Source organism: Helianthus annuus, chromosome 16, assembly GCF_002127325.2.
Source record: "Helianthus annuus cultivar XRQ/B chromosome 16, HanXRQr2.0-SUNRISE, whole genome shotgun sequence".
NCBI classification, from domain to species: Eukaryota; Viridiplantae; Streptophyta; class Magnoliopsida; order Asterales; family Asteraceae; genus Helianthus; species Helianthus annuus.
The window spans coordinates 9,609,777-9,672,878 of record NC_035448.2 but is presented as its reverse complement, the minus strand read 5'-3'; the positions used below and the strand labels follow the sequence as shown (position 1 = coordinate 9,672,878).

General features: G+C 39.9%; 3 protein-coding genes across 4 annotated transcripts; 2 read left to right on the top strand and 1 right to left on the bottom strand.

Annotated features, from left to right (window-relative positions):
• Positions 1 to 26,079: 26,079 nt before the first annotated feature.
• On the top strand, positions 26,080 to 32,604 carry LOC110917508 (coatomer subunit alpha-1). Of its 2 annotated transcripts, none has more exons than XM_022162049.2 (5): positions 26,080 to 26,233; positions 26,332 to 26,559; positions 27,403 to 27,897; positions 28,620 to 31,587; positions 32,138 to 32,604. In XM_022162049.2, exons 2-4 carry the CDS (start codon positions 26,352 to 26,354, stop codon positions 31,565 to 31,567), a joined length of 3,651 nt encoding a protein of 1,216 aa, XP_022017741.1. In that variant the 5' UTR covers positions 26,080 to 26,233; positions 26,332 to 26,351; the 3' UTR covers positions 31,568 to 31,587; positions 32,138 to 32,604. The 2 variants fall into 2 exon arrangements, with proteins under 2 accessions (XP_022017741.1, XP_022017739.1); XM_022162047.2 differs by having other exon boundaries at positions 32,135 to 32,604.
• Positions 32,605 to 37,645: 5,041 nt separating this feature from the next.
• Positions 37,646 to 40,192, top strand: LOC118488442. The gene is made up of 2 exons (XM_035986023.1): positions 37,646 to 39,454; positions 39,513 to 40,192. The coding sequence occupies exons 1-2, from the start codon at positions 38,060 to 38,062 to the stop codon at positions 39,981 to 39,983; spliced, it is 1,866 nt and encodes a 621-aa protein (XP_035841916.1). The 5' UTR covers positions 37,646 to 38,059; the 3' UTR covers positions 39,984 to 40,192.
• Positions 40,193 to 40,389: 197 nt separating this feature from the next.
• On the bottom strand, positions 40,390 to 44,174 carry LOC110916173 (cysteine proteinase 15A). Its single transcript, XM_022160924.2, has 4 exons — positions 43,519 to 44,174; positions 41,634 to 41,753; positions 41,308 to 41,551; positions 40,390 to 40,910 (listed from the first exon to the last, which is right to left on the bottom strand). Exons 1-4 carry the CDS (start codon positions 43,963 to 43,965, stop codon positions 40,639 to 40,641), a joined length of 1,083 nt encoding a protein of 360 aa, XP_022016616.1. The 5' UTR covers positions 43,966 to 44,174; the 3' UTR covers positions 40,390 to 40,638.
• Positions 44,175 to 63,102: the final 18,928 nt, after the last annotated feature.

The window sequence follows — 63,102 nt, the reverse complement described above, 5'->3', positions numbered from 1 at the left end:
AGTCAACACTAATTGAATTACTCCTAAGACCATGTCTAGTGGTTAAACACTATAATGCCCCCACCATGGGGCGTTTTGCACCATGTGGCGTCCTAGTCAGCAAGGGGGCATTATAGCAAAAGTGGTGTAGTGGGTATAATGCCCCATAATGCCCAATTCAATCATTTGAAAAAAAAAATAAAAAAAATAATAAAGCAAAGAGGCTCCCATTGGCCACATCCCTCTTCAAGTCAAACATGGTAGGAAACATGGCAGGTTCTTGGAAGCCTCCCATTGGCTTATAGCATTTGACCCTTTGACCCATCCATATTATTCAAATAAAACGCCCAGAATGAATTTCGATTTAGCGTGATTTTTAAAACGCTCGGCTTCAAAATTTTTTAATTATAACGCCCAAAACGCCCGGTGTAGTGGGGGGAGGGGCGTTTTGGGGCGTTTTTTTTCAATTTTTTTTAAAAATCACGCCCCACTACACATGGTCTAATGGATTTCCCGTTGACGTAACTATTCAAGTGTTGATAGTTATAACTAACAACCACCTATTGTCATTTGAAACGTTCTGATGGTCTCTTGTACAAGGCTATGGAGTGTGGAGGTCATGGATTGAAACACTATTTTCACATAGGACCTTTGATTAAATGATATATCATCCCCCTCTTTGATTGATGGTGGTTCTCATGGATTAAACCAAGATTACCACGACCCTCCCATTTGATAATTTTAAGACAAAAATAAATTAAAGAGTAAATTACGTTTTTGGTCCCTGTGTTTATATCACTTTTACAATATTAGCCCAAAATAAGAAATTAAACATATCTGCCCCCATGGTTTTTATAACTAACCATTTTGGCCCCTAAGTCTAACCATTTTAGCCCCGATGGTCTCTATAACTAACCATTTTGACCCCCATGATCTCTAGACTTAGGGGCCAAAATGGTTAGTTATAGAAACCATGGAGACAGATTTGTTAAAAATTCTTATTTTGGTCTAATATAGTAAAAGTGATATAACCACAGGGGCCAAAAACATAATTTACTCTAAATTAAAAAAATATAAAGGGGATAGTGGTTTGGGTCATGACCACACCCTTAGGGCAGTGGTTTTGAATGATGGATTAAAGATAAATGACATGGTGCCTATGTGGAGGATCACGGTGGTCATGAAGGTTATGACCACATCCTATGGCCTAAGTTGGTCTTTGGTCGTACTTCGATAATAGAAGTTGCATATTCGTTTTTGTATTTCACTTTGAATTATACAATTGGAATTTCAAAAGCCTCAACAAAATGTTTCAATTTCAAAAGCATCAACAAAATGTTTCAAAAAGCGAGTTCAACATGATTTAGAGAGACATCTAGGCCTATACGAAATATTTCAATCAGAAAATTACAGGGAAGATTCACGTAATAAGAAAAGAGAGAGGAGAAACTTAATGTATTTTTATATTTCGTAAAAATATAGATAACAGTTTATACAATGACAAATAGTAAGATATTATTAGTAATGAATAGAAAATTAATTAAAGTTTTGTATACAATTATTTTGTAAGACTTCTATGTAAATATATATAGTTCATATTGTTGGATAAAAATGTTATTTCCAGTAAAAAAAATATTTCTTTTTTTTTAAATTGAAGGTAGTCGTATTAACTACTCAAGTTTTGAAAACCACATATTGTTGCACATAAGACATTACCATGTAGCCGTCAATTAATTTCGATTAAATGGGTGTTTGGATGATGTGAAAAATATTTCAAATTAAAACCATAAAGTAGTTTTTTAAACGGTAATTGTTATTTCTATTCTTTTTTAAATTACTTTTTTTATCAAGTTTAAACTTAAACCTTTCTATCTAAAAGGCATAAGGCTACTCTTTTTTAAATTACTTTTTTTTATCAAGTTTAAACTTGAACCTTTCTATCTAAAAGACATAAGGCATATGTCTATATCAAGTGATACAATCTCACATTCCACATTGGCACCATACAACATTCCTTAGTATCTAGTAAAAGTCATAAAGATTTTACATACAACTTCGTTTAAAGCTTTATATCAGTATGTTGGGAAACCATAAAAACTAATTTGGTATTGGTATCGTTTTTGTTTTAACGGTATAGGTTCGGCTAGTAAAGAGAAAGCCAAAAAATTCAATTATTTATGACCCGTTTAAATAAAACTTTATTGAATTGTAGATAAAAGTAAACATATCGCAACGTTATATTCGAAATTTTAGAGAGCATGATATTATATTGTTAAAGTAATGAAAGGGTAACCGCCGTCACTTTATATATAACCATTCAAATGCAAATGTATAATGCTTAAGCGTTCAAAGCCAAATGTCTTACAAATTCAGATAAGATGACTTAACCATTCAGGCTCAATATAATACTTAACCGTTCAAAGGCAAATGTCTGAATCATTCAGACATCTGTTTGCGAAACAAACAATCTGAATCATTAAGTGTTGAACCCATAAGAGATATGAACCATTAAGAGTCTCGTTAAGAACTAAACAAACAGGTCCTAACTAGATTCGTTTTATTTTTATTTAATACTGGTTTTTCTGTAACATTCGAATCGTTGACACGTTACATCCCCATGAAATAATAAACGTTCTTTTGCCTGCTTCATTTTCTTTTCTTATATTACATTATGGTACCAATTGTTTTTTTTTTTTTTTCTATCTTTTCTGTATCTAACCGGTTAAACTCGTTAATCCGTCTATTTACATTCAAAATAGAACCATTTTTTACTCTATTAATCAACACACCCTCTACATAACCTTAAACGTTTTTTGTCTGAAAAAGGTTCCTAAAGATCCGATCTATGGTTACAACAGGTTTGGGACAAAAACTTTGAGTTTTTCGGCTAAAAAGTTGAGTTTTCCGGCCAAAAAGAAGTTTTTCGGCGAAAAAAGAGTTTTTCCGGTGACCTTAATAATTGGGGCTTTTTACTAGAAAAGGTTCCTAAAGGTGCGTAATAAGGTTGCTAAGAGATTTGAGACGAAAAGTGGTTCAAATATATAGAGGTTTTTCCGGCGACCTTAATAATTGGGGCTTTTTGTAGCTATTGAGTAGAATCAAACATATAAATAAATAGGATTTCGAATATTTTCAATACCAACCAGTTTGATACGTGAATGTTAGAGAGAGAAAGAGAGTTAGAGAGAGAGAGAACAAGAGAAATCACACAACCAACTAATTATTTTGTTATTACACAATAGTTTAAGTAGAACCACCATTAACTGCCCTAAGAGTCTATTAACGACTAACTAATATACTCACATATAAAACCCCTCAACTATTACAACTATTACGATATTACAATAAAACCATGTATTATATTTCCCATATCACTACTCCCATCTTTAAGCAATTTTGACTCCAAAATTACTGATTCTTAACAGTCATCAACAACCAAAATCAAAATCAGGGAATCGCACTTTAATCTTTTCAAGATTCTCCCATGACGCATCAGTCAACGGTAAGTCCTTCCATCTAATCAACACATCCACATGTAACACCTCAAATTTTTGTGTCCAATGATGTGTTAACACGTGTCATTTGTTTACACGTGGCATCTATAATAAATAAAGGACTAATTTTGACAAACCTTGAAAGTATATAGATTCGAGGGTTATAAATGTCAACAAGGGTAAATATACTGTATAGTATCCCTAAATAATGCTTAAACCTTCAAACGAATAAATTATAGATCGTACAAAAACAAAACGCGGAAGAAAGTGAGAGATTACAAACTACAGGGGTTAACTGTGTCAACATGTTTAATAATACCTCTGAGTGACCCTTTAACGTTCCAAAGACTTTGTAACGGTATTATACCCTCACTAAAATAATATATATGAATTTCGCGAAGTTTCGATATGAAACGAGAAAGTTACGATCGAATTCGTAGAAGAAGGGTTAAAAGCGTCAACAGTGAAAGTTAAGGCTTTCCAATATAATTAATAAATAAACCGGGGACTTAATAATGCGGGTAATTAACACGAGGCCCCTATCGGTAAATAACCGAGGGCCAAACCGCAAAGTTACCCCTTCAAAACCGAAAGGTCAGGTGAATCATTACGAAAGATTTCGTTATTAATGGCCAGATTCTGTAATCATTACAAAAAGATTTAAAAATCCTGAAATCTTAACCTTAGGTGACCCGCGTGAAGGTTAAGGATTAGTTGAGGCGGGCCGCGAGCCTCTTAAATAACACGTCTGTTATATGAACTTTAGGCGACCCGCATTAAAATACATGGGAACTCCCATGCGGGCCGCGTAAAGTGCCCAGATGCAGAAAGTTGTAGTTTTCTTGACTTTTGGAGCCTTTGAATGATCAAACACCAATGTATGAGGCATGGGCACCCTACACTTGACCCATAACTTCAGGGGACACCTACCCATCACCCTTGACCTGTTGTAGTGCTTGTAATGATCATGCTTGCTTGACATTGGCTATAAATAGCCAAGTTTGGCACATAACATTCACACAACTCAAACATACACCTCTGATCATTCTAAGGAGCTCCCAAGCATTCTCTTCTGCTCTATAATCAAGAAGCAACTTCTGTAAGTCGTTCATAACCATTTTGGTTTCACATTTCCATAGTTATAGCTCATAAACGCAACCGTCGTAACTAACGGTTGTCATTACAATAACTCGCAAATGATTCAGTCTTATGACGAATCAAAAATGGTTATGAGTTGGTATTTACGTGGGTAATAAACCTCTAAAATGGTTCCCCCTGATCACCACTCTAACTATGTCAAATATCGAGTCAAACGCGCGGTTAAAAAGTCAACAGAAAGCTATTTTAGCGATTTAAGCATAATCTGTAATGTATATGTTATGGAACCTGTTTTGACAATCATAAAACATGATAATAAGTATATAAACCTGTTTGCGCTCGTTTGAATCGATCATTTACCATATAGAACCGGTTCGGAGCCGAAAGTCGCAAAAGTTTGACTTTTGCTTTGACTTCAGTTCTGACCCGTTTTAGTGAGGTATAAATATACCTTAGGGCTCTCTTAGGACCAGGTCACATGTTGGTATAAGCCTCTGTGGTCGGTTCATGAGTTATCCGAGTCTTTTACGCAATTCCGTCATTCGCCTAAAAGTTGACCGTAACGGCCTTTTAAAATTAAAACGAGTATTTCGGACACGTGAACGGACCAAAACCTTGCTTGTTAAATTATAAGCATGTCCTTAAAGTTTCACGTCAATCCGAGGCCTAGAATGAGAGTTATGCTAAAAGGCGCACTTTTAAGAAAGTTTTGTAATTAACGGCGCAATTAGCATAACACCCATCTAACCCAAGTTTTCGTCACCAAAACTTTTACCCACTGTGGTAAAATAATATTTTGGGAATTTTAAAGATTTTTAATAATTTTTACCTTGCTCATAACCTGCGGTTATGGCTACGGTTCGGTTAATACCGAATATGCCCTTTTTGGCCAAAACGGGAGTTCTACAAGGTCTTTTGACCCGATTCTAGTTGCTACTGGTTTTAAATAATAAATAAAGTATTTTAAGCTTTATAAGCTGTTCGGGAAACTCAGATTTCCTGTAGAACTCGAAAAGTCCTTTTAAAGTCTTTAAAATGACCGAAAAGCCCCTTCGGGGCATAATAAAAACTTAAACTCGTTACGGGCATTACGGAAGGTATCCTACTGATACCAAAATACTTTTAAGGCATATTGACTTAGGAAATAAGCGTAGGACTCTTATGATTAACCGTTTCGCCTATTTGCGCACACGGTACGGCTCATGAAACTAGTTTTCGTGCAATAGCCGATATGGGTCAAATTATATTATTTGAACCCCAAAATCCAGAGTATGGACTATAAACCCATATAAAACAAGTCACTGAACTTGTTGGGTCCAAATCATACTCCATTCTCGGTTTTCGCCTTTTCGTGCGAATTAACCATATCTATATATCGGAACCAACCGGTTTAAGCTACGGCTAATACAAGGACCGTTAGGATTCTAAGAGGTTAATTAAAACCTTCGTTCCAGATTAGGAGCCCCAGTAAAAGCTATCGGTGACTTGATCTAAATTAAGGATTAATACTTGCAAAGGTAAATACTTTAACTTATTTCCCCTATATGGGCTTGGGTTACGGTATATTAATACCGCTTGATTGAGCATTATATAATTCCATCGCTTAGGTGGTTAATTGATTTAAATATGATCGGCTCATTTAAACAGTTTTGTTGCTTATAAGCCTTTGGGGGGTTTAATGACCGTTGTCCCGGATATCCTTGGCATCATTTTACGAAATGGCCACGACCATCGACATCCCGGTGTAGGCGTACACCCGGTATAAAGTGTCGACATTAAAATTAAAAGACGTAGCCGTTGGTTTTTATACTACGGTTTTACGCAAACGTGGTGTGTCTATAAATCTTTAACCCGGCACGACCCGGGCTACTGAACGCATAAAAGAACATGTAAAACGTTCACAAGATCATTATGAATTTTCCCAAGTTATAAAAGAGTTTGTGCCTTGTGCATTCAAATCAATTTTAATAAACATTTTCAAATGTGTCAGTTGAATGTATTTACCAGTGTAAACTGACGTATTTTCCCCAAAAAGATTAAGTGCAGGTACCTAAACGTAATTGGCTGGTATTAGCTCCCTAGCGTCGGGATAAGCCTCGCAAGCTTGATTGCAGTATCTGATGGAACAATACTTTATAATTATTTACGATCCACTGTGGATATATTCAACCCTTGTAATACATTTTGATATTACGATCAAAGGTTGAAGTTTATATATTTATCTTATGCTTCCGCTGTGCATTATATAATTGTGTGGTTTGACTATATTGTTGCCAACATCGTCACGGTAATCCCCCACCGGGCCCACCGGTGAGACACGTGGAAATCGGGGTGAGACACGTGGAAATCGGGGTGTGACAGGTTGGTATCAGAGCCAACATTGAGTGAATTAAACACTATCCTATTGTGTTTAATCTCAATGACACAATTGCACATACTTGAGTCTAGACAAGAACTTAGGACAAATTCGGATTAATACTCCTTTTTGTCTTTATTTTCGATTTGATTTTTAATAAGTTTTGGAGCAGGAAAATGCCACCTGTTATATTCCGAGGAAGAGGAAGGGGACGTAGAGGCCGAGGAGAAATCGTGACACATCACGATCAAGAAGCTGGACCATCTGGTACAAGACATCCTTCGATGACACGAAGCGAAGAGCCACAACGACGAAGAAATCTTTACGAACCAGCGAGGCATTCCACTTCGCACAGCTCGACGCCATCCTACCGGCACTCCTTTGGGCCAGATTCAGAAAATAATCCCAACAACCCACAACCTTCCTTCATACCTCTACAACGTTCGGTTTCGCACCGGAATTATGACGACCCTACTCCATACTACATAGCTCAGTTTAATCCGGTTGACTACATACAGGAACCTTCAGGTTTTGTTCCACTAGGGCCACAAGATCATTTTTCTGAAGATCCCATGGAGGAAGATGAGGATCCAACTGAACCAGCTCGTGGTACGCCCACGCATCCGATAGAAGTATCTGATGGATCTTCATATCATGGTCCGCAGTATCAAGGCCCAGACAGCTTTATGGCCTTGTTTGACCGACATGAGTGGTACAACACACCATCTCATCAGACATCGCAACCGAGACATCCACAGGATCCCTCTGAGGATTCACGCTTTGAGGCAGTTACGCCACCACCTCCGCCACCGGCACAACCAGTAATACCTGATCCGCCGAGGCGTAGGAGGACAAATGCTCGTATGTCTACACGAGGAGGAGGGGGTATCCACTTTAGCACTCCTCGACATTCTAGTAGTAGCCACTATCCGCCGCTACAAGAAGAAGGACCTTCAAGTCCTATACAAGAAGCGAACTCCGCACCTACTGCACGAAATTCGCCACCATTTGGGTATGACCAACCCATACCAGCTTACACAGGTCCAACGGCTTACAACCCGTTTGAACCATCACAAGCTCAATATAACTACGGCTATGAGCGCGACCCATATGTGGTGTCGGCTAGATATAATGCGCGCTACCCTGACGGAGCACATGGAAACATGGGACCACCGGATTACTCAGCTCATGGGTATCCAATACCTCCCAGACCTCCAGTTCCGCATCAAGCGCAACAACCACGATTTTCTCCTCCTGAACAGGAAGAAATACTCCATCGACTAGATCGTGTGGAGAGAGAGTTCGAGGAAGAAAAGAAAAGCCACCGAGGATTTCTCAAAGGCTTGGCGAATCTACTAAAGGGCAAAAAGAAGAAACGTGACCACTAGCCCTTAATAGTTGTACTACTGTAATTTCTACTTTAAAATAAGTCCCTGTGTGGACAACTTATCGTATTTCAGTCCCTACGTGGACTTATCTTTCGTCCTTGCACGGACACCTATCTTGTACTAGTCCCTGCGTGGACTTGTCACTTATTTTAAATCTCTATGAAGGTATGTATTATTTGAAAGACCCGTTTAGGGCAATATGTAATTGTATTTGAGATTTTGGAATGTATGTTATGAGTTTTGTTTTAATATATATATAAAAATAAATCAAAACCATTCCTTTTATATTGATCTGCCTAAATAAAGAATCTTAAAAGGTGAAACCTAGCTTGGGGTCTTTTAAGATCTAGTCAAGATGGTACGACCTAACTAAAAAGATTCTGATTCCCTGTTAACCTCTGTACGCATGTTAACATTCATGGCAGATGTGATTCGTTATAATCACGCACGTCATTCCTATACAATAAATCCTTTAAGGATTTCAAAACCCAACTAAATGATTTTATAAATCGTGGGTTAAATCACCAATGAAGGTGATCAATATTAAAGACATCCATTAGTGATGCAATGCCTACGGGCCAGTATTATAAAAACATCCATTAGTGATGCAGTGCCTACGGGCCAGAACTATTAAAACATCCATTAGTGATGCAGTGCCTACGGGCCAGAACTATTAAAACATCCATTAGTGATGCAGTGCCTACGGGCCAGAACTATTAAAACATCCATTAGTGATGCAGTGCCTACGGGCCAGAATTATTAAAACATCCATTAGTGATGTATTGCCTACGGGCCAATATTATTAAAACATCCATTAGTGATGTAGTGCCTACAGGCCAACCATATTAAGACATCCATTAGAGGTGTAGTGCCTATGGGCCATAATAATTGTCTTATAAAGACAAAAGGCAGTGGTAGTCTATGACTCTCTGTCAGAAAGAGATAAAGAACTACGGTTCAATTCTCTATGCCTTTGATTCTATGAAATCTCGGCTAATATTATAAAACATCATCGTGATTAGGCTTTATGCCGCCAATACTATTTATATAGTTGAAGTAGGATATATTCAGATCCTAATATGTAATGAACTAATAAGTTAACCGAATATGGTCTCTATACCATGGTTGACAAATTGTCATAAAAGACACTCATATAATAATCTCCTAAATTAAAATTTTGTTATCTTCTGTAACAGATTCAAGTTACAATGGCGGATCCCAATGGAGAGAACAGCCACACAAATGAAGATGACTATGACAATGCGACAGTACATTTGACAGGCGCACAGCTAAAGGCTCTGATCAACAATGCTGTCCAGGCAGCTATTGATCGTCAACATACTGAGTCTCAAGGCAGAACTGTGTCAAAACCACCCTCTAAACCAAAGACACACTCCAAACCACCCTCTGAACCCAAGAAAGATGACGACAAGAACTCGTCTACTGAGCACAGCGTTCATCGCGATAGAGAATATACTGATGCGTCAAGTGCTAAGGGTTGCACCTATAAATACTTTGTATCATGCAAGCCCCGTGAATTTACAGGGGAGAAAGGTGCGGTTGATTGTATCACCTGGCTGGACGAAATGGACACAATTGTGGACATCAGCGGGTGCGCTGAGAGGGACGTGGTTAAGTTTGTGTCCCAGTCATTCAAGGGCGAGGCCCTGGCGTGGTGGATAGCTCTGGTGCAGGCTTCAGGTAAGTCTGCCTTGTACAAAATGTCATGGGGGGAGTTTATTACCCTTATAAAAGAAAACTACTGCCCTCAGCACGAGGTTGAGAAGATTGAGGCTGATTTTGTCTCACTGGTGATGACAAACCTGGATTGTCAAGCATATCTGACAAGTTTTAACACTATGTCACGCCTGGTGCCATATCTTGTGACACCAGAACCACGAAGGATTGCCCGATTCATTGGGGGCTTAGAGCCGGCGATCAAGGCCAGCGTAAAGGCCTCTAGGCCAACGACCTTCAGGTCAGTTACTGACCTCTCCTTGTCTCTTACACTTGATGCTGTCCGTCTGAGGGCACAAAGGAGCAAGGAGGCTGAAAAGCGAAAACGTGAGGATGATACCTCACGAAAGTCTGGGAAAAAGCACCGTGGAAACGGTGAAGGAAGGAGAGGGTCGGAGGCAAAGAAAGAGGGGCAAGCTGATGGAAGACCCCACTGCAAGGTCTGCAAGAAACCTCACTCCGGGAAGTGTAGGTTTGCGTCTGGTTCACAGTCGCAACAAAGGACTCCACCCTGTGGGCTATGCAAGTCCAAGGATCACAAGACAGTGGAGTGCAAAAAGATAAAGGATGCAACCTGCTTTAATTGTAATGAAAAGGGGCACATAAAGAGTAATTGCCCGAAGTATGCCAAGAAGGCAGAAGAGACTAAGAAGACAAATGCGAGAGTTTTTCGCTTGGATGCAAAGGAAGAGGTCAAGGACGACAATGTGCTTACAGGTACTTTTCTCGTAAATAATATATTTGCAAGAGTACTGTTCGATTCTGGCGCTGATAAGTCCTTTGTAGACCAGAAATTTTGCCAACTACTAAATATGCCTATCAAAACCCTCGACATAAAATACGAAGTAGAGTTGGCAGACGGCACGATAGAAACCGTCTCTACCGTTCTAGAAGGATGTGAAATATCCATTAGGAACCATTCTTTTCCTTTATCTCTACTTCCTTTCAAACTTGCGGGTTTTGACATCGTGCTAGGCATGGACTGGTTATCCCATAACCAGGCCCAAATCATTTGTGGCAAGAGGCAAATAGTTTTAAAGACTCCGAGTGGTGAATCTCTTACCATTCGAGGGGATACGCATTACGGATTACCCGAAGACGTATCTATGCTGAAAGCTTCAAGGTGTTTGAACAGAGGCTGTGTAATTTACATGGCTCAGGTGATAATTGAAGAACCAAAGCCGAAGATCGAGGATCTTCCTGTCATTTCTGAATACCCCGAGGTTTTTCCTGAAGAACTACCTGGTTTGCCACCAGATAGACAAGTGGAGTTCAGAATAGACATCATTCCTGGAGCAGCTCCGATAGCCAGAGCACCTTACAGATTAGCTCCAACGGAAATGAAAGAACTGAGGACCCAGTTGGATGAACTGCTGGCGAAAGGTTTTATCAAACCTAGTTCATCTCCCTGGGGAGCTCCTGTCATATTTGTAAAGAAGAAGGACGGATCGATGCGGTTGTGCATCGACTATAGAGAACTGAATAAAGTTACCATAAAGAATAGATATCCTTTACCAAGGATCGATGATCTATTCGATCAGCTGCAAGGAGCAAGCTACTTCTCAAAGATCGACTTAAGGTCGGGTTATCATCAACTAAGGGTCAGAGATGAAGATGTACACAAGACTGCATTTAGGACTCGCTATGGTCATTACGAGTTCCTAGTGATGCCTTTTGGGCTCACAAATGCACCGGCTGCGTTCATGGATCTCATGAACCGCGTCTGCAAGCCGTACTTGGACAAATTCGTCATAGTCTTTATCGACGATATCCTTATCTATTCCAAGAATCAAGCTGACCACGAGAAGCATCTCCGTTGCATTCTCGAATTACTACAGCGTGAGAAACTCTACGCCAAATTCTCGAAATGTGAATTCTGGCTACGAGAGGTCCAGTTTTTAGGACACGTTGTGAGTGAGCGTGGTATCCAAGTGGATCCCGCTAAGGTAGAGGCAGTCATGAACTGGCAAGAGCCAAAGACGCCTACCGAGATTCGTAGCTTCCTGGGTTTAGCAGGATACTACCGAAGATTTATTGAAAATTTTTCAAGGATTGCTGCACCCTTGACTTCCTTGACCAAGAAGAAAGAAAAGTACATTTGGGGCCCGAAGCAGCAAGAGTCCTTTGAAATACTGAAGCAGAAGCTAAGCAACGCACCTGTGTTGACCTTACCTGAGGGTACAGATGAATTCGTAGTTTACTGCGATGCATCACACACGGGCATGGGGTGTGTGCTTATGCAAAAGGGCAAGGTGATTGCCTATGCTTCAAGGCAATTAAAGGTGCATGAAAAGAATTACACCACCCATGATTTGGAGTTGGGTGCCGTTGTATTTGCACTGAAGTTATGGAGGCACTACCTTTATGGTATTAAATTTGTGATTTATTCTGATCACAAAAGCCTCCAGCACCTGTTCAACCAGAAGGAGTTGAACATGAGACAGCGCCGTTGGATGGAAACCCTGAATGATTATGACTGTGAAATCAGGTACCATCCCGGTAAGGCGAATGTAGTCGCCGATGCATTGAGCAGGAAAGAAAGGGTAAAACCCATTCGAATCAATGCCAAGAGCATTGAGGTTAAGAATAATTTGATGGAAAGAATATTAGCTGCGCAGCATGAGGCTGTGTTGGAAGCTAATTATCCTAATGAAAAGCTGGGAGTAACTGAAGAGCAGTTGACTCTTAGCAAGGATGGAATTCTTAGACTGAACGGACGTATATGGGTTCCGATATATGGAGGACTACGAGATGTTGTTCTCCAGGAAGCCCATAGTTCCAAATACTCAGTCCATCCGGGTGCTGACAAGATGTACCAAGACTTAAAGGCAAATTATTGGTGGATAGGCTTGAAAAAGTCTGTAGCCGCCCACGTAGCAAAGTGCTTGACTTGTGCTCAGGTCAAAGCCGAGCACCAAAAGCCGTCTGGCTTGCTACAACAGCCTGAACTTCCCGAGTGGAAGTGGGAATGCGTAACTATGGACTTCATAACCAAGTTACCCAAAACCAGGAAAGGAAACGATACAATATGGGTCATAGTTGATAGGCTGACTAAATCAGCTCATTTTCTACCCATCAAGGAGACATATAGCTCCGATATGTTAGCCCAACTTTATGTTGATAAGATTGTAGCCTTACACGGCATACCTGTGTCTATTATCTCCGACAGGGATACTAGATACACATCTCACTTCTGGAAAAGTTTCCAGCAATCTTTGGGCACGCGTTTGAACTTTAGTACGGCTTACCATCCACAGACGGACGGTCAAAGTGAGCGTACTATCCAAATGCTAGAAGACATGCTTCGTGCATGTGCGATCGATTTAGGTGGTAACTGGGATAAAAACCTACCCCTGATCGAATTCTCCTACAATAATAGCTACCACACCAGCATAAAGGCTGCGCCTTTTGAGGCATTATATGGTAGGAAATGTAGATCGCCTGTTTGTTGGGCGGAAGTAGGAGAGGTCCAATTGTCGGGACCAGAGATTGTTTTCCAGACAACGGACAAGATTGTCCAGATCCGGGAACGTCTCAAGGCTGCCCGCGATAGGCAGAAGAGCTACGCTGATCCAAAGCGTAAGAATTTTCACTTCGAAGTGGGTGAAAAGGTATTACTTAAGGTGTCACCCTGGAAGGGGGTGATGCGTTTCGGCAAGAAGGGCAAGCTGAGTCCGAGATACATAGGGCCTTTTGAGGTCATGGAACGAGTCGGATCAGTTGCCTATAAACTGAACTTGCCTGAAGAGCTCAATGGAATTCACAATGTGTTCCACATCTGCAATCTCAAAAAGTGCTTCGCCGACGAATCGTTGGTGATTCCACACACAGATGTGCATATAGATGAGAGCTTAAAATTTATAGAAAAACCTTTGTCGATTGAAGATCGACAGGTGAAGAAGCTTCGCAGAAAGCACGTACCGATTGTAAAAGTCAAATGGGATGCTCGTAGAGGTCCTGAATATACGTGGGAAGTCGAAGCTACAATGAAAGAAAAATACCCCTATTTATTTGAGTAAATCTCGGGTCGAGATTTATTTTAAGGGGGTGAGGATGTAACACCTCAAATTTTTGTGTCCAATGATGTGTTAACACGTGTCATTTGTTTACACGTGGCATCTATAATAAATAAAGGACTAATTTTGACAAACCTTGAAAGTATATAGATTCGAGGGTTATAAATGTCAACAAGGGTAAATATACTGTATAGTATCCCTAAATAATGCTTAAACCTTCAAACGAATAAATCATAGATCGTACAAAAACAAAACGCGGAAGAAAGTGAGAGATTACAAACTATAGGGGTTAACTGTGTCAACATGTTTAATAATACCTCTGAGTGACCCTTTAACGTTCCAAAGACTTTGTAACGGTATTATACCCTCACTAAAATAATATATATGAATTTCGCGAAGTTTCGATATGAAACGAGAAAGTTACGATCGAATTCGTAGAAGAAGGGTTAAAAGCGTCAACAGTGAAAGTTAAGGCTTTCCAATATAATTAATAAATAAACCGGGGACTTAATAATGCGGGTAATTAACACGAGGCCCCTATCGGTAAATAACCGAGGGCCAAACCGCAAAGTTACCCCTTCAAAACCGAAAGGTCAGGTGAATCATTACGAAAGATTTCGTTATTAATGGCCAGATTCTGTAATCATTACAAAAAGATTTAAAAATCCTGAAATCTTAACCTTAGGCGACCCGCGTGAAGGTTAAGGATTAGTTGAGGCGGGCCGCGAGCCTCTTAAATAACACGTCTGTTATATGAACTTTAGGCGACCCGCATTAAAATACATGGGAACTCCCATGCGGGCCGCGTAAAGTGCCCAGATGCAGAAAGTTGTAGTTTTCTTGACTTTTGGAGCCTTTGAATGATCAAGCACCAATGTATGAGGCATGGGCACCCTACACTTGACCCATAACTTCAGGGGACACCTACCCATCACCCTTGACCTGTTGTAGTGCTTGTAATGATCATGCTTGCTTGACATTGGCTATAAATAGCCAAGTTTGGCACATAACATTCACACAACTCAAACATACACCTCTGATCATTCTAAGGAGCTCCCAAGCATTCTCTTCTGCTCTATAATCAAGAAGCAACTTCTGTAAGTCGTTCATAACCATTTTGGTTTCACATTTCCATAGTTATAGCTCATAAACGCAACCGTCATAACTAACGGTTGTCATTACAATAACTCGCAAATGATTCAGTCTTATGACGAATCAAAAATGGTTATGAGTTGGTATTTACGTGGGTAATAAACCTCTAAAATGGTTCCCCCTGATCACCACTCTAACTATGTCAAATATCGAGTCAAACGCGCGGTTAAAAAGTCAACAGAAAGCTATTTTAGCGATTTAAGCATAATCTGTAATGTATATGTTATGGAACCTGTTTTGACAATCATAAAACATGATAATAAGTATATAAACCTGTTTGCGCTCGTTTGAATCGATCATTTACCATATAGAACTGGTTCGGAGCCGAAAGTCGCAAAAGTTTGACTTTTGCTTTGACTTCAGTTCTGACCCGTTTTAGTGAGGTATAAATATACCTTAGGACTCTCTTAGGACCAGGTCACATGTTGGTATAAGCCTCTGTGGTCGGTTCATGAGTTATCCGAGTCTTTTACGCAATTCCGTCATTCGCCTAAAAGTTGACCGTAACGGCCTTTTAAAATTAAAACGAGTATTTCGGACACGTGAACGGACCAAAACCTTGCTTGTTAAATTATAAGCATGTCCTTAAAGTTTCACGTCAATCCGAGGCCTAGAATGAGAGTTATGCTAAAAGGCGCACTTTTAAGAAAGTTTTGTAATTAACGGCGCAATTAGCATAACACCCATCTAACCCAAGTTTTCGTCACCAAAACTTTTACCCACTGTGGTAAAATAATATTTTGGGAATTTTAAAGATTTTTAATAATTTTTACCTTGCTCATAACCTGCGGTTATGGCTACGGTTCGGTTAATACCGAATATGCCCTTTTTGGCCAAAACGGGAGTTCTACAAGGTCTTTTGACCCGATTCTAGTTGCTACTGGTTTTAAATAATAAATAAAGTATTTTAAGCTTTATAAGCTGTTCGGGAAACTCAGATTTCCTGTAGAACTCGAAAAGTCCTTTTAAAGTCTTTAAAATGACCGAAAAGCCCCTTCGGGGCATAATAAAAACTTAAACTCGTTACGGGCATTACGGAAGGTATCCTACTGATACCAAAATACTTTTAAGGCATATTGACTTAGGAAATAAGCGTAGGACTCTTATGATTAACCGTTTCGCCTATTTGCGCACACGGTACGGCTCATGAAACTAGTTTTCGTGCAATAGCCGATATGGGTCAAATTATATTATTTGAACCCCAAAATCCAGAGTATGGACTATAAACCCATATAAAACAAGTCACTGAACTTGTTGGGTCCAAATCATACTCCATTCTCGGTTTTCGCCTTTTCGTGCGAATTAACCATATCTATATATCGGAACCAACCGGTTTAAGCTACGGCTAATACAAGGACCGTTAGGATTCTAAGAGTTTAATTAAAACCTTCGTTCCAGATTAGGAGCCCCAGTAAAAGCTATCGGTGACTTGATCTAAATTAAGGATTAATACTTGCAAAGGTAAATACTTTAACTTATTTCCCCTATATGGGCTTGGGTTACGGTATATTAATACCGCTTGATTGAGCATTATATAATTCCATCGCTTAGGTGGTTAATTGATTTAAATATGATCGGCTCATTTAAACAGTTTTGTTGCTTATAAGCCTTTGGGGGGTTTAATGACCGTTGTCCCGGATATCCTTGGCATCATTTTACGAAATGGCCACGACCATCGACATCCCGGTGTAGGCGTACACCCGGTATAAAGTGTCGACATTAAAATTAAAAGACGTAGCCGTTGGTTTTTATACTACGGTTTTACGCAAACGTGGTGTGTCTATAAATCTTTAACCCGGCACGACCCGGGCTACTGAACGCATAAAAGAACATGTAAAACGTTCACAAGATCATTATGAATTTTCCCAAGTTATAAAAGAGTTTGTGCCTTGTGCATTCAAATCAATTTTAATAAACATTTTCAAATGTGTCAGTTGAATGTATTTACCAGTGTAAACTGACGTATTTTCCCCAAAAAGATTAAGTGCAGGTACCTAAACGTAATTGGCTGGTATTAGCTCCCTAGCGTCGGGATAAGCCTCGCAAGCTTGATTGCAGTATCTGATGGAACAATACTTTATAATTATTTACGATCCACTGTGGATATATTCAACCCTTGTAATACATTTTGATATTACGATCAAAGGTTGAAGTTTATATATTTATCTTATGCTTCCGCTGTGCATTATATAATTGTGTGGTTTGACTATATTGTTGCCAACATCGTCACGGTAATCCCCCACCGGGCCCACCGGTGAGACACGTGGAAATCGGGGTGAGACACGTGGAAATCGGGGTGTGACAGGTTGGTATCAGAGCCAACATTGAGTGAATTAAACACTATCCTATTGTGTTTAATCTCAATGACACAATTGCACATACTTGAGTCTAGACAAGAACTTAGGACAAATTCGGATTAATACTCCTTTTTGTCTTTATTTTCGATTTGATTTTTAATAAGTTTTGGAGCAGGAAAATGCCACCTGTTATATTCCGAGGAAGAGGAAGGGGACGTAGAGGCCGAGGAGAAATCGTGACACATCACGATCAAGAAGCTGGACCATCTGGTACAAGACATCCTTCGATGACACGAAGCGAAGAGCCACAACGACGAAGAAATCTTTACGAACCAGCGAGGCATTCCACTTCGCACAGCTCGACGCCATCCTACCGGCACTCCTTTGGGCCAGATTCAGAAAATAATCCCAACAACCCACAACCTTCCTTCATACCTCTACAACGTTCGGTTTCGCACCGGAATTATGACGACCCTACTCCATACTACATAGCTCAGTTTAATCCGGTTGACTACATACAGGAACCTTCAGGTTTTGTTCCACTAGGGCCACAAGATCATTTTTCTGAAGATCCCATGGAGGAAGATGAGGATCCAACTGAACCAGCTCGTGGTACGCCCACGCATCCGATAGAAGTATCTGATGGATCTTCATATCATGGTCCGCAGTATCAAGGCCCAGACAGCTTTATGGCCTTGTTTGACCGACATGAGTGGTACAACACACCATCTCATCAGACATCGCAACCGAGACATCCACAGGATCCCTCTGAGGATTCACGCTTTGAGGCAGTTACGCCACCACCTCCGCCACCGGCACAACCAGTAATACCTGATCCGCCGAGGCGTAGGAGGACAAATGCTCGTATGTCTACACGAGGAGGAGGGGGTATCCACTTTAGCACTCCTCGACATTCTAGTAGTAGCCACTATCCGCCGCTACAAGAAGAAGGACCTTCAAGTCCTATACAAGAAGCGAACTCCGCACCTACTGCACGAAATTCGCCACCATTTGGGTATGACCAACCCATACCAGCTTACACAGGTCCAACGGCTTACAACCCGTTTGAACCATCACAAGCTCAATATAACTACGGCTATGAGCGCGACCCATATGTGGTGTCGGCTAGATATAATGCGCGCTACCCTGACGGAGCACATGGAAACATGGGACCACCGGATTACTCAGCTCATGGGTATCCAATACCTCCCAGACCTCCAGTTCCGCATCAAGCGCAACAACCACGATTTTCTCCTCCTGAACAGGAAGAAATACTCCATCGACTAGATCGTGTGGAGAGAGAGTTCGAGGAAGAAAAGAAAAGCCACCGAGGATTTCTCAAAGGCTTGGCGAATCTACTAAAGGGCAAAAAGAAGAAACGTGACCACTAGCCCTTAATAGTTGTACTACTGTAATTTCTACTTTAAAATAAGTCCCTGTGTGGACAACTTATCGTATTTCAGTCCCTACGTGGACTTATCTTTCGTCCTTGCACGGACACCTATCTTGTACTAGTCCCTGCGTGGACTTGTCACTTATTTTAAATCTCTATGAAGGTATGTATTATTTGAAAGACCCGTTTAGGGCAATATGTAATTGTATTTGAGATTTTGGAATGTATGTTATGAGTTTTGTTTTAATATATATATAAAAATAAATCAAAACCATTCCTTTTATATTGATCTGCCTAAATAAAGAATCTTAAAAGGTGAAACCTAGCTTGGGGTCTTTTAAGATCTAGTCAAGATGGTACGACCTAACTAAAAAGATTCTGATTCCCTGTTAACCTCTGTACGCATGTTAACATTCATGGCAGATGTGATTCGTTATAATCACGCACGTCATTCCTATACAATAAATCCTTTAAGGATTTCAAAACCCAACTAAATGATTTTATAAATCGTGGGTTAAATCACCAATGAAGGTGATCAATATTAAAGACATCCATTAGTGATGCAATGCCTACGGGCCAGTATTATAAAAACATCCATTAGTGATGCAGTGCCTACGGGCCAGAACTATTAAAACATCCATTAGTGATGCAGTGCCTACGGGCCAGAACTATTAAAACATCCATTAGTGATGCAGTATCTGATGGAACAATACTTTATAATTATTTAAAATGACCGAAAACTTAAACTCGTTACGGGCATTACGGAAGGTATCCTACTGATACCAAAATACTTTTAAGGCATATTGACTTAGGAAATAAGCGTAGGACTCTTATGATTAACCGTTTCGCCTATTTGCGCACACGGTACGGCTCATGAAACTAGTTTTCGTGCAATAGCCGATATGGGTCAAATTATATTATTTGAACCCCAAAATCCAGAGTATGGACTATAAACCCATATAAAACAAGTCACTGAACTTGTTGGGTCCAAATCATACTCCATTCTCGGTTTTCGCCTTTTCGTGCGAATTAACCATATCTATATATCGGAACCAACCGGTTTAAGCTACGGCTAATACAAGGACCGTTAGGATTCTAAGAGGTTAATTAAAACCTTCGTTCCAGATTAGGAGCCCCAGTAAAAGCTATCGGTGACTTGATCTAAATTAAGGATTAATACTTGCAAAGGTAAATACTTTAACTTATTTCCCCTATATGGGCTTGGGTTACGGTATATTAATACCGCTTGATTGAGCATTATATAATTCCATCGCTTAGGTGGTTAATTGATTTAAATATGATCGGCTCATTTAAACAGTTTTGTTGCTTATAAGCCTTTGGGGGGTTTAATGACCGTTGTCCCGGATATCCTTGGCATCATTTTACGAAATGGCCACGACCATCGACATCCCGGTGTAGGCGTACACCCGGTATAAAGTGTCGACATTAAAATTAAAAGACGTAGCCGTTGGTTTTTATACTACGGTTTTACGCAAACGTGGTGTGTCTATAAATCTTTAACCCGGCACGACCCGGGCTACTGAACGCATAAAAGAACATGTAAAACGTTCACAAGATCATTATGAATTTTCCCAAGTTATAAAAGAGTTTGTGCCTTGTGCATTCAAATCAATTTTAATAAACATTTTCAAATGTGTCAGTTGAATGTATTTACCAGTGTAAACTGACGTATTTTCCCCAAAAAGATTAAGTGCGGGTACCTAAACGTAATTGGCTGGTATTAGCTCCCTAGCGTCGGGATAAGCCTCGCAAGCTTGATTGCAGTATCTGATGGAACAATACTTTATAATTATTTACGATCCACTGTGGATATATTCAACCCTTGTAATACATTTTGATATTACGATCAAAGGTTGAAGTTTATATATTTATCTTATGCTTCCGCTGTGCATTATATAATTGTGTGGTTTGACTATATTGTTGCCAACATCGTCACGGTAATCCCCCACCGGGCCCACCGGTGAGACACGTGGAAATCGGGGTGTGACACCACACTAGCACGATTGCCCTTTTTAACCATCTTTCGATCTACCACTACAGTTGGATAAAACAAGAACCGAGATTGCACCGGTAAGGGAAGAACAATAGAATGATCACCCCTAGCTGGTTTTAACAATGACACATGGAAAGTGGGATGAAGTTGTGCCTCCGCATGTAAGTCTAACTTGTATGCAACTTTACCAATTTTTTCCAAGATTAAGAATGGCCGAAACACTTAAGACTTAGTTTATTGTTTGTGTTTTTCCTTAAAGAATGTTGTTTGTAATTCTGTAAACGCAAATATACCCATTGCGCTACATCAAACTCCCGTTCACTTCTTTTCCCATCTGCTACCGGGTTCATTTGATTTTGGGCGACCAACAATGGCTGTCTCTACTGTTTGATTGTTCGCTCCCTTTCACCACATAATTGATCCACAACTTCAACAGTACAATCCTTAGGAATATAAGGAACAAAAATAGGCGGTGGATACCTATACAAAGCTTGGAAAGGTGTAGTCTTGATTGAAGAATGATAATTGGTGTTGTACCACCATTCAGCCAAGGTCAACCACTTGATCCGAGGCAAGTTAGTACTAAGTGTCATACTTCTCAAATAAGATTCAATACACCGACTGGCCACTTCAATCTGGCCATCAGACTGAGGATGGTAGGCAGTTGACATGTTTAATTGTATTCCATGCATTTTAGTGAACTCTTTCCAAAAATTACTCAGGGACAAGGGATCTCTGTTAGACACAATGGTTTAAGGCCATCCATGCAGCTTAAAAACATTATCCATGAAAGCTTGAGCAACCCCAGCAGCTGTATAAGGGTGTCCCAAAGGAACAAAATGACCAAACTTAGTCAATCTGTCCACAACAACCATAATAGAATCCTTCCCCTGCAACTTAGGCAACCCTCCTATGAAATCCCTCGAAATATCAGAAAAGATATGTATAGGAACAGGTAAAAGTTGCAGTAACCCAAGGTATGCTACATTCTCAGACTTGATCCTTTGACACACATCACAAGTTCGAATAAAGTGTCTAACGTGCTTGTGTAATCCCTTCCATTTGAACATTACTTTGATCTTTTGATTAGTAGCATGCACACTAGAATGCCCCCCCCCATACTTGAATCATGGCGCAACTTAATAATATCTCTCTGTAATTCTTCATTATCCTACTATCACTTTGTTGCCCTTCAACAATACTTCCCCATTCCACGTGTACCCTTTCACACTCTCTCCCTCAATCAACTTTTTTATCTTATCTTTAATCACACCATCATCGCGCCATGATCTCTTAATTCTATCCTAAAGAGTCCCATCCAATGTAGACAAAGACATAGTAAATAAGGTAGGACCTTGGACCCTAGACAATGCATCAACCACTTGATTTTCCACTCCCTTCTTGCACACTATTTCATAATCATAACCCAACAATATGGAGAGCCAAGCATGTTGTAAAGGTGTGGTTAACTTCTGTTTCAACAAATACTCCAAACTTTTTTGGTCTGTTCTGATAACAAAATGACTAACAGACAAATAATGGTGCCAATATTTCACTGCATAAATGATAGCTAAGAGCTCCTTCTCGTATACTGATAAAGCTTGTTGCCCAGGAGATAGTGCTTTGCTGATAAAGGCCAAGGGATGGTTGTCCTACATTAAAACAACCCCAATCCCCAATGCAGAAGCATCGGTTTCTAGCACAAAGGGCTTATCAATTTTTGGAAGAGTTAAAAATGGAGGTGAGTAAACTGCCTCTTTAAGTCTTTCAAAAGCACTTGTAGTTCCTCAGTCCATACAAAGTTATCCTTTTTAAAAGGGAAGTCAATGGCTTTGCTAGAAGACCCCATGATTAAATAATCTCCTGTAATACACTGATAACCCTAGGAAACCCCTCAACTGTTTAACATTAGTAGGTCTTGGCCATTGCTTAATTGTTGCAATCTTCTTTGGATCAGTTGCTACTCCTTCCTTTGAAATAATATGACCCAAATATTCTATAGTAACCCCCTCCAAATGCACATTTAGAAAGTCTTGCATGCAACTTAGCTTTTCTTAAAACAGTCAAAACCTCCCTTAAATGTTCCACATGTTGATCTAAAGATTTGATGTACACCAATATGTCATCAAAGAATACAAGCATGGATTTTCTTAAAAACTCCTTAAAGGTATGATTCATTAGAGATTGAAAGGTAGCAGGAGCATTGGTTAAGCCAAATGGCATTACCAAAAACTCAAAGTGACCCTCATGAGTTCTAAAAGTTGTTTTATGTACATCATCAGGATACATCCTAATTTGATGATATCCTTATCTTAAATCCAACTTAGAAAATATTGTAGCTCCCCTAAATTCATCTAGCAGTTCTTCAATCAGAGGTATAAGATACCCATTCTTAACAGTTGCATCATTGGGCCTCCTATAATCAATACACATTCTCCAGGACCCATCATTTTTCTTGACTAGTACCACAAGAGCTGCAAAAGGACTGGTACTGCCCTGTATAACCCCTGTACCCAGTAACACCTTAGTCATCTTCTCTATAACATCCTTTTGTGTAGCATGATACCTATAAGGCTTTTGACTAATAACCATAGACTCATCCTTTAAAATAATCCTCTGATCATATGCTCTGGATGGCGGTAAACAATTGGGAGTGGCAAAACTTCCTCAAATCTTGTAACAAGGATTGAATCAAACTATGAGTTACCCCATTAGAAACCACAGTCTTGTGTTGGTATTGTTCCTCACCCTCCACTTGTTGTAAACTGAACAATTGAGATTGAACAACTTGGTTACACTGTGATGAAAATAGATGACTCATCAGCTCATTTGAACATAATGAAACCCTATTAGTATTACTTCCCTGCAATTGGTAGACCTTATTATCTACCCTAAACTGCATAGTTAAGTCTTGAAAATTCCACATAATACCCCCCAAGAGAAGACAGCCATTGTACCCCCAACACCATATCATAACTGGCTAGTGGTTATACTAACACATCAACTTTCATCCACAAACCCTGCATCTGCCATTTAAATCCTGAACAAACTTTCGCATACAACAACTAGAACCATTTGGTACCCCTACTTTCATTTCTTCTATGTCTTTCATTACACAAACCAGTTTGGCAGCTAACTTCTAATCAATGAAATTATGAGTAGACCCAGAGTCTATCAATATTTGTAAGGTTTTGGTACCAATATTTCCCACTACTTGCATAGTAGAAAAAGAAGGAATACTTGTTAAGGCATGAATAGAGATAAGAGGGTCAATTGTTGTAGTGTCAATCACTGTATCTTGAATAACGTGAACAACGAATAACATGAACAACAAGATCATCAGTCATATATCCCCCTTCTTGTTGTCCCTCATCCTCCCATCAATAACTTCTAAGACAAACAATTGCTTATTTGGACATTTGTGGGTAGAGGTAAATTTGTCATTACATAAGAAACATTCCCCTCTTGACTTTTTATTTTCAATTTCTTTACTAGTCAACCTTCTAGTGGTGGTCAATTTATGATTGGTAGAAGGATTAGGTAACAATGGTAAATGTGATGTATAAACTGGTGGTTTGAACGTGGATATAGGTTTAGGGTTATGAATAAATTGGGAAGATGTTGGTTTAGAACTGAATGAAGGTTTAAACTGGGATTTCGTCTTATCATTAGCAAGTTTATGTTTCTTTTACAACATATAAGCCTCTTTCATAGTCTTAGGGTCAAACATACTAACTGGACCCCCTAATTCAGGTTTAAGACCCTTAATGAAAAGACTAATTGCATATTCTTATGCAATAGTTACCCTTTATAGATTCTCATCAAACTCACTAGAATAAGTCTCCAATTATAGTAGAAGATAGAATTCCTATAGCATCTCTAAACTATTGCTTAGAAAACCTATCAGTGATTGTTCTAGCATATTTGCCCATGTAACACTAGCAATAGGTCTAGTTTTTGCAAAATTGTTATGCCATTTCATAGTTTTTCCTTCCAAGTTAATCACAACATACCCGACCTTGTAGTGTTCTGGAGTATCGTCAACATCAAAGAAGTTTTCACATTTACACACCCGATTAATGTCTTCAGTACCATCATAATTTGGAAATTCCAGTTTTCCCAGCCTAAACAATCTATCATTTCGATTGGAATTATTGAGATCTTGATTGGTATTATTTGTATTGTTGGAACTGGATTGATTATTGTTGTTATTGCTAACCAATTTCTCCAATAATTATCTAAAATCATTAAAGGTATGCTCTGTTTTTGCCAAAAATGTATCAATTTTGAGCAACGAAGTTGCATTCTCCTTCAAAGTCTTTTCAATTTCAGATGGACTTCTTGTTGTTTTCATGGAATTTGAGTTAGAAACACTCTGTTTTATCAATTGATTATCGGATTCAATTTGTAAACGGAATTGATCGGACAATGATCAATTCTAACGAAGAAACAAGGATTCGAATGGAACTGACCAAACAATGATCAATTCCAACTGAAAAAAAAAACCGCAATTCAGTACGAAATTCAATCGAATCGGAGATCAGTTCACGAATTTGGAACGATATGATTAATTCTCTGATCAAATTGATTTGTAGAGTACCGAGGATCGGTAGCTCTGATATACGTTGATACGTGAATGTTAGAGAGAGAAAGAGCGTTAGAGAGAGAGAGAGAACAAGAAAGATCACACAACCAACTAACTATTCCGTTATTACATAACTGTTTAAGTACAACCACTATTAACTGCCCTAACAGTCTATTAACGACTAACTAATATACTATCCTATAAAACCACTCAACTATTACTATATTACAATTATGACCCTGTATTATATTTCCCATATCATAGATCTAGCGGTTCTTTAAACGAACCTGACGGTTCCAAACCGAACCGAGATCCAGTTTCACCCATATTTAAAAACCGAAACCGAACCCTAAATATAACAATACGGTTCAAATCTAGCGAGTAAATTGTTCATCCCTACTCTCGGTTTCAACCAGACTGGATCAAAACATCGGTTTTTTCTTTTTTTTTTTTCTTTTTTTTGACAAAATGTAATAATGTATGACCGACAACCGTACAAGCTGTTCCTTATTCGAACCGGTATCAAACCACCGGTTCAACCGGCTACTTCGCATCATATAACTGTGATTTAAGACACTGGATCTACATCTACCAGCACTCGTCTATTTCTCTTTCTCTATCTACAATCAAATGCCTTCTGATCTACGCACTCACAAATCTACATCTTGATCTCAATCCGCCAGATCTATCCATCCAATTAGGTCTCAAACTTCCAGATCTGAAGGTACTCATCACGCAACTTAACAATTCTTGCTAATCTAGAGCATTAACCGAATTTGTTGAATTGATTTTTGTGTTTGAATGTTGTAATTGGTTAATTAGGGTTTTGTAACGGTCCGAAAATGTTGACGAAGTTTGAAACAAAGAGTAATAGAGTGAAAGGGCTGAGTTTCCACAGCAAGAGGCCCTGGATCTTAGCTAGTCTTCACAGTGGAGTGATCCAGCTATGGGATTACAGAATGGGCACTCTTATTGATCGGTTTGACGAACACGATGGACCGGTTCGTGGAGTTCATTTTCATAAGTCTCAGCCGCTTTTCGTCTCTGGAGGTACATTTGAATTTGTTGTTTAATTGTTGATATCTTGTTTCTGTTAGGTTTTGTTAGGCTGATCTAGGTTTAAGTTTCATATAACATTGTTGTTTGTTAATGTTATAGTTGGATAGAAGATGATTGGGAGTTTGTTTGGATCGATGCATTTGGTTTCTGACTAGTATATTAGAGCCTATTGGCTTGGTTCAATTGATTGATTAGTTTGTTAATATTACGATGTTCGGGAAGTCATTCGAGTTTATGTAATCGGAATCTGTAAACGTAGTCATATCTGTAGTTGCAACTTTCAGTCTTCTTTTTGTATTAGATTCTAAATAGCTTTTGCATTGAAAAATATTGTTTCTCTTAGGTTTAACTAGGCTGATCTAGCTGTAAATTTCACATTACTTGGTCCGTAGGCTGGTGGTTTAAGTTGAAGATAATAACAATTTGGTTAGAGTCTTTGATATTTTTAATATTCTAATTGTGTATGAATTAGGATACCTTGTTTAGCAAGTTAGGCTAGTATATATAGATCGATCAAGTTATGATTTCATCATGAGTTGTAATTGAGTTTTGAGTAATTTTCTTAGTTATAATAAAATCTTAGGAGTTATATTAAATTGTGTGTTTCGTGTTTATCAATTCTGGACTTAAGGTAAGTCATTCGAGTTTATGGAAATCTGTAAACTATAGTCGTCAACTTTCAATCCTTGTTCGGTATTAGATTCTAAATAGCTTTTGCATTGACAAATGGTGCTTGTAGGAGATGATTACAAGATTAAGTATAGTCATATTTGTAGTTTCAATCCTCTTTTTTAGACTCTGAATAGCTTTTGCATTGGCAAATGGTACTTGCAGGAGATGATTACAAGATCAAAGTATGGAACTATAAACTGCATAGGTGTCTGTTTACTCTTCTTGGACATCTTGATTACATCCGAACCGTTCAATTCCATCACGAGGCCCCTTGGATTGTTAGTGCTAGTGACGATCAAACTATCAGGATTTGGAACTGGCAGTCGCGTACTTGTATATCTGTGTTAACCGGACACAATCATTATGTAATGTGTGCTTTGTTCCACCCAAAGGAGGATCTTGTGGTGTCAGCATCATTAGATCAGACCGTGAGGGTTTGGGATATCGGTGCGCTCAGGAAGAAATCGGCTTCCCCTTCTGATGATATCCTTGGGTTGGGTCAAATGAATGCAGATTTCTTTGGTGGTGTTGATGCCGTTGTTAAGTATGTTCTCGAGGGCCATGATCGTGGAGTTAATTGGGCTTCATTTCATCCCACTCTTCCTCTTATCGTCTCCGGAGCTGACGATCGCCAAATTAAGATCTGGCGAATGAACGGTAAGATTTTTATGATCTTGTTTCTTTTAATCCTTTTATATGTTACATTTATGAAGTTATTTCTTCATGAAAATTCTTGAAGGCATGTATTGCTTTTGTTTTTTTTTTTTTTTTTTTATCTCGAGTAAGATGCCAATTTCGTCCCTGAGGTTTGGCCAGTTTTGCGACTTTCGTCCAAAGGTTTGTTTTTTCGCATCTGGATACAAAGGTTTGAAATCTTGTCATTTTCATCCGGCTCGTTAACTCCATCCATTTTTCTCCGTTAATTCAAGGGTATTTCCGTTTTTTTGGGTAACTTAAAAGGCAATTCGGTCTAACGGATTCGGTCAGGGGTATTATAAATGCTTGTACATAAAATGAAAAAGACCGAATTGCCCTTTAAGTTAACAAAAAAGACGAAAATACCCCTGAATTAACAGAGAAAAATGGATGGAGTTAACGAGCCAGATAAAATGGCAAGATTTTAACCTTTTGGATCCAGATGCGAAAAAGTAAACCTTTGGACGAAAGTCACAAAACTGACTAAACCTCAAGGACGAAAATGTCATTTTACTCTTTTTTTCTTGTATATGACACACATGTTTGTCTTTTTTGTTTTGTGATTCAAGAAATCTGAAAATAACTTTCATTTATTAGTTTTCATTTTAAAAAAGCTTTATTTTTTATAATACTGCTTTAATTAAGGATGTCGATTGTCGAGTAACATGCCTATTATGTTTCAGATTCAAAAGCGTGGGAAGTAGACACATTGAGAGGCCACATGAACAACGTTTCATCAGTTCTTTTTCATTCAAGGCAGGACATCATAGTCTCAAACTCAGAGGATAAAAGCATACGCGTTTGGGACGCTACAAAAAGAACAGGCCTCCAAACGTTCAGGAGGGAGCATGACCGTTTCTGGATCCTCTGTTGTCATCCCGAAATGAACCTTCTGGCTGCTGGACACGATAGTGGCATGATCGTCTTCAAATTGGAAAGAGAACGCCCAGCCTTTTCTGTCAGTAACGACTCTCTGTACTACGTAAAAGATCGCTTTCTTCGGTTTTACGAGTTCTCAACTCAAAAAGACACACAAGTTATACCAATCCGTAGGCCTGGTTCCGCCACATTGAACCAGGGTCCTAAAACGCTTTCTTATAGCCCTACCGAAAATGCGGTTCTCATATGCTCAGATGTAGATGGCGGATCTTATGAACTGTATATCTTACCTAAAGATAGTTACGGTAAAGGTGATACGGCTCAAGAAGCTAAAAGAGGCGTTGGCGGGTCAGCGGTTTTCGTTGCGCGAAATAGATTCGCGGTGCTTGAAAAGAGCACCAATCAAGTGTTAGTCAAAAACCTAAAGAACGAGATAGTGAAGAAGAGTGCGCTTCCGATTGCTACGGATGCGATATTCTATGCGGGTACGGGTAACTTGCTATGCAAGGCGGAGGATAGGGTAATCATATTTGATCTTCAACAGCGAATGGTTGTTGGGGACCTTCAAACTTCTTTTGTAAGGTATGTGGTGTGGTCGAATGACATGGAGAGTGTTGCGTTACTTAGCAAACACTCGATAATCATCGCTGATAAACGACTTGCTCATCGTTGCACTCTTCATGAAACGATCCGTGTTAAAAGCGGATCGTGGGATGATAACGGTGTGTTCATATACACAACGTTAACCCACATCAAGTATTGCTTACCTAACGGCGATTGTGGAATCATAAAGACGCTTGATGTTCCTGTATACATTACGAAGATATTTGGAAATAATATCTTCTGTTTGGACCGAGATGGCAAAAATCGGTCGATAGTTATCGACGCAACCGAATATCTCTTCAAGCTGTCACTTCTGAAAAAGAGATACGACCATGTTATGAGCATGATACGGAACTCCGAGCTATGCGGGCAAGCCATGATTGCATATTTACAACAGAAAGGGTTTCCGGAGGTTGCGTTACATTTTGTGAAAGACGAAAGAACTCGATTCAATCTAGCACTTGAAAGCGGAAATATTCAGATCGCAGTTGCTTCCGCTAAAGAAATCGATGAAAAAGATCACTGGTATAAGTTGGGTGTGGAGGCCCTTCGTCAGGGTAATTCAGGTATTGTCGAATACGCATACCAGAGGACGAAGAATTTCGAGAGGCTATCTTTCCTGTATCTAATTACGGGAAATTTAGATAAATTGTCGAAGATGATGAAGATTGCAGAGGTTAAAAACGACGTTATGGGTCAGTTTCATAATGCGTTGTATTTAGGTGATGTTCAGGAACGAATCAAGATTTTGGAAAACGCGGGTCATCTACCACTAGCGTATGCGACAGCTAAGTCCCATGGGTTGAATGATATCGCTGAAGGTCTTGCGGTTAAGCTTAACGATAATGTTCCAGTTTTACCTAGTGGTAGGACCCGTTCTCTTTTGATTCCACCGACTCCTGTCTTGTGCGGTGGAGACTGGCCGTTGTTACGGGTCATGAAAGGGATATTTGAGGGTGGTTTAGATAGTGTAGGACGGGATGCACCAGAAGAGTATGAGGATGCGGCAGATGCTGACTGGGGTGAGGATTTGGATATTGTGGATGTCGAGAACGTTCAGAACGGTGACATCAGCATGGGGTTGGAGAATGACGAAGTACATGAAGAAAACGAAGAGGAGGGCGGTTGGGATCTCGAGGATCTCGAACTTCCTCCTGACGTTGAAACCCCAAAAGCTATAAATGCGAAATCATCGGTATTCGTGACACCGACACCTGGCATGCCCGTGAGCCAAATTTGGGTTCAGAAATCGTCTCTGGCTGCCGAGCATGCCGCAGCAGGCAACTTCGACACTGCAATGCGATTGCTAAACCGACAGCTGGGAATAAAGAATTTCACACCGTTAAAGTCGTTGTTTATCGATCTTAACATGGGAAGTCATACTTACGTACCGGCTTTCCCGTCATCTCCGATAATCTCTTTAGCCATTGAGAGAGATTGGAGTGAGTCAGCAAGCCCGAATGTCCGGAAGCCACCTGCACTAGTGTTTAATTTTTCGCAACTGGAAGACAAACTCAAAGCGGGTTACAAAGCTACCACTGCGGGGAAGTTCACTGAAGCTCTACGGCTTTTTATGGGTATACTTCATACTATTCCTCTGATCGTAGTTGAATCAAGGAGAGAAGTGGACGAAGTTAAAGAGTTGGTTATTATCGTTAAAGAATACGTTTTGGGTTTGCAAATGGAACTTAAACGGAGAGAAGTTAAAGACAACCCCGTACGCCAGCTGGAGCTAGCAGCATATTTCACTCACTGCAATCTTCAGCCGCCTCATTTGAGACTAGCGTTGATGAATGCTATGAGTTTATGTTTCAAGGCGGGTAATCTGATAACCGCATCGAACTTTGCTAGGCGTCTTTTGGAGGCTAATCCTGTTGAAAGTCATGCTCAGAAAGCACGTTCGGTTATACAGGCGGCTGAGAGGAACATGAAGGACTCCACTCAGCTGAATTACGACTTTAGGAATCCGTTTGTGATTTGCGGGGCGACTTACGCTCCTATTTATCGCGGACAGAAGGATGTTTTGTGCCCGTACTGCACTTCACATTTTGTTGTTTCTCAAGAAGGGCAGATTTGTGCTGTTTGTAACCTTTCGGTGGTTGGATCTGATGCATCGGGTTTACTCTGCTCTCCAGCTCAAATCAGATGATTTGAAATTCTCCTTCATCGGTAATGAATCCACTTAGATTTAAATTAATCATTGAGTAAAATGCCATTTTCATCCCTGAGGTTTGGCCAGATTTGCGACTTTTGTCCAAAGGTTTAATATTTTGCATCTGGATCCAAAAGGTTTAAAATCTTGCCATTATCCAATTTTCTCCGTTAAGTCAGGGGTATTCTTGTCTTTTTTTTCAACTTAAAGGGCAATTCGGTCTTTTGAATACTTGTACATTATGCTAAATGCTTTTACATAAAGCGAAAAAGACCGAATTGCCCTTTAAGTTAACAAAAAAGACGGAAATATCCATGAAATAAAGAAGAAAATTGGATGGAGTTAACGAGCCGGATGAAAATGGCAAGATTTTAAACCTTTTGGATCCAGATGCGAAAAAACAAACCTTTGGACGAAAGTCACAAATCTGGCCAAATCTCAGATTCTCAGGGACGAAAATGGCATTTTACTCTTAATTTTTTCAAATATGTTAATCAAGCTTATTTACAGATAATATACTATATCTATACTGATGCCTTGTTTAAATTCTTGGAATTCGAACAGAAGAAATCGGATTCATTATACAGGAAAAATCAAACCAGTTAGGCGCCTCATGCATATTCCCGCTGTGTTCATGTTGCTTGTTGACTGGGATGATTCGATATTTTTATCTCTTCAAAGAGGACATATGCGTATAAAACACCAGTTGGTATATCAAGTTACTTCTTGAGGTTTACTATATTTCGCCCATAATATTCACTTTTTGATTGAGAGATTTCTGCCTTTTGTTTTTTTATGTTTATATTACAGTTTACTGAATTCGGGTGTTATCTCGTCTCTAATGTTTAAGGTCAGATACCCATGGTTTGTTGTTTGTAGTTGAGCAGAATCCACGGTGATATCAGGATTGCTCAGAATCAAATTCTTATAGTTATTTTTTTTAAATGACTTTTGATGTTTTTTTTTGTGTATCAATAATAATAGTAGGGGATATTAATTTTGCTGGGTTTTTTTTGACCCACCACGTTTATGAATTGAGCTTATTGGGTTGAACTAAATATTTTAAGTTGATTATAGTATGTGCCTTTTTTTTTTTTTTTTTTAATCCAAGTAGATTTTCTTGAAGCTACAAAGGAAATGGATGTAGATTTACAACTTTCAATGATATGTCCAAAATAAAATGATAGTTTTTGTAAAACTTTTCCTGATATCAGACTTTTATTAAAAGCAGGGAATCAAACGAACCCTTGTGCAGTTAAACCTTTTTTTTCAACTTACATAATCCTTCAACTTTAATGCATGTATCTTTTAGAAAAAGGGGCGATGGAGGTGGTGAACTGGGAGGGCTGTTCAAATTGCTCAGTGCTCGACGCTCGTTCGATGCTCGCTCGAAAGATGCTCGGAAATTGCTTGTTTGATTTAGCTCAATTGAAAAAAATGCTCGGTTCGGATCGGTTCGGTTCGTAAATGAACCGAGCACGAGCAAAGGTCCGCTCAGTTCGGTTCGGCTCGGTTGGCTCGATTTATTTTTTAATATATATATATATAGAGTGGGGATCCTACGGAAAGTGTGTTTTTCCTAAAAAGTGTAAAAAGTCATAGAACACAATAATTTCAGGCATAAAACACATCTAAAACTCACAAATAATAGAATGAATATTACTAAAACACCATATTCAAACTCTAATAGTCCATAAAAACTTCAAACACACCATCGTAGAACTATGAATATAAAACACACAATGCTAAACAAAATAAAGCACAATAATATTTGTCATTCCACAATCAGAGCCTTAACATCTAAAACACAACACAAAACCCACATACATGATGTTTTAGTAATCTTCATCATATTATTTGTGGGTTTTTGGTGTGTTTTATGGTTGATATTATGGTGTTTTATGACTTTTTACACTTTTTAGGAAATTTGGACTTTCTGGCCAACTCCTATCCTATATATATATATATATATATATATATATATAGGGAGGGGCTCATGCGAGAACCACCCTTGTTGTGAGAACTTTGAGAACCAATGTGAACACAACCTAAAATCAGTGTTGTAAAAATCGCGACTAGGCGACGATTAGTCGGCGATTAATCGCTAGTCGTCCAGTTACTGAGTAATTTTTCTTAAATCGGACCATTAACCGACTAGGTCCGACTAGGCACGACTGGGTCCGACTAGGCCAGCCAAAAGTCGACGATTCCAGCAAAAAAACCTGTATATTCCGGCCAAAACCTCTAAATTCCGGTCAGCTTCCAACCAAATCATTTGAATTCCAACAATTAATCATGTATACTTAAATAAATGAGTTGAGTAACATTTAAAACCTAGCTACTTAAAATATTTACCTATAAAAATGTATATATTTATACATGAAACTGAAAATTACATATAAAAAACCCGATCCGATTAATCCTGATTAATCCCGAGTAATCCCGAGTAGTCGCTAGTCCCCACTTCACCGGCCGACTAGCGACTAGCGAGTTCTCCAACCTTGCCTAAAATAGCTAAAAAAACCTACCCCCCCCCTCCCAAAAAAAAAAAAAAAAAAAAACTAAACCCCCCTCCCCTACCCCCCAAAAACCTAACCCCCCCCCCACCCCCCAAAAACCTAAACCCCCCCTCCCCCCCAACCCCCAAGCTAAAATACTAAAAACTAAACCCCCAAAAAACCTAAAAAAATCTAAAAAAAATCTAATTTTTTTTTATATATTTTATGCTAAAAACGCTACTTTTAGTGGCCGAAAAAAAAAATTTTGAAATTTTTTTTGTTTTTTAAATTTAATTTTTTTTTGCTTCGAAAAGTAGCGATTTTTATATAAAAAATATTAAAAAAAAAAATTTGTGTGATTTTTAGCTATTTTTAGGCATTTTTGGTGTGTTCACATTGGTTCTCACAATAAGAGGTGGTTCTCGCATGATCTTCTCCCTATATATTTACAGAACTTGCAGAACTTCTAATAAACAATCTTTTTATTTATATATTTTTATGTTTAGAATAATTTTATCATTTATTATGTGTATTTTTACGATTACATACATGTTAAGAGTAATTTTATCATTTTATAGGGTGGAGTTATTGTAAAAAAGACCAAAAGTGTGAGAAAGGTAAGAAAGAATCTCAACCATTAGATCTAAATTAATTGAAAAGGGTAAGATTGTAAATGCATTAACAAATTCAAATATGGTAATCCTTGATTTAAGGATTTGGAGAGAGAAAATCCTTGATTTAATTCATTTTAATTTTTTTTGCATCATTCACAGAATCAGAGCCATGTTCATGACATGGTGTTTTAAAAAATTCATAGTTCAATTCATGGTGTTTTTACGAAAATAATATAATACCATTCAGTACACAAAATAACACCATTCAGTACAAGATATAACACCATTCAGTAAACAAAAAATAACACCATTCAGAAACAAAAATAACACCATTCAGAAACAAAAAAAAAACCATTCAGCAAACAAAAAATAACATCATTCAGTAAACAAAATAACACCATTCAGCACACATATAACACCATTCAATAAATATATAACACCATTCAATAATTATATAACACCATTCAATAACTATATAACACTATAAACAAGATATAACACTACAAATGACTTATAACACTACAAATGACTATAAAACACTATGAATGGTATATAACACCATATTACCATTTTCTAACTCTGTATAACACTACAACCCATCGTTCCAGTGCCGGCGAAGACGTCGATGATTCAGAGCGGCAGAGACGTCGATGATTCAGATCGGCAGAGATGTTCAATCGGCGGAGATCGGTAGAGATGTCAGATCGGCGGAGGAAAATCGATGGAGATCAGAACGGCGGAGATGTCAACCGGTGGAGGAAGGCGGAGATGTTCAATCGTCGGAGTGTTAGGGTTTTAATTGAAGCAACAGATGGTGATTTGATGATGTTGTTCGTAAAATTCTGAAAGAAGAAAGAGGAACGAAATTGTAGGATTATGATTTACAGTTTCCTAAATTCTAGTGGATATAAAAGACTATATTACCCCTACAATTTACAAATTAGTCCAAAAATAAAAACACATTTTACAATTTGGTCCCTATTGATCTCAACCATTAGATCAAAGATCTAATGGCTGAGATTCTTTCTTACCTTTCTCCCACTTTAGGCCTTTTTACAGGATCCTCTACCTCATTATATATATATATATATATATATATATATATATATATATATATATATATATATATATATATATATATCATTTTTAATGAAATAACTAGAGACCAACATCAACAATGTTTGGTCCAATATCCAAATAGAGCTCATTTAAGTAACTAGAATTGAAATCCAATACCAATAGTCCATTGTCCAATACTTAAATGTCTATTTGAGTAATTGTTCAAATACTAAAATGTGAAGCGTCGATCAATACTCAAGTATCAACCCGCCATTCGATTCAGAAGTACAAGACCCTAATCAAAACCCCCTATTGGCCATCGTTATTCGATTTCTCCATGGCCACTCGCCAAGATGGCAACTCGCCAAGGTTTTGCTTCAAGCGGTTCATTCAATTTCAAACTTCTGATAAAACAAGGGTATGTTTCAATCAGTCGACAATTTATCTTCCCGCTTAGCTAATCTCGATAGAACTAATTGAGTGCTTTTGTATTCCTTGTTATTTGTTAAATGTTTACTTGTGTTCTATTGGGCAAAACATCAGGGACGAAAACTACACTTTATTCTAATAACTAGCACTCTCATTGTCACTTTCCTTGTTTGTTCTGCAACGCCCGATACTCGCTCGACGTTCGTTCGAAAAATGCTTGGATCGAAAGATGCTCGCTCGAGTTTGGCTCGGTTGAAAAAACGCTCGGTTCGGTTCGGATCGGTTTGTAAACGAACCGAGCACGAGCAAAGGTCTGATCGGTTCGGTTCGGCTCGTGAACAGCCCTAACTGGGCGTCACGGGTAACATTTAACTGAGATCAAATTCAAGAGAAACTTTCAGCCAAACATGTTGGCGATAGCCTATAGAGTGGTAAATTCCAATTCAAGGGAACTTTCAGCCAAACATGTTATAGCATTTAATTGAGACCAAATTCAAGAGAAACTTTCATTCTTCGTTTCTTAAGCCATATCATGTTAGCATCTGAATTTGAGATACCAATTCAAAAGAACTCTACAAATCAAACATGATTGGATGAAATTGAGGTTGACCATGCGTAGTGGAGAAGATGAATAATGCCCCTACCCATGAACATTGTGTGACACGTGTCAACCCAGTCAGCAAAGGGGTATTATGAGGCGTTTTTCACAAATGGGTAGTGGGGATAATGCCCAATAATGCCCCAACAATCATTAACCAATTATTATTATTTTTTAATTAAAACTAATAAAATTTCATTAAATAAAAAGTTACATTGTTAAAATAAATAAAAACCGACGTTTAGATCTTTTTCGACGAGGAGCGGTTGGATCTTTCTTTTTGTGACGAGGAGCGGTTGGATCTTTCTTTTTGTGAGACCTTTTCCCACGTTTAGGTCCCTCGACAACGGGCTCGGGTTGTGTCTCCAGATCGGTATCTTGAGGAGACGGTTGCGAACCGCCGCCCATGGTTGGAAAGGTGTGCGGAACTTGAAAGAACGGTTGCAAACCGCCCATGCCTAGTATTTGTGCGTACGCAAATACATTCGGATCCATGTCTTGAAGGTTGAAGTTCCGTTGCGGTTGCATGGTGTTCGGCCGATATGTATTGGGGTTACTTGGTCTCGACGGCATATCGAATGGGAATGGGGGTCGGAAGGGATTCATGATTTAGTAATGAAAAGAAAGAGTAGAAAAAGTTTATAAAAAAAGGTGAAAAGTAGAGAATGTGGGTAAAAAGTGGAGAAAGTTTATAAAAAATGTGGTGAAAAGTGGGTATTATATAGGTTAAAAGTTGAATAAAAAAATTAAATGTTTTGACCGTTGCAAACGGTCTTATTTTGAAAAGTGAGCTGGGGGAGAGCCTTTTTTAAAGCACGCTGTGCGCTTTTTTTGGTTCAACAACGCCCCGGGGGCGGTCCGAGCGGCGTTTGTTACGGGTCAAAATAAGTAAAGGGGGCTAGATGTAATTGTTCTATAGTGTAGGGGGTTAGTGGTTAGTAAGTAGCTATATAGTGTGTGTGTTGTAACAGATTGGGGTATTGTTGAATTGAATGAATCTTCTTCTTAGTTTCTCTCTCTATTCTCTCTCTAAACATCTGCACGTATCAATGGTATCAGAGCTATCCTTCCTCTTGACCTGGGGTTAGGCCAACAAAAGGATTTCAATCGTTGGCAACAAATCAAAGAAGAAAGTGACAATTTGGGCAACAAGAACAATCAAGATATACAACAGCGATTAAAAGAGGCGTTCGGCATCAAAATTAGGGCAACACACGGGTTTTTTCATTAAGCAAAATCAAGAGCGACGAATTCACCGAAGCAACAACAAATCAAGAAATCGGGAATCGTCATGAACTCAGCTATGGAAGAATTCATGTCCCTAGTGCAAGAAGGTACAGTCAACGATTATTGTGAGGCATTTGAGACCTTGCTTAGCAAGATCAAAATTCCTGAAGATTTTTCTGAAGACTATGTCGTATATCTTTTTATTACTGGTCTGAAACCCGGAATCAGTGAAGTTCTCAAGCCACATCACAATAATGGCAGAAGTTTAAAATTGAAGAATGCATTCTTTAGGGCCGAGATGCAAGAAATGATTCTGAAATTGGATTCAATTGAGTGGAATCAACACAAGACAACAAATACAGGAGCGGCGACAATGGATACGAACCAGTCTTATGAAATTGGAATTTCAGATTCTGATGAAAGTGAAGATATAAATGTGGATGAAATTTCATCAGCAAATTCAAGATTTGATGATTCATCGGAAACAATTGAGGTAAATAATTCCATTCTTCAACGGAAAGATAGCCGTATGGTCATTTTGGGTATTGAAAACGATGATAATGTCACAAAATCTGATAATGAAAATGATGATATAAATGATCATGTTCATATTGATCATTTTAATGACACTATTGAATATGATCTACATAAGAGTGACACTTTCGGTGGGAATAAGAGTTTTAGAACTGACATGTGGAATCAAGAAATAAGGAAAAAGAAATTGGTTTCATTACTTTTTCCTGATACAACAGTCATTAATCTAGTGAAAAGGAAGTTTAAGTCAAACATAGTTTATGAAAGGGTGAAATTGAGTCTCTTTTTTGGCCATCATGTTAAAGTTGGGAACTATGTTAAAGTCTTGGGTTCAACATTAGTATTTGGTCCTTGGAATAAGGAGAAACAAATAAAATGGGAAGATACCGGTTGGGTCAGTAATCTAGAGTGTAGAGGTATTCTTATTATGGAGATTGTTATACAATTAACAAACGAAAACAAGGTATGGGAAGTTGGTTTAGTTGCTATTAAACCAATAACACATTTATCTTTAGGGGCAAATGATGGTGTTGAATTGTACCAAAAGGTCCTAGAGAGTTGGAATGGTTTTAAGACATCAACACATCATTATTTGGTTCTGAATTTTGAGCTAACATCAACATCTTTGTCTATGCTGGAACAATCACTATCAAGGGAAGTAATAGCTGGACATGAAGCGTATGATCTTTTTATTGCTATTGCAGAATTTATTTGTGAATTCATACCCAATCTTTGGTTAGACAAAATTATGGTGTGGGTGCTGGGTTCTTTGTTTTTGCTTTCATCTGCCAAGGTACCAATACCTGATGCAAGGGCTGTCATAGTTAGAGGTTTCAGTGGTCACTATCATTCTGTAACTCAAGGGGCAATTCAAGAAGCAAATTATAAAGTTACACCTTGTTCTTTGAGAAAGGTCCAATTGAATACAAAAAAAATCCATTAAAGATATTGCACATGAATTTTTATTGCTATTACCAAGGGCAATTGGAATTCTAGGGGAAACTATAAGAAATCAAAATGATGTGAAGATTAGTATAAGTGGATGCAGAGTGATATACCACTGTTTGAAATACACATCATTTTATTTTGATGAATTTCTAGAGGGGGTCATGGGATATGTAATAAAGGATCTACATTTATGGACGATCTCTATACAACATCCTTGGCTTATGAATGGCACTTTTATGCTTCACGGTGAAAAAGAACAATTTATGGGGTCTTATTTCTTATGTGGACTTTTGAGGACAAAAGTCTTTGATGGGGAAAGGCTTAGCATAAGAGGTGGAGATGTAGTTGGGCATGTTATGGTGACAATAATTGGCTGCTATGGAACATGGCTTAGTCAACATAGTGACAATTCAACAAAAGATTTTGATCCTTTGACAGCAAAACATGAAGTTGAGCAGGGGTTCGGTGGTCAAGATTTTTCTTTTGTTTCTGACACTTTTGATTAATGGGTTTGGTTTTGTTATTTTGACTTTTGAGGTCAAAAGTCTTATAAGAGGAAAGTATTGTTACGGGTCAAAATAAGTAAAGGGGGCTAGATGTAATTGTTCTATAGTGTAGGGGGTTAGTGGTTAGTGAGTAGCTATATAGTGTGTGTGTTGTAACAGACTGGGGTATTGTTGAATTGAATGAATCTTCTTCTTAGTTTCTCTCTCTATTCTCTCTCTAAACATCTGCACGTATCAGCGTTTGAGGGCGTTATTTTCACAAAAAAGCACAAATTTTCCCCACTACGGTGGTCTTAGATTGAATTCTAAGGAAACACGCCCCATCTGATCTCATTGGTGAGTATAATTATTGTTGCACCCATGAACCTAACAAAGGCAATTTTGCTAAGCATACCAGTAGATATAATTATACAAACCAATGTTTTTATTACTAAGTAATATTCATAATTGTTTGATTGATAATAAGAAAACATAAACTACATATGACCACCATCTAGATCATGAGAAGTACTCAAGCCCCGACACGATGATATTTCATGACATTAACTCCACGCAAACATACATCTAGATTCGACGGTTTTGATAACAAATACATCGTTACCAATACATACGTGATATGTACAAATGGGAGAGTTCGCTTTAGAATTATACAACTTCAAGCGTTTGTAGCAACCACGGCAGACACCATGTTATTCATCCCACAAGCATTGTAACCACTGCAAACCTTGTAGTATCCATCTTCACCCCAGTCTGCTCCCCACGAGTTCTTAACGATCCAGTATGGCTTGTCCTTGAACCTCAAAGGAGCATACCCAGCAGCTGCATACCCAACAAGAAGCACAGCATGATCCAAATTTTGCTTTGAGCAAATATATGGACATGAAACTTGACCGATGTACGTTTGCATCCAAGCTGCATTGATCCCAACTGCACAACAAGAACACAAACAATCCAATTAACAAACCATCGGGTTATTATGATAAAGAGTTAATTACTGTTTTCGTCCCTATAGTTTGTCAAAAATCACTATTTCAGTCCATTAGTTTAAAAATTGCGATTTCAGTCCCTGTGGTTTCACTTTCGTAACCATTTCAGTCCTTGTGGTTTCACTTTCGTAACCATTTCAATCCATTATTCTGTTAAGTACAGGGACTGAAATGGTTACGAGGTGGACTGAAATGGTTACGAAAGTGAAACCACAGGGACTCAAAATCGCAATTTTAAAACTAATGGACTGAAATAGTGATTTTTGACAAACCACAGGGACGAAAACAGTAATTAACTCTAAAATGACGATGATGGTGATGGTGATGGATTTATTTACTTGCAAGAGGGCCGTATTTGACAAGATTTGCGGCAATTTGGTCTTCGTCTGCGGAAATGACGCTAAAGTTGGACACAGATGCAGCGATTTTGGACTTGTCGAAATGACAGGTACCATCTATTCCAGTGTAAGGATAATCTTCCTCTTTCTGAAGACCACCCGCCTTGAGAATGTACTCGAACGCATTGTTCATGAGTCCGCCGTTGCAGCCTGAGTCGCATGAATTGTATTCAGCAGGATCACACTGCAAAAACCATATTAAACCAAATCATTGATCAAAACCATAATGTTTCTGAATTCAAACAAAACCTAACTTCAATACAAACCTCATGATCACAGTCCACAAGCTGCTGTTCACTGAGGCTAACCAGCTCTCCAGTTTGAAGGAAGTGAGATCCTTCCAGAGCTCCGGTTGTACTAAACGACCAACATGATCCACATGAACCCTAACAGTTTGAATGTCCACATAAGTCATTTTCAACTGTCACTAAACGTTGGGGACTAAATGCGTTATAAAGTGCAAATCACAGGGACCATCCGTGTACTTTTGGCAAAAGTTAGAGACTAAATACGTTACAAAGTGCAAATCACAGGGACCATTCGTGTACTTTTGAAAAGCTAGGGACTAAATCGAAAGTTTTGGTTAACCACACGGACCGTCCTTGTACTTTACTCTAACATAAATGTTGAAACCAGAACTACCCAAATAACACGGCAACCAACAACCGGATCCAATTTCACCCATTACCCAAAAACTTATTCAACTTATTCTTATTGGGCGTGTTTCGGTTAAAACGTTAAACATCAAGAACCCAAATAACCCGAACCAATTAACCCCAACTACACCGGTTCAACTTTTGGCCTTCAAGAATACACGTTGACTTTTCAAATAGTATGAAGGTTATTAACAAATATGTCCAAACCCGAACTACCCGGACCCGGTTAACTCAACTCGATTGTGATCGGATTATTGGAAACAATATTAAAAAAAAACTGAATAACCCGAACCCGATTGTGATACGGTGGATTATCAAATACAATATCATACACAAAAAAAAAAAAAACAAATATCCCGACCTTAGGGGTGTGCACGCTTCGGTTCGGTTTTTGGGCAAAACCGAAACCGAAATCGAAATGTCGGTTTTCGGGCAAAACCGAAACCGAAATGTCGGTTTTCGGTTTTTTAAAACTGTTCGGTTTCGGTTTTTTCGGTTTTAACACCGGTTCGGTGCGGTTTTTGGAACAAAATTATGTAAGATAGCATAATTTAAAATTTAAGAATCTTTTTTATAAGTTTACATTTAAGCCAACCTTTTTAATTAATATTGTTTAAATAAACCTAACATTTAAATATATTTTATATTTCTCTAAAGTTAATTTTTGAAGATCATTTAGTTCTCATATTAAATTTTGTTAGTTCTTGTAAGCAATAAATAAATCATATCAATTATAAATAATGTTTTTTTTTATTACAAATAGTTAAGATTCAAGAATAAAATTAATAATTTCTACCATGGGTTAAACACTTAAACTTAAACATAAAAAATATATAGACTAGGCATACTATTGTAACTTTTCCATTAGGTTCCGTTTTTTTCGGTTATTGAAAATCCAAAAACGAACCGTCATTTTTTTATTTCAGTTAACAAGTGAGGATGATACTATATAGAGTTAACTTTCGTTTTACTCCCTGTGGTTTGGTCATTTTAACGGTTTTGCTCCAATAGTTTAAAAATAGTCATTTTCCTCTTTTGAGTTTGTCGCCAATTTGCTCGCTGGCTCTAACTCGGTTAAGACGTTCAATCAAAAGTAGGGGTATTTCGTTAGTTTACTCCCTGGCTCTAACTCAATTAAAACGTTTAGTTAAAAATCGCGGTAGTCGTGGTCGGCAGGTGGTGGTGGATGGTGGACGGTAAAAAGAGTGGTTGGAAAGACGGGATCAGAAAAAATAATTACTTATAGACATGTAAATAGACATGTTATAGGTTTATTTAGTTGAAAAGACTTACATGCCCTTTGCTTTTATCTATAAAATTACCAAAATACCCTTCTAGTTAATGGATTTTTTTGAATGAAGTTTAGAGCAAAATGACGATAAGTTAGATAAATCAGAGAGGAAAATGACTATTTTCAAACTATTGAGCCACAACCGTTAAAATTACCAAATGGAAGTTAACTCTTCAGGCAGTCAAACTATATAATATTGAGCACCTGATTTTTAACAGGAGTAACGGCCCCTTTCTCACGCCAGTCAAACTCTTCAGGCAGACCATTAGTGGGAAGCACCGGAGCTTTATTAGCATCCGCCGGAAGCTTCAAAGACTTCTTCAACCCAAGATACTTCTTCCGGAACTCAGCCGGAGTCAAATCAGAAAACTTCGTCACACCATGCTGAGCCGTCGGATCAAGCACCTGGTGACGCTCAGCTCGGCGTAAGTTAGCCTTGAACACCTTCATACGGTAATCATGCTCCTCTTCAGTAGCATATGTTCTTCCAAATTTTGTTTTGAACTGATTGAAATGATGTTCAACGTTTGATAGAGGTACGGCGGCCTGTTCTTCTTCCGGGATTACTTGACGGATTAATGGGTCGTCGCCGGCGATGGCGGTGACGGCGGCGAAGAGGAGGAGGAGGGAGATGAAGGAGTGGTGTTTCATGGTGGTCAGATGGTGGAGATATTTTGGGTTATGGTGGTTTGTGTGGTTAGTTATAGTGGTTGTGTGAAGATGGTAGGTGATGATTGAACCGTTGAGATTATGCCACGTGGTGTTTTTTTTCGAAAATATCTGAATCTGGATAATGGCGTGTAGGATTGGGAAACAAGGGTTATGTTTGGGTCCATGATTGTTTTACATTGTTACTTGTTAGTGAACTTATGTGTAAGGGTTAACTATTTATCGAGTGTGATGTTTCTCCTCGTTCTTAAGGGTGAATGGGGTGTATAACGGGGATTCGGGGAAGGTTGGCGGTGACCGTTCATTGTGAGGTAACACCGCCACCAACCCCGCATTTGATGTGGTAAACACAATGGAACGGGGAAGAGTCACCGCTTGTGCCATGTTGCTTTTTTCGACCGTTTGGTGCAAAATGGGGAGTGAAGCATCCCTCACGTTTGAGTGCAAAATGGAGAGTGGTGAAGGGAGTTGACATGACAGAGTATATTTGGTGAGCGCCTCTTAGACCATGTGTAGTGGTGAAGGAAGACCCTTGGGTATTATCCGCCATGTGGCGGTCCAGTCAGTAATGAGCCATTATGGAGCGTTTTTCTAAAATGGACGTAGTGATATAATGTCTAATAATGACTCATCCAATGATTACCCAATTCTTTTTTTTTTTAATTAAAACCAATAATATTTCGTTGGCAACGACATGGGCCCAAATATCTCGACCCGGCGTTTGATTTGGAACGCCGCATTATAAGGCGTTTTGTTTTTGAAAAAACGACAAAAAACCACACTACGAATACTCTTACACCCTAATCCATAATCCTTGATCGTGAGCTCCACTTTAATTCTATAAATTTTGTCATTGAATTAAACCTCTTTCCTAGAAGGAGAGATGATGCTGACCATGAGGATAAATTATATTATATTGTTCCTGTTGAGACAACAAAATATAGACCGAGGATAGTAGCAAGGGTGGTTAGGCAGAAGGGTTAAAGGGTTTAACCTTGCCTAACGCAGGTCGTGGGGTCCCCCCACGTTTGCAAGATGTAGAAGGAGGTTCACTAGTTTATGTTTCTTGTTTGAAGATCCAATTCTGAAGTGTTGTTCAGAAAAGGATTGAGGAACAGAAAGAATAAGCGTAATGTCAATGTGAGCGAGGGACACTTTGAGTGAAGTGAATGTACGATGTGAAGGACCAGAGTTTGAGAGAACAAGTCTGATCCGAGATGTCTTTGTTAGTAAATGAAGTGTCATTATATAGGAGAAGACATGTCCAAAAGGAGTATTCATTTGACTAGTGAACCAGCTTGCAGTGAGGGGCTTACCCTTTCGGGGGTTGAAGCCTTTTGACCCCCGGATAATAGCGTGTATTCTGTGGACCTGCATTGCTTTTACGGCTGTGGTTGGTGAGACTGTTTGGGGATGTGACTTGTTCACTGTTCCCGTGTTACTTTACTCCATCTCCTCAGCTTTTTCAAGCGTTGAACCTTTTAACCTTTTAGGTGTTTACATACTTGGCCATTTTATTTGGTCTCGGGCTACCCCCGTCATCAGCCCCCCAAGTCAGAGGTTTTTGGGAGTAGCTCAAAGACTTCTGACTTTTTTAAGCATCTGCTTTATTCCCTGAAGGTTTCAAGGGTTCAAGGCTTGAAGGATTGGAAGGTTGTCGGCAGTTAATGTTTGAATTTTGAAATTCTGACAACTCATTTGATTGATGTGTAGCAGTTCCTAGGGTGGTGGTTTTGCAGGGTGTATTGTTTACATTATTGCCCCTATATTAACTTGTTTATATTTTTCTTATTTGCCGTTTCATTATTCCATCCAAGTAATCTCTGCAAGTCCTCCCCTTTTCTTTCAAGGTTAGTGTTGGTTTCTTTTGCTTTACTTTTTCATAGTTTCTTTGCAAAAATGGGTGCCCTTAAGGATTTAGCAAAATCCTTTTCCCGGTTAACCCAAGAGGAGGTAGAGTTATTTTGTAAGGAATATGGCATTGGGATTGAGTTTACACCTACTGCTCCTGCGTGTGATGCTTCAATTGATAAATGCCCAACTGGTTTCATCGCCCTTTATTGTCGTCACTTTGAGTTTTCAAACCTTCGCTATCCATTTTCTCTGTTTGTTTTGAATTTGTTGGAGTATTACCGGGTCTCTTTTGGTCAGATTCATCCGAAGGGCATGGCTAGGGTTTTACATTTCGAGGTTTTGTGCCGTGCCCTCGGATATGATCCTTCCTTGTTGCTATTTCGTCGTTTTTTCCGCTTGGCCAAAAATGGCGATTGGTTTACTTTTGAAGCATCTAAGGTTGATTCCGGCCTTATTTCATCTATGGTTACCACACTTGGAACTTGGAAGAATCGTTTTTTCTGGGTTTCAGACACTATTGTTCCGTTTAAAACTGTGTGGCGACACCCGGATGCTGTTCTCAATGAACCGGAACCCCTTGCATCTGATTTGAGTGATGCTTTTCTAAAATCTATTCGTAAATGCCCTGCGAGGGTTCGTCCCTTTCCTGAGCATTTGCTGGTTTTATTAGGGGTTAGTAAGTTGTGGGAAAAAGCTGACCGGGATCCGGGTGAGAGATGGCACGGGTATGCATTTTGTTTTCTCCTTTCTTGTATCTTTCTAATTTTTGTCTCATGTTCTGTCTGCTTGTTGCTTGCAGTTATGTCTGCCTTGGATTTCATCAAAAGTGATGACACTTCGGATGTGGTTTTTGGGGATGTTTCTGTTGTTCCTGATGAAAATGTTGTGGTTAAAGGTGCCGAACAAAGGTTTGAAGGTGCTGGGTATGTTAGTGTCTCGAACGTTAAGGGTTTTTCTAAACCTCTTGCCCATAAGACTTCGACCCGGCGATCTACTCGCCGTCTGAAAGCTGCTCCTCAATCCACTTCTACTGAACCGGTGGAGTTGAGTGATGATGTTGAAGAGTCTGGGGATCAAGGTGTTGAGGCGGGTTCTGAAAGGGAGAGGAAGTTAGTTGTTCATGGCAAAAAGGGTTCAGCCAAAAAGGTTGCTGCTACACCTGTTCAAGGCTCTTCGAGTATGGACGTTGAAGGGTTGGATCCTGATGCGGTTTATGTGCCATGCTAGTCGGTAAAGGTTGATGATAGCTTTAAAGATGCTGCTGTTTGTGAAGAGGCCTTGAGTCATATTGCTCCTCCTTCGGTTCACAAGACTATTTCTGAAATGGATGATGATGTGATGTTGTCCCGGATGATTCTTAGTACTTGCAACCTTGCTGCCATGCTTCCTCAGGGCGTTGCTCGTTTTCGCCAAAGGATGCGAGAGTATGAAGACTTTTCCAAGAAAAAAGATAAGATGAAGTCTTCGATGGCATCAATGAGAAAGGAGATAAGCAGCTTTGCTGAGAAGGAGGAAGCTTGGTCGAGGAAGGTTGAAGGCTTGTCCAAGTAGCATGAGATTGAGATGGTTGATTTTAAGAAGAGCCTTGAGGCTGATCGGTTGAAGCTAAAGGCAGACAGGGAGGCTTTGTCTGTTGCCCAGAAAGCCTTTGATGAAGAGAAGGAGAGTCTGAAGGCTTCAGTTTCTCGTGCAACTAGTGATAACCAGTGGTTGATTGAGCAGGGCTTTCAACAGGTTGTCACTTACCTGCTTCATTCTACCGAGTTTAATTCTGCTCTTGGTGATGTGTATACAAATTTGTTAAACTTGGGAAAACATCAAGGTCTCATTGCTGGTTACAAGTTGCATGAAGCTGGGCATGCTCTAGAAAAGTCCCCCTTATTTCGTCCCGATGCTTCTGATGTTTTCAAAAGCTCAGTTGAACAGATGGAGAGGCTAACCTATCCTTATGTTCATCAGGTTTCCTCTTGCTTTGGTAAGCCTTTGTCTGTTTTACAGGATTTGAAACCGGAGGGTCTAAATGAAAAGGTTTGCACTGAGGTCTTGGGCTCCCTTTCAAAGAAAAGGTCTTATTCTGGATATAGTATACCCTCTCGAGTCTGCCGGATGTTTCGAAGGATGTTGGTTTAGAGACCTCAGCGATTGGTGTTGATGATGGTGCTAAGGCTAAGAAGTCCAAGAAAGCCAAGAAGGTCAAAGGTGAAGGTTCTGGTGTCTCCAAGCCTTCTGCCATCTGATGATTATTCGTAGCTTTCTTAGCAAAACACTTTATGGTTTGTAATGTTATTTTGAATAATATTAGGTTTCCAGGAACCCTTAAGGTTCCTGTTGATGGTGTGTTGGGCCTGTATGGTCATTTGAACAGTAGTTTAACTTGCAAGTTACTAGAACTTGCTTTAACTTTTATTTGAAAGTCTTTCATGACTTTCTTTGTTATGGTATGATGGTTATTATATTGCTTGCGTTGTTTAGTTTGTTTGGTAGGTTTTAACCCTTCAAGCCTTTTGGCTAGTCGTAGTTGGGTTAGAGCCTTCAACGTTTCAAGCTTGTCGTGTGGGTGGCTTGAAGCCTTGATAGCTTTTGATTTGGTTTGTATGCTTTACCGATGAATTTTTACGTGTATTTTTCCTTGGATAATTTTTTCTTTTTAACATTGTCTTTGTTGAATTTGTGTTATCTTTATGTTTTTTCACCTTAAAGGGATCAGTGCTGCAGACACTTAGCCTTGGTATTTTTAACAAAAAGACATAACACCTATCCTCTTTATCATTTCTTTGTGATTTGTTTTACTTCGTAAGCCTGTTTGTTGGTTATGTTTCTAAGGCTTAAGGAACGATTGGCGTAGGCTGTTCAGACCTGTCTATGAGACGATTTTATTTTCACTCAATGAGTCTCATGGAGTTGTATTGATTTAGGAACTCACCCCTTATATAGGTTCATTCAACCCTTGAACCTATTGAGCGATCTGGCCTGGGAGCTCATCCCCTTACATGGCCCTTGCCATGGAGTTTTTTGCTAGGTTCTCAACCTGATATTAGGATAGAAAGACAAGTTTGATAAAACAACTTCATTCATTCAAGCAATACTTGCTTTTTTACAAAAGGTTTTCATAGTGTTGTTCGAGGTACATTTTGATACAAGCCAAACTTTTCTGTCTAAACATGGAATCTCCTCAGGGTTTTGCCGTTCCAATGTCTTGGAAGCCTTTTGCCTTCTGAATCTGCTAGCTTGTAGGATCCACCCTTGTGTGCTTCGAGGATGGTGTATGGACCTTCCCATTTTGGGCCCAGTTTTCCTTGATTTTCCTTTTTGCTAGCTTCATTGTTTCTTAGGACTAGGTCCCCTGGCTTGAATCGTTCATTCTTAACCTTCTTGTTGTAGTAGGCTTCCATCTTCTGCTTGTATTTGGCTTCTTGGATTGCGGCTTGATCTCGGGCTTCCTCTAGGAGTTGTAAATTCAACATAGTCTCTTGTTGGTTTGTTTCGGGATCCATGTTGACAATTCGTTGGGTTACAACTCCTATTTCAGCAGGGATTACAGCCTCGGATCCAAATACCAAGCTATAAGGCGTTTTCTTGTGACTTGTTTTTTCAGTTGTTCTAATTGCCCATAGAACACTAGGCAATTCTTCGAGCCAATTGCTTTCATATCTTCCTAATCTTGTCTGATGCCTTCCACTATGCTTCGGTTAGCCCTTTCAACCTGGCCCTTTGATTGTGGATAAGCCATTGAGCTGAAGATCTGGTTGATTCTGTACTCTTTACACCAAAGGTTGAAAGGCTTTTCAGCAAATTGCTTTCCATTGTCGGTGACAATCACTCCCGGCAACCCATAGCGGCAGATGATGTTTTCCCAAACGAAGTCTATGACTTGTTTCCCTGTGATCTTTGCAAGGGGTTTAACCTCGGGCCATTTGGTGAAATAGTCTATTGCTACTAGCAAGAATTTTACTCCTCCTTTGCTTGGAGGGAATGGCCCAACAATGTCCATTCCCCACTTATGGAATGGCCATGCCGAGGTTATTGGAACAAGATCATGTTTGGGACTTCTTGGGATTGGAGCATGGATTTGACAAGCATCACATTTCTTCAATTGCTCAATGGTGTCACGATGCATCGAGGGCCAGAAATATCCAAGGTTCATGAGTTTTGCAACCACCGACCTAGCTCCAAAATGGGCTCCACATACTCCTTCGTGAATTTCTTTGATCAAATACTTACTTTGCTCGGGACCAACACATCTTAGCAAGGGGGCAAGGTAACCCTTTTTGTAGAGGGTTTCTCCTTACAACACATATTGTCTTGCTTTGATTTTAACCCTTTCTGCTTCTATTTGATCATTGGGTAGTTCACCATTTTGAAGGAATTTTTTGATGGGAGTCATCCAGTTTGAATCTTCCTCGGTGACTACATCTTGGACCTCCAATTCATCAATCGATGGAGCCTTCAACACTTCAACCAACACCTTTTTGGTGAGGTGGGCAAAGGTGAGGGATGCTAGTTTACTTAAGGCATCAGCCTTTTTGTTTTGGGACCTTGGAATTTGCTTGATGCTGCATGCTTGGAAGGTGTTCATCAATTCCTTGGATTTTTCTTTATATCTTCTCATATTGGGTTCTTTAGCAACGTAGCTATCGTTGACTTGGCTTGAGACTAGCAATGAATCTGTGAACACTTCAAGCTTTTGAACTTTCATTTCTTTGGCCAGTCTTAAGCCGACGATTAGTGCCTCGTATTCAGCCTCATTATTGGTGGTCTGAAAATCAAAACGGAGAGCATATGTGAATTCTAACCCTTCAGGGTTGATTAGAACTAACCCAGCCCCTGACCCTTCAACGCTTGAAGCCCCGTCGGTAAATAACTTCCAGGCCTCAGGGTTGGAGGGTTCAGTGGTTGTGGTGTTTACTTCGTCAATTGTTTGGTTTGGGACTTCCACAAGGAAGTCGGCCAGAACTTGAGCTTTAATGGCTTTTCGTGGGACGTAGGTGATGTTGTGTTCACCCAGTTCCACTGCCCATTTTGCTAGCCTTCCTGAGTTTTCAGGTTTTTCGAGCACATTCTTGACAGGTTGGTCAGTGACCACTTGTATAGGATGTGCTTGGAAATACCTCCTAAGCCTTCTAGCTGTTTGAACTAGGGCTAGGGCAAGTTTTTCGAGGGGGGGATATTTAGTTTCAGCTAATTTTAAAGTTTTGCTGAAGAAGTAAACGGGTACCTGAGCCGTGTTTCGTTCGATTGTGGGGACTGCACTTATGGCTTCTTCAGCAACTGATAGATAAACTGATATCAATTCTCCCGTTTCTGAGGCTGCAATGTCTGGCAAGGAGGCCAGGTGTTGTTTCATCTGGTTGAATGCTTCCTTGGCCTCATTGGTGCATTTGAAATCCTTCTTATCAGAACAATTTTTAAGTGTTTTGTAGAAGGGTAGGACCTTTCAACCAGCTTTGAAGTGAAACGCTTCAGGGCAGCGAGTTTCCCGTTTAAGCTTTCAACCTCTTTTTTGGTTTTTGGTGGCTTGGCTTCAAGGACAGCCTTTACTTTATTTGGGTTGGCTTTGATGCTTTGTTTTCCGACAATGTGACCCAGGAATTTTCCTTCTTCGAACCCAAACGAGCACTTTTCAGGGTTAAGTTTCATGTTAACCTTTCTGAGATTTTTGAAAGTTTCTTGGATGTCGTCAAGCATTTGGTTCTCCATCTTGCTTTTGATTACCAAGTCATCAACATAGGCTTCCATGTTTTTGCCAATTTGGCTTGCAAAAGCTTTGTCCACCAGACGTTGGTAGGTTGCTGTAACATTTGTGCTTGTAATCATTGTGAACAGTTCAGTTATCAATAAAACAATGTTATTTGATCCCAATGTTTGTTTGGTTGTGTTTTACATTTTTCATGTTTTGACTTTTGTTCAATCTCAAATTCTACATCGCTTTCTAGAGAATTATACGCAAACTAGTACGTAAACGTACTCAGTTTAATGCGACAAATACTCCGGAACATCAACATATACTCAACATACCTTAAATAACCTTTACATAACTTAGAAATAAGTTTTGAAGGCTTTGGTATGGCAAAAACAAGTTAATTCGCTTACAGGGACTAAACTTGACAAACTGCGAAAGTATGCCAATTTGAACTATAACAAACATTCCGGAACATGTCCATAAGTTAAACATATCATAAATATCCTTTACATAGCTTAGAAATAGGCTTTGAGGGGTTTGGTATGCTAAAATAAACTTCTGGATCATTCAGGGACTAAAAGTGTCAAAAAGTGCACAAGTTTGCACTTTCGCGCATAACTTACGTTCTGAATACATCCGGACATCCAAAAATTTATGTAAGCATCCTTATATTATGCCTTAGTGTATGGCATGAGAAAAATCCATTCGTCGCGTCAATTGGATCATTTTTCGCGCTTATGCGCATTCCGTCGTAATTAACCGAACATCGCGACCGTACGGCCAAACGAACCGACATCCGAGATATTTTTGAGCACATTTTAAGTTCCCTATACTTTAACTTCATTTTAGAGCTTTGAAATGGGGTTAACGGGGCTTAAACGTGTCAAAAATGCATCAAATACCAAGTTTTGGGGCTGCAGGGACCAAAACTGCCAATTTTGAAAGTTGCTGACCTGCAAGGTCCTTACGGTCCGTATGGACCTTTGCTTACGGTCCGTAAGATGTCCCCAGAACAGCAGATTCAGTTTTAAATGTTGTTGCCTCTTCAAGTTAGTGAAAGGTCAAAATGCACTTGCCTCTTCAGGCCAATTAGGGGCAAAACTGATGCTCCATAAGTATTACAACAAGTGTATGGACAAGATCATGGCACGATATTCGAGAAACGATCCTAACGGTTATGCTTTTCCTATAAATACCCCCCCCCCCATTCTTGCAAAAACCCACAAGAATCTGATCTAAAAGCTCTAAGTTGAAGTATTGCTTCATACCTGAGTTTCTTTGATCAAGATTTTCTTTCGGGGACCCTTTGTAAGTGTTCCTTCGTTGTTTTATCGCTTTTCGAGTCCGAAAGTCGAACTATGTTTGACTTTCTGCATTGACCAGTTTATGGTCGATGCGAAGTTCGTTGGAACTTCATAACGTGAGCGTGATCACGATGGTTATAGTCTGTAGTGACTATACCTACTGATTACCACGTTATCTAGGCTCAGTGACGAGTCGTAGTTTCGGCCAAAATGCGCATTTTTGCGTATTTTGTAACCAAACTACTCGTGAGCATCAAAGCCGTTTGTTTTGATGCCAAACCTGTTTTCTATACTTAGTTAAGCATGTTCTAACATGCTTAGCTCGTCAGTTTTAGTTTAGTGCATATATAGGGTCGTAAGGTAAGCGATCTAAACCATCGCTTATACTTTCAAACCCGACCCATTTGGTCGATCATTAGGATCCGACCAAACATATTAGGTGACCATAGCTATAACCTTCCGAGGTTATACCTTATGGCCACGATGTTAGGCGTTCCAAACGCGTTATACGCGAACGATGCGTTAAGGTAGCATAAGCTACCTAAACGGGTCGTAATGGGTCGCAAGCACATAGGATAGGTTTCATTTTTAGTATGTAGGCTTTGTTAAACCATATTTCACGAGTCTCCATACTCGTTTGGTTTACGAACCCGCATACTATCCGATCCTTCCGATTTTGGTCCGGTATATTAATATAGCTACCTATTAGGTGCCGTTTGATATCCCGTGATCTCTAGCATTGTGTGATTATTACACAAGGAATTCAAAGCAATCTCAGGTGAGTACATTGAACCCCTCTTTTACTGTTTTCCAAACTGTTTTGGGGTGAAACACATGTGCCTACTTGTTACCTTCATACTTTCCATGCTTTCACATCATATGCTTGCTATGTTCGTTAGTACATTATCGTACATTGTTTTACATTACATTTCATACTATGTATGCCCATTGTGTGCGTACTTAGTACATTGTTTTACCTTACATTTCATGCTATGTATGCCCATTGTGTGCGTACTTAGTACATTGTTTTACATTACATTACATTTCATGCTATGTATGCCCATTGTGTGCGTACTTAGTACATTGCTTTACATTACATTTCATGCTATGTATGCCCATTGTGTGCGTACTTAGTACATTGGTTCACATTACATTTCATGCTATTTATGCCCATTGTGTGCATACTTAGTACAATTGCTTACATCACATGCCTTCATTTTGGTATCACATTTGGTTTGTTTAACATGGAACAATACATTCATTAACATTAGCTACGCCGTTCGTTAGTAGGTAGTGGTACCATAGGAATTGACAACTCCCGTTCCTGAAATCCTGGGTTTGTTTGGATTGGAAGGAATGACTGAATTCGATATACATAACTTAGATAAACCTTTGATTTGTTTAAGGGTTTATCGCCACAGTCTCAAGGCTTGGATGTATGCATATTTCACAATACCGCATAAATGTTCATATCAGTAGAGCATGCATTGTTCCACAAAACATAACGTTGATTTAAACTATGTTTTACTTCAACACCTTGTTTTGTGCATTTTACATATGGTTAGTTGATACATCTCACTTACCATACAAGATATATTTTGGGTACACATTACATGATCTACATTAAACATAAACATTTTGACATTGATATACATACTTGGTGGTTTACATTGAACATAGACATTTCGATATGGTTTACACAATAACACTTGACAATTGATTTATACATGAACAATTTACATGGTGGTCGGTTTGGGTAAATGGTTGGAGTAACGTGGCGTATGTAATATGATACAAACATGGTGGATACGCCGCTGGTACTTCCTATATATAAATGCTTGTATAATATTACATATCGTGGCGTTATCTAAGTCATTTCAGTTTAGACACATTACATTTTACACAAATAACATACTCTTCACAAGACATTATTTTTACAAACAACTTATCTTATTCAACTCATTTTACTTGGTTACTCGTTTAACCTTACACTTATCTATACATATCATCTGATATTATCGTTTTTCAAAAGGTTTACAAAGCAAGACAAATTACAAGGTTCATGACTGACTGTTATTAAACATTTCTTTAAACTCAAGTCATGAATCCCATTTTTACAAAACCTATGTATCTCACAGGCATTTTTATGCTGACGTACCTACTTTCACATGTGTTTTCAGGAGCTATTCCATAGGATGATGATCATGACACTAGGGCGAACCTGTGCCTTAGAGAATAAAAATGAAGATAGACTAGTTTAATTATGTCACGAACTCTTTGTTTTCCTGTTTAAGACAATATAACACTCTTGTTTATAAATAAAATACAACTTTGTATGCCATGGTTATGAAACAATTAATTCTGTCCACAACACTCCCCGGCGTTTCCGCCGCGGTTGCACGTTACACGCGGCCGGGGTGTGACAGTTGCACCGGCGTTTTTTAGTCCAAAAGGCATCTTCTTGTAACAGAAGATTCCTTTATCGGTGTGGAATGCCGTCTTTTCTTCATCTTCTTCTTTCATGAGTATTTGGCGATACCCTTTGTAAGCATCAAGAAAGCATTTGAAAGGGTAACCGGTGAGCGAGTCAACCTTAAGGTCAATTTCTGGTAGTGGGTAGCAGTCCTTAGGACAAGCTTTGTTGAGATCTTTGAAGTCTATGCACATTCTCCAGGAGTTATCAGGTTTTTTGACCATGACTGGGTTTGCAACCCATGATTGGTACTTGACTTCTCGGAGAATGCCAGCTGAGACGAGCTTCTCAACCTCCTGACAAGCAGCCAGGCTTCTTTCTGGTGCTAAGCTCCTTTTCTTTTGTACAACAGGTTTGACATCAGGAGGTATCCTCAACTCATGTTCAGCAATGCTTCGAGGGATTCCTGACATATCTTCCGGACACCAAGCGAAGACATCGCTGTAATGTGTCAATAACTTTTCCAAATAGGAGAGAGTTTCTTGTGAAAAGGTTTGGGTTGACCCTTATTCTTTGTTCAGGGTACTCAGGGTTTATGATAAGCCTTTGCTTGTCTTCTTCACTTCTGGGACTTTCACCTTCGATCATGTAGGCTTCTTGGGAGGGTTGAAGGGTTGTTACCCCTCTTTCAGTTGGGAATTTTGTCGTGCCATGCCCGACGGACACTGCCATAAAGAAGGCACATTGCCCTGGCCTTCCTATGATTACATCATAGTTCGAAGGTATGTTGAGGACTACGAAGGTAAGTGGCTGGATTCTTTTCTTCTGACCTTCACTGAGGCAAACATCTAGTGTCAGTTGCCCTAAAGGCTTGAGGGGTATATCGGCGATACCTTTTATGGAGGTTCCAGAGGGTTGAAGCCTTGAGCGTTCTTCATTGCTTAAGCGGTTGAAAAATTTCTCGAACATGATCTCAGTGGCTGCTCCAGTGTCTATGTATGCCCTATGTGTTTCCAACGTTCCAATGGTAGCTTCTACAACGAGAGGGCTTGAAAGGGGCCCTTTTTCAGCTGGGGGAAAGCAAACACATTGAAGCTCCCAAGCTTCCAACCGCTGCCTCTTATGAGGAACCTTTTCATCAGAGTTTACCATATTGACTTCCTTTCCTTTGCCTTCAGCCATCTTGTCTCGAACCCCTTTTACCAAATGGGCGAGTTCACCTGACTTAACAGCCTCTTCAATTCTTTTCTTTAGTTGGAAGCAATCGTTGGTGTGATGTCCCTTTTCTTCATGAAATTCGCAGAACTGCGTGGAGTTCTCATTTTTTCTACTTTTGGGGAGAGGCCTGGGAGGTCTAAAGTTCTGTTTGACTTCTTCGGTTGCCAGGATTTCTTGAGGGGTCTTTGTGAGGGGTGTGAAACTCATGCCTTTTTCCCTGGTCCTTCAGACCTTCGATGGTCTGAACCCTTTTGCCGTCTGTCATAGGAGTTGTAATTCCCTCTTTTTCTGACTGGGCTATTACTTCTCCAGCTAGACCCTCTCTTCCTCTGTTCCTTGATGTCAACCGCTTCCTCTCCCCGAATGTGGGCTTCTGCTCTTTCAAGGGCCTTCTCCAAGGTCTTAGGCAAGGACTTGTTGAAATCTCTTGTGAGGTATTTTGAGGTGATAGCGTTCATGAAACCTGCTACCCTTATTTTTTCATCTGCCCCTACGTAGGTTAGACCTTCCTTCTTGTATCGTTCAATAAACTCACAAAGACTTTCATTGTCTCGCTGTTTTATTTGAAAAATAACGGTTGCATCTTTGACATATCGTCTTTGCTGGGAGAAGTTGGCCAAAAAACCCTTGCTAAGGTCGTCAAAGCTTCGAATGCTTCGAGCAGGTAAATCATTGAACCAGATTCTGGCAGATCCGATAAGGGTTTGCATGAATATTAAACAACATTCAGCGTTTGACCATTTTTCTATCCTTGCTGCACCGGTAAAGATCTGAAGATGGTCCTCTGGGTCTTCAGACCCGTCGTACGTTCTGATGTGGGACGGCATCTTGATCTTTGTTTGAAAATCATAATCGGTTATTTGCTGTGAGAAGCATGAAAGGTTACTCGGCTTGTAGGGTTTAGCCAAGTCTTCTTCGACCCTTGTACCCATATTGTTATTACTATTGTTGTTCCCTTGAGCGGCCAACACTTGATTGATGAAGTGTTGCCATGGGAAACTGGCCATCATCTGGGTCATCATCTGGGACATAGGGTTGAAACCTTGGAGGCTTCCGGATGTGATCGGGCAGCTAACTCCAAGGGGGATGCTCATTACCGCACTCCGTGCTAATGGAAGCACTGACAGGGCTTGTTCCCACGAAGTGGAGGTTGAAGCTGGAAAGCTTGCTACTGGGGAATGTAGGAGCAGAGGAGCACCACTTGTAACTGGTTGGGATGAAAAGAGGGGATATGTTGTAGGATTTGTCATGGTGGATAAATATGGAACGGGGTTTGAAGGGTTACTGGGGCCAGCCTCATTCCTGGTTGCAAAAGGTGGAATGGGAGGTCCAGGAGACAGTGTTGGTTCAGGTTCGTCGTAGTCTAGACGAATCCTTACTCCCTTGTCTTTTTCTTTGTTCACATACTGGTTGAGGAGGGTCCTCAACTCAAGAAAATTGTTAGCAACTCCCTCGGGGGTGAGTTCAATACGTGTGGGGGTGTCCGTGACACCGACGTTAGGGGAAGGAACTCCAGATCTAGAAGGAGTTGGAGTGTTAAAGGTGAGAAACTCGGGTGTGCTCCCCGGAGTTGAAAAAGGAGTTGGGATAGTCACATGGGCTTGACTACTACCCGGAGTTGAAGCGTTTGGTACCTGGTTCACTTCACCTGGGGATCCACTTTCAGACATGACAACTTTGAGAGAGAAGAGCTACACTACTAGGTCTTTTTGAGGAGAAATAGCGGCGTAGCCCCACGGTGGGCGCCAACTTGTTGAGACAACAAAATATAGACCGAGGATAGTAGCAAGGGTGGTTAGGCAGAAGGGTTAAAGGGTTTAACCTTGCCTAACGCAGGTCGTGGGGTCCCCCCACGTTTGCAAGACGTGGAAGGAGGTTCACTAGTTTATGTTTCTTGTTTGAAGATCCAATTCTGAAGTGTTGTTCAGAAAAGGATTGAGGAACAGAAAGAATAAGCGTAATGTCAATGTGCGCGAGGGACACTTTGAGTGAAGTGAATGTACGATGTGAAGGACCAGAGTTTGAGAGAACAAGTCTGATCCGAGATGTCTTTGTTAGTAAATGAAGTGTCATTATATAGGAGAAGACATGTCCAAAAGGAGTATTCATTTGACTAGTGAACCAGCTTGCAGTGAGGGGCTTACCCTTTCGGGGGTTGAAGCCTTTTGACCCCCGGATAATAGCGTGTATTTTGTGGACCTGCATTGCTTTTACGGCTGTGGTTGGTGAGACTGTTTGGGGATGTGACTTGTTCACTGTTCCCGTGTTACTTTACTCCATCTCCTCAGCTTTTTCAAGCGTTGAACCTTTTAACCTTTTAGGTGTTTACATACTTGGCCATTTTATTTGGTCTCGGGCTATCCCCGACATCAGTTCCCAAAAGATGTAACCAACATTTTTAATGATTAAATCCCAAGAAAGTTCAAATTATGAGTTCAAATTAAGGGGAGTTTGGTGGTTTGTATTTCGGTTTTCTAAAGGAGTTTTCTCAGTTTGATTTTTTTTCTTCGAAAAACATACTCAAAGTTCCAAAACTCAATAGAAAACCACATTTTAATTTGTTACGGTTGGTTGAGAACCGAAAAATCTAAGTTTTAATTTGGTTTAGATATTGGGTTTATTATTCTTTTACCGAGTGATGACGGGGGTAGCCCAAGACTAAATAAAGTGCCTAAACATGCAAGTGCTTAAAGGGTTAAACGGTTCAATGGTTGAAAAGCTGTGAAATGGGAAAAGCGAGGAGGGAACAGTAATCAATCACATCCGAGCTCACTTCACCAACCCACGCTCGCAAAAGCAAAGCAGGTCTGAACAATACATGCTATTATCCAGGGGACAAAAGCCTTCAACCCCAAAAGGGGAAACCCTCCACTGCAAACAGGTTCTACTAGTCGTGTACATACCATTTGAGGAGATGTCTTCCCCTATAAGAAGACAGCTCATTCACCCTAAAAGACATTCTTCGATCAGTTGAGATTCCCTCATTTCTGGTCATTCGTGGAGTACTTGCTCACTCTCAAGTTACTTCTTATCACATCCACCACACACATTCTGTTTGCTTTCACTTCTGGATTCGAGCACGTCTCGGAGAAAGAACTCTCAGGAAACAACAATTACATACTAGTGAACCTCCTTCCACGTTTTGCAAACATGGGGGGACCCCGTGACCTGCGTTAGGCAAGGTTGAACCCTTCAACCTTTTTGCCTAACTGACTCAGCTACCATCTTTGGTCTCGTGTTTGTTGCATCAACAAGTTGGCGCCCACCGTGGGGCTACGCCGCTATTTCTTCTCAAAAAAGACCTAGTAGTGTAGCTCTCTTCACTCAAAGTCACCATGTCAGAAAGTGGATCTCCGGGAGAAGTGAACCAGATCCCTAACACTTCCACCCCGGGTGGTGGCCAAGCTCATACGACTATAACAACACCTTTCTCGACTCCGGGGAGCACACTTGAGTTCCTTACCTTCAACACACCAACCCCATCCAGATCCGGGGCTCCATCCCTCAATGTCGGTGTATCTGACACCCCGGCGCGTGTTGAACTTACCCCCGAGGGGTCGCTAATAATTTCCTCGAGTTAAGGTCACTTCTTAACCAACATGTGAGTAAAGAAAGGGAAAAGGGCATAAGGATTCGTTTAGATTATGACGAACCTGAGCCAACTCTGTCTCCCGGACCACCCCTACCACCTTTTACCACAAGAAGTGAGGCTGGTCCCAGCAACCCTTCAAACCCTCACCCTTATCTATCCACTATGACAAATCCTACGGTACATCCTATCCTCTCTTCCCAACCAATTACTAGTGGTGCTCCTCTGGGATATGAGCTAACACTTGACCAGCTCCTACAGTCCCCAGTGACAAGCTATCCAGCTTCTGTAACAACCACATGGGAGCAGGCTCTGTCCGTGCTCCCTTTAGCACGAAGTGCTGTTACTAGCACCCCTCTTGCAATAAACTGCTCAGTTGGTCCAGGAAGCCTTCAAGGCTTCCACCTCATGCCCAATATGATGATCCAGATGATGGCCAACTTCCCGTGGCAACACTTCATTAATCAAGTGCTAGCCACTTAGGGGAATCATGGCAATAGTAACAATGTGGATACAAGGCCTGAAGAGAACTTGGCTAAACCCTATAAGCCAAGCAACCTTTCATGCTTCTCAAGGCAGATAGCCGATTATGATTTTCAATCAAAAATCAAGATGCCAACCCACATCAGAACGTATGATGGGACTGAAGATCCCGAGGACCACCTCCAGATCTTCACTGGTGCTGCTCGAATAGAAAAATGGTCAAATGCTGAATGTTGCCTAATGTTCATGCAGACTCTTGTTGGATCCGCCAGAATCTGGTTCAACGACCTACCTGCTCAAAGCATTCGAAGCTTTGACGATCTCAGCAGGGGTTTTCTGGAAAACTTCTCCCAACAAAGGCGATATGTCAAGGACGCAACAGTAATCTTCCAGATAAAACAACGTGATGATGAAAGTCTTCGAGCATTCATTGAACGATACAAGAAGGAAGGTCTGACCTATGTAGGGGCTGACGAGAAAATGAGAGTGGCTGGCTTTATGAATGCCATAACCTCTAAATACCTCACACGAGATTTCAACAAATCTCTGCCCAAAACCTTGGAAGAAGCCCTTGAAAGGGCCGAAGCCCACATTCGGGGAGAGGAAGCTGTAGACATCAAGGAACAAAGGAAAAGAGGGTCTGGCTGGCGAAGCAATAGTCCAGCCAGAAAGAGGGGAAACTTCAACTCCTATGACAGGCGCCCAAAGGGTTCAGACTCTCGAAGGGCTGAAGGTCGGAACCCTTCAAGCAGAGACAAAGGCATGAGTTTCACTCCCCTCACCAAAACCCCTCAAGAAATCCTGGCAACAGAAAAAGTCAAACAAAACTTTAGACCTCCCAGGCCTCTCCCCAAAAGCAGAAAAAATGAGAACTCCACGCAATTCTGTGAGTTTCATGAAGAAAAGGGACATCACACCAACGATTGCTTCCAACTAAAAAAGAGAATTGAAGAGGCTGTTAAGTCAGGAGAACTCGCCCATTTGGTAAAAGGAGTTCGAGACAAGATGGCTGAAGGCAAGGGAAAGGAAGTCAATATGGTATACTCTGATGAAAAGGTTCCTCACAAGAAGCAGCGGTTGGAAGCCTGGGAGCTTTAGTGTGTCTGCTTCCCCCCAACAAGGAAGGATCCACTTCCCAGTCCCCTTGTGGTAGAAGCCACCGTGGGAACACTACAAACATGTAAAGCATACATAGATACTGGGGCAGCCACTGAAATCATGTTCGAAAAGTTCTTCAACCGTTTAAGCAATGAAGAACGTTCAAGGCTTCAACCTTCCGGAACCTCCATAAAAGGTATCGCCAATATAACCCTCAAGCCTCTGGGGCAGCTAACCCTTGATGTTCGTTTCAGCGAAGGATCGAATGAGAGAACCCGATCATTAACCTTTGTGGTTATCAACATCCCCTCAAGTTATGACGTAATCATAGGGAGGCCCGGACAATGTGTATTTTACATGGCAGTGTCTGTTGGCCATGGCACAGTCAAATTCCCTACTGAAAGAGGGATAGCAACCCTTCAACCCTCGCAGGAAGCTTACATGATTGAGGGTGAAAGCTCAAACAGTGAAGAAGACAGGCAAGGGTTGGTCATAAACCCTAAATACCCTGAGCAACGAATAAGGGTCAACCCAAACCTTTCCCAGGAGACCCTTTCATACCTTGAAAAGCTGCTAAAACATCACAGTGATGTATTCGCTTGGTGTCCTGAAGACATGACTGGGATCCCCCGGAACATTGCCGAACATGAGTTAAGAATACCACCGGATGTCAAACCGGTGGTCCAAAAGAAAAGAAGCCTGGCACCCGAAAGAAGCCTGGCAGCTTGCCAAGAGGTTGAAAAACTTGTGTCGGCCGGCATTCTCCGAGAAGTCAAGTACCAATCATGGGTTGCAAACCCGGTCATGGTCAAGAAACCCGACAACTCTTGGAGAATGTGCATAGATTTTAAAGATCTTAACAAAGCTTGTCCCAAAGATTGTTACCCACTGCCGGAAATCGATCTCAAAGTCGATTCCCTCACAGGATATTCGTTTAAATGCTTTCTTGATGCATACAAAGGTTATCACCAAATCCTCATGAAGAAGGAGGATGAAGAAAAGACAGCTTTTCACACGGACAAAGGTATCTTTTGTTATCAAAAGATGCCTTTTGGCCTCAAAAATGCAGGTGCCACCTATCAGCGACTCGTTGACAAGGCCTTCGAAAACCAAATTGGCAAAAACATGGAGGCGTACGTTGATGACTTGGTGATTAAAAGCAAAACAGAACACCAAATGCTTGACGATATTCAAGAAAATTTCAAGAACCTCAGAAAGGTCAACATGAAGCTCAATCCGGAGAAATGCTCGTTCGGATTCGAGGAAGGAAAATTCTTGGGTCACATCGTCGGAAAGCAAAGCATCAAGGCCAACCCTAACAAAGTAAAAGCCGTCCTCGAAGCTAAACCACCAAGAACCAAGAAGGAGGTTGAAAGCTTAAATGGGAAGCTTGCAGCCTTGAAGCGTTTTACCTCAAAATTAGCCGAAAGATCTCTACCCTTCTACAAAACGCTCAAGAACTGCTCAGACAAGAAGGATT

Coding starts and splice junctions, on each gene's coding strand:
- LOC110916173 (XM_022160924.2), bottom strand. CDS start 43,965: ATGAAACACCACTCCTTCATCTCCCTCCTCCTCCTCTTCGCCGCCGTC. Junction 41,552..41,633: donor TTGTGGACTGTGATCATGAG/GTTTGTATTGAA, acceptor TGGTTTTTGCAG/TGTGATCCTGCTGAATACAA. Junction 40,911..41,307: donor CAAATACGGCCCTCTTGCAA/GTAAATAAATCC, acceptor CTTGTTGTGCAG/TTGGGATCAATGCAGCTTGG.
- LOC118488442 (XM_035986023.1), top strand. CDS start 38,060: ATGAACTCAGCTATGGAAGAATTCATGTCCCTAGTGCAAGAAGGTACA. Junction 39,455..39,512: donor TGAGAAAGGTCCAATTGAAT/ACAAAAAAAATC, acceptor TTACCAAGGGCA/ATTGGAATTCTAGGGGAAAC.
- LOC110917508 (XM_022162049.2), top strand. CDS start 26,352: ATGTTGACGAAGTTTGAAACAAAGAGTAATAGAGTGAAAGGGCTGAGT. Junction 26,560..27,402: donor GCCGCTTTTCGTCTCTGGAG/GTACATTTGAAT, acceptor TGGTACTTGCAG/GAGATGATTACAAGATCAAA. Junction 27,898..28,619: donor TAAGATCTGGCGAATGAACG/GTAAGATTTTTA, acceptor ATTATGTTTCAG/ATTCAAAAGCGTGGGAAGTA.